The 72,089-nt window shown below is 41.0% G+C and overlaps 1 protein-coding gene across 3 annotated transcripts; it reads right to left on the bottom strand.

The window, feature by feature from the left end:
- Positions 1-25,749: 25,749 nt before the first annotated feature.
- Positions 25,750-70,638, bottom strand: BTC (betacellulin). Of its 3 annotated transcripts, XM_058722276.1 has the most exons (7): positions 70,156-70,547; positions 54,060-54,113; positions 44,894-44,992; positions 34,440-34,557; positions 29,606-29,752; positions 27,387-27,497; positions 25,750-25,983 (listed from the first exon to the last, which is right to left on the bottom strand). In XM_058722276.1, the coding sequence occupies exons 1-6, from the start codon at positions 70,217-70,219 to the stop codon at positions 27,389-27,391; spliced, it is 591 nt and encodes a 196-aa protein (XP_058578259.1). In that variant the 5' UTR covers positions 70,220-70,547; the 3' UTR covers positions 25,750-25,983; positions 27,387-27,388. The 3 variants fall into 3 exon arrangements, with proteins under 3 accessions (XP_058578259.1, XP_058578260.1, XP_058578261.1); XM_058722277.1 differs by lacking the exon at positions 54,060-54,113 and having other exon boundaries at positions 70,156-70,538; XM_058722278.1 differs by lacking the exons at positions 25,750-25,983; positions 27,387-27,497; positions 29,606-29,752 and adding an exon at positions 31,555-33,191 and having other exon boundaries at positions 70,156-70,638.
- Positions 70,639-72,089: the final 1,451 nt, after the last annotated feature.

Genomic DNA, 72,089 nt, shown 5'->3' with positions numbered 1-72,089 from the left:
GATACTGATTTTCCAATTATGTGATAGAGTTGCCTTTTAAAATAGGTATAAATTTAAAATGTAAGCATTAGGGGTGCCTGAGTGGCTCAGTTGGTTAAGCATCCAACTCTTGATTTCAGTTCAGGTCATAATCTCATGGTTTGTGGGTTCAAGCCCCACATTGGGCTCTGTGCTGACTGCAGAGCCTGCCTGGCATTCTCTGTTTCCCTCTCTCTCTGCCCTTCTCCTGCTTGCTCTCTCTCTCTCTCAAAATAAATTAATAAACATTTAAAAATAATAATAAAATGCAAGCATTAAAGGAATATTGAATAAATGATACTATTGGCAATATACTGATGGAAGGAGAATTACTGAGCAAAGCCCCGACCTCTGGGAAAGACTTCTATAAGGGACATGAGTTTCCCGGTTCTTCTGCTCTGGGCACAGTGCTTATAACTCTTAACATTAATTGAATACATCAAGCTTGGGTATTAACACTATCTGAGAATGGTTTGGGCTTTGTTATTGCTGTCATTTTAATTCGAGACATTTAATGACTAAAGACCACCAAAAAAGTTTAGTTGCAAAGACCAGAACCCATGCTATGGAATCAGTTAAACACGGTTTACCAAACGGCACATACACAGGCAAGCAGTGCCAGTAACAACGTCATTTCGTGTTTTCATCATCCCAGGATAGAAATGGAGACTACTTTGGAGCAACAGAGGTCGAGTCTGTCCTGGCTCTAGTCCTATTGTCCTTTAGGCTGCATTTCGTTTTGCTTCTTTGTTGGATGTCTTAGGTGCTCTGTTTCTTGTTTCAAAAACGCTGCAGCACAGTGCACCGATGGGAGGCGGAACTCTGGAGCTAGGCAGCCCTGGGTTCAAATCCTCACTCGGACACCTGCTTCCCTGGTAGCTTTGGGCAAATCACTTAACCTTTCTGCCCCTGATTTTCCTCTCCTATAAAATGAGGCCTCTACCTCATTGGAAGAGGTGCTGCAAATTCTAGAACTAATTCTAGAAAAAGGCCCACCAGGGTGCCCAGCAGCACCGGAAGCTCCTGAGAGCTAGCGAATGCAGCCAACTGTTCCAGGTTTGGGATTTAAAGTATAGTGCTTCTCTGCCTGGACTTGAGCTGACATCAGGTGCTTTACTTGCTGTATTTCTCTTATTTGCTGCCACAGGCACACAACACCCAAGGACCCTGTAGAATGGTGTCTCTTTCTTTGCCAATGCTTCCTAGCAAAATGCCTGTTTGAAAAATACCTGGTCTGGTTACAGTGGCAAAGAGAGGATTCCTATCAACCAGCTTGGCTGTAGACAGGGAGAAAGTCTCTCTCCTGGACTTTTATCCAGTATTCGCAAAGCTAGAAGCTTGTGGAGGGACCACAGAAAGGTTTGAGACTGGAAAAAATTTTCTTGGTGCCAACACACAAACATAAAAATCTTAAATCCAAACTGTTTAGCTGAAAAGCTACAAAATGCCCTATTTTGCTGTAGTGGGTTGAATGGCGGCCCCCAAGATATCAGAATCTCCAGAAGTCTATAAATGTGACCTTATCTAGAGAAAACGGTCTGTGCAGATGTGATTAACTCCAGGGTTCTGAGATAATCCTGAATTATCTGGGTGGGCCTTAAATGCCATCACTAGTGTCCTTATAAGAGAGATACAGAAGGAGATTATACACCCAGAGAAGAGAACTAAGTGAAACTGCAGGGGAAAGATTGGAGTGGTGTGGCCACAAGCCATGGAATGCTGGCCACCTACAGAAGCTGAAAGAGGCAAAGAATGGCTGCTTCTCTAAAGTCTCCAAAGGGAGCATGACCCTTGGCAGCATTCAACTTTATAAAAAAACCTTTCATGAATTTTATACCGAAAAGAATGTGTAATATGCAAAGTGGGTGCATTTTAATATATTGGATATGGTGAAGAATGAAGCCTTCGAAATAAAAGAACGTTCCCCGATTTGTGGGTCCCTGTTTCGTCAGAACTTCTCTTGCCACATCTCCCAGGATAAGTAATTAGGATTAAAGGCTATTTTATTACTGAACTACAGATCCATTGCCCTCCCTCTTGAATACCAAAATCAAGCACAAAGCTAGAGAAAAAATAAATGTGCTTTGTAGGTGGATAACTTTTTTTTGTCCAACTTTACCATTAATTGGCATTTTTTTAAGGACTCTGTCCTAACTGTAAAATGCATTTAGGTAATCCCAGTTGGAATAGCTCGGGCTTTGACTATAACTCAGAATAGGTGTTTGCTTTCTGCAAGCTGTTGTTCTCCGGGAAATCTTCCGGATTGGAAGGTTTAATGTTTTCCCTGAAATACTTAGGAGACAAAATAATTGAACATTGACAGGCATAGCGGTATTAGGCAGAACATTCTGGATGAGCAGTCTGTGAACTTGGGTGCGTTTGGCTGTGTGAGCTCAGCACCAGCTAACCCTCCTGAATATAGTCCTTATCTAGAAACCCGGGGGCTGGCAACCTGACCTTTAAAGATACCTTCTCTTTCTAAAAGTCTGCCTCTAGTGCATCAGAAAAATGTCAAAATCAGATTGACATCACCTCTGGCTGGTGATAATGGAGGATTTTTCTCTTGTACTTTTTTGTACAGCTTGAAACTTTCAACAGTATGCACTATTCCCCTTCAAACCCCGAAAACGATAACAGTAAAGGGGTGCCTTAAGTTGCATTCAATTTGTATCCATATTCTAAAATGAAAGCCTGGGCTCTGGTTTCTTTGCTTTGGTGCTTTTCTACCATCAAAGTCACCTCTTTTGCATCGAGTGAGTCCCAGACCTGGTTTAATAGTCACTTGAAGACGAGACTGGTTGCATAAAATGAGTTCTCCTCTTGACTCTACATTACTCCTCTCGAGAGTCACGGCGTCACCGGGGCTGCGGAGGGCACTTTACAATATGGCTTATTAAGGTCTCTTATCGTGATGAAATGGAGCGAGCCAGCACTGAAACACACTTTCTAGTAAAATCCGTCTTTCATACAGCAACGTCTTTTTAACTGAGATGAATTCTCAGTCTCCCTTTGACTGGTGAGCTGGTCCAAGGAAAATTGTTTTGACTCAAGATGCATTCTAAATAACTACAAATCTTTTTTATTCTTATCAAACCCTTGCACGCGGACTCCTATTCAGGTAGAGACTAATCCACAAGGTTTGGCAGCTTACCTTTGGAGAGGTAATTTACCTTTCTAAAGACTTCCAGTTTTATTATCACAGTTTCACCTCTGAGTATAAGGAAGGGAAGGCTCACCCAGCTGATAATTCAAACTCCACATATTCAGCTTTATGTCCTTCTATTCCTTCCCTCTCACTGAGGTAGTCTGGAAAAACAAACCCTCAAACATCTTCAAAAGCTGTCACAGGTCTTTGTTGTAGCATAAACTGCTCTTAAAAGTCCTGTTGCCATGGGGATAGATTCCTCTCATATCTTTCTTTTCAACTAAAGCCTGACTGGAATATTTTTAGCAGTAACAGTAAAGTCTGTTTATTAAAAGTTGCTATTAATTTGTGCAAACAAATTTCTGTGGGTTTAAAGCAACTGTGAATCACACATATCCATGTTGGCTAGATTTTTTTTTTTTTTAATCTGAGTTCTTAGATCATTTTCCTTATGTGAGTGATTTCCTTCCAAAACTAATTACTAAAGGAAGCAGGGCAAGGTGAGAAGAGAAGCAGCCAAGCAAAGTGAGAAAAAAAGAGGGGGAAAAAACCGTTAAGCATTTTTCTTGGGATCAGAGAAATCTCGGTCATGCAATGATGTTTGTGTTTTTTGTTTTGTTGTGTTTTCTGGGTATTTTTGCATTGTTCTGAGAGAAACCAATTCACTGACTTAAGAGACTTGCTTCAGGAGAGAACCAGGTTTCTTAATGAATCATGACTGACCCTGGCCTTGGACCAGCTCAGTGGTTTCCAGGCTGCACCTGGAGGAGTCTGGAGGGCTCCAAGCATGTGCCTTAGGGGAGGCCTGGGGTCCCCATTCTGCAGCTTTTATCTGTTAAGTATACCAACTCACCCAAATTTTGGCTAGAAAGAAGTAGGATTGGGGATGGGTATTGTTTAAGAATTGAAAAATGGGACTGGTTGATAGCAGCTATAATGGTAGCTATAGTAATAAAATGTGTTTTTACATTTTACGATGCCTGGACCCATCAATGCTTTACATCAACATCCATGGCTTCTAGGCCTCACAACCACGTTGAAGGGCACACTATTGTTTCCTGTTTACAGATGAAATCGGTGGCTTCACACACAGGAGTTTCCTTCTCTTTCTTATTTTCTACTCAGAATACGCAAGCTATGAATGAGTAAATTGCAAGAAATCCACTTCCATGACCGGCACCTCTATTTTCCCACCCAGGTAATTTTTTTCTCAACTCCAAACTCCTTATGTATCTTATTCTTTCTCCCTCTCATAGCTTAGAATATATAAAGACTTGTTCTGGACTTGTTCAGAGAGCCATTTCCTAGATTAATTCCCCTCACTAAGTATGAATCAGTGACCTCAAACAGACTGTCCTATTTATTCAACACTCATTCATTCCAAAAAGATGTCTACTGAGCCTTCTATATGGCAGACACAGAGACAAGCCTCATCCCCATGGGGTTTCTGATCTGGGCGCCTGGAGTACTACACACAGTCTTTTGAACATCATATGAAGAGCTTTAATATTGATTTACAAGAGCAAAATGATCAAGTCCAAAGTTCTTCATACTTCCCCAGCAGGCCCTCGGGTTCTCCGCACAGAGTTGAACAATTGGGACGCTTAATGAGCCATTGATCATGTAGGTCAGTCACCAAGCTGCATTGTGGTCCAAAACAGCCTCCAGAAGGAAAAAGAGTTTTGAAGTAATTGGATTTCTCAAACCATGGGAAGGAAATACTGAAACTGTGACAATGTTTCTCAGCACCCCTTGTCCTGGAGCCACATCTCTTCTGTTCGGTCTGCTGTACTTCTCTTACCCAAGATCCCTAGAAAATTCTTTCCTTGGCTCAGTCCCGTCTCACCCTCCTCTTGCCCTGTGTCCTCTGGATTCTTCACCAAGAAAGCCCGAATAACCAGCTTAACATGGTAGGAAACTCCCCTAAAAGCAGGAGATGCGGGGAAAAAGAGAAGACCCAGGTGATGAAGAGAACAAAGACAAAAGGACAAATACTTGAGACAGGCAGAGTTTGTTGTTATTCCTCAAAAACTCCCAACTGCCTTGGGGCACTGGCTGGTTCAGGCAGTTTAGCATCTGACCTTTGCTTTCAGCTCAGGTCATGATCTCACAGGTCCTTGAGATCCAGCCCCCAGTCGGGCTCTGCATGCTGAGCATGGAGTCTGCTTGGGATTCTCTCTCTCCCTCTCTCTCTGCCCTCCCTGCTAGCACTCTTTCAAAATGAATAAATAAACTAAAAAAAAAAAAAAAAAAAAGAGAGAAAAGAAAAAAGGAAAAAAAAAACTCCCAGTTATCTTCATGTTAATACTCTGCTAGTGGCAAAAAGCAACACTAGCTTGATAATAGCCAGACCTCTGGGATCCTGTAAGTCTTCTTTAACATATGAAAATTCTTTTTGGAACTTCCCTTATCTCTACTTCCCACCCCCAACTAAAAAGCATAAAATCAATCACCCCTCTCAGCCCCAGTGCATCGCTTTCGGTGCTTGGGTCCCATCCCCATGCTTTAATAAGAACACCTTTTTGCACTGATAACGGCTCAAGAGTTCTTTCTTAACTGTTCGCTTCCTTCCAGGCCCCCATCACATCACAGGTACATCTGTGAGTTAATTGTGCCACCACATCAGGGAAGTACAGAAGGTTTCTGCCTACCTACTTGTATGATACGTTCTGGAGATAGACATTCCCACCAGTCTGATCTCTATTTTTTTCTTCCTGGGAGAAGAGAGATAGATAGATAGATAGAAAGATAGATAGATGATGGAGGGATAGATAGATCTACAGAGAGATCAAGCCCAGGAGGAGAAATATATGTTTATATTTAATATATTTATTATTAAACATATTAATGATAATATAATAATTATTACCTGTAAGTATATATTTATATATAATATACAAAATAAATATTTCTATATCGAATCTCTATCTCTACATAGATCTTTCTATAGAGATACAGATATATATATAAATATATAGAATAGATAGAAACTGATATGGGTAGAAATAGAAAGAGAGAGAGAGAGAGAGAGAGAAATAAATGTAGACCTGTAGATAGAGACATAGAGATGATCTGCTTCCAAATTCTGCTCAACGACCTCTCTCTTAAACACACACAAACACAAGCAGCCCTCTGGTACATGGCCTTGATATGAAATAACATCTCTTGAGATGCCATCTCTTTTCCAGTTTAAAGGTGCCAGCCAGCTCTGCAGTCCTGAGCACTTCATTTATGAAATGATCTTCAGTATGATGAGGGAGCGTGGGGACGGCTGAGGACAAAGTACAAGCTAGAGCACTCCCCACCCCCCCCCACCTCCCACCAGGTGGGACGTGTGTGATATTCCTCAGGCACTGCTGGCTGCCCAAGGACAAAGGAAAGTAAAAAAAAAAAAAAAAAAACACACACACACACACAAGTGGCCAATTGCTAGAGACCACAATCATACAGGACGTGGGTCTTCATAAGTTTACAAGTATCACAAGAAAAAGGCAATCTTATCAATAGCCTAATCTCCAGAAGCCTGTAGTCTGTTTCCTGGAGCTCCTCCATAGTAATATGGGGAACAAAGACAAGAAAGAAATGGCAGGTAAAATTAAATTTCCTTATAACCTTGCAGCCCACTGACAAATACTTAAGGCAAATACAGAGTATAACATTTCTCCAGAAACCCCCTGCTGCCTTAATGTTCATGCCTTACTAGAGGAAAAACAACCTTAGCTTGACAATAGCAAGGCCTCAGGCATCTTAAGAGTCCTCTTTAACACATCAAAGTTTTGGAGCACCTGGATGGCTCAGTCAGTTAAGCGTCCCACTTGGGCTCAGGTCATGATCTAGTGGTTTCTAGGTTAGGGCTCTGTGCTGACCTCTCAGAGCCTGGAGCTTGCTTGGGATTCTGTGTCTCCTCTCTCTCTGCCCCTCCCCAGCTCATGATCTGTCTCTTACTGTCTTTCAAAAATAAATAAGTGTTAAAAAAATTTTTTTAACATATCAAAGTCCCTTTGGAGGCTTCCCTTTTGACTTTACCTCCCCAACTCCATAGTATAAAACCCGCTATTCTTCACAACCACAGTACAGCTCTTCCTGCCCATGGGTCCCGTCCCTTTTTGTGCCAAAATCACCTTTTTGCCCCAAAGCCATCTTCAAGAATTCTTTCTTCGTCATCGGCTCCAGACCCCCCACTACCACCCCAAAACCTCATCAAGTAGATCATAAAATAACAAAAATGTGAATGGAGAATGGCCTGAAACTCTTTCCCAGTTCTAGTAACTAAGTATTCAGAAAGGCAAATAAAGTTCCAGAATGGAAAAATACAATCAATCAATCAATAAGCCATGATTATTATTAGCAATGATCCAGAAATAACAAATCCATAATCTTGACACTTGTAAGTATGAAGTGTTAATTAACGGTATTGAAACCAATCCCTTCAACTTCTAGATAAGGAAATGGAGAAGACCAGAAAAGTAAAATGGCTTGCTCAAGGTTACACAGCTGGTAAGGGACAAAGCCAGGACTCAGTTATGGCCCAGAGTTCCACAAAAATGTTATCTCACAGCTCCAAGCTCATCTAGAATTAGTGTCACTTTGTCTCAGTGAAACATTCCACCAAGGGGGTCTTATTTCTGGCAGCTAGTTACATGTGATGAAGCATTCTAAAAGGGATATGAATTGTGTCTCATCATGTGATTAATTAATCCTGATTAATTAATTAAACAAGGGTTTTCTCCAGAAACACCTCTGCCATGAGACCTTTCCCAGCCCCCTTACCTTCCAAGTCCTAATCCCCGTTGCCTGTATCCTAGTAAAAGCCGACTTCATTCAGATTAAGTTCATCCAAGTCAAGAACTAAGTGCCAGTGTTAATATTTTCAAAACTCAGTTTGAAAACACTTAAACAGAGAACTTCAAATGGGAAAGACTGATATTTTACATTATTTACTTTTATAGCTAACAAAAACTATAATCCTGAAACCCAGATGCAATTGTACCTTGATGTAAAAATATAAAAACAGAAAGAGAAATACAAATGGTCTATTTTACAAAAAACTTAAACCGGTTATGTTGAATTGTGTCTGTCTTGATGAAACGATCTCTAGGAAGACTTTTTTCAGACCTAGCTCTGCCACCAGTAGGCATGCGAACTTGGACAATCCAATCCTCCAGGCCTCCCAGTTTCCTCTGTACGTTAAGAGAAGAGAGGCATAGGGCTGATGATGTCTCAGTTTCCTCCCAAACTTAAAATGCTGTCAGGGGGTCTAAGCACTCTATAATGAGCAGGGAAAAACTGGGACCTTATATGTACTCAAATGCTAACATGTAAAACCTAACAACATAAATCTTGAATATTTTAAGGTTCTTTACTCTGGTGGAAAAACTGGGACCTTATATGTACTCAAATGCTAAAATGTAAAACCTAACTGAACATAAATCTTGAATATTTTAAGGTTCTTTACTATGGCAAAGTAGTTTTTTGTGTTGGAAAATCCTCAAATCTATATCTCTTTTATCACAAACAGTGAGTATATATGTCCAAAAGTATAACAAACCACTAGAAAAAAAAATGTGTCTGTCAGAACAGTTATCTGGCCTCAGACTCACTGCTTTTCAAAGCAAAGCCCTCAGAGAACTCCATTAGTATTTCCTGGGGGTACCAGTTAACCTGCAGAATCCCAACCTGCCCCTTCCTTGACCTAAATAATCAAAATGTTGCCTGGCCATTTTAATAAGCTCTCCAGGTTATTCTTTTGCATACTAACATTTGAGAAACACTGGCCAGCCTCCAGGGAGAAATAATTTACCTGCAAACAGCAAAATTTGAGATCATATATCCTTTCCCATTTTCTGATCATAGTGAATAAAAGAATGAGAGAAAGGAAGGAAGGAATCTCCCATGTAGAAGAATTTCAAATAATTTGTGTTGATATTCCACTCTCAACTTGATGGAGCATAACTTCACACTCTTTATGGGTGAAACACACATAGTAATTTCCTCCTACAAAATACATTATGGAAAAGATGAAAAAGAAAGAGTCACTTTACCGTGGGAAAGCTGACAAACACGACCTCAGCCAGACGATCCAGGTCAACATCAAGATTGATAAACCATGTGGATAGTATGTATCCTTGACATGATGTAATAAAAATGGCACTTTACCTCTGTGGTTGTCCTCCTAATAACCCACGATCACAGTCTAATCACGAGAAAAACAACAGACATATCCCAGCTGAGGAACATTTTATAAAATATCTTACTCCCCCAAATGTTCCAGGTCATTAACAACATGGAAAGACTGAAAAACTGTCACAAGCAAGAGGAGCCTAAGAAAACGTGAGGACAAAATGTAATGTGATGCCCCAGATAGGAACTTGGCAAAAACTAAGGAATTCTGAATAAAGTATGGTTTTTGGTTAATAAGAACATTTTAATATTGGTTCATTAATTATAACAATCAAGTATAAAATGTTAGTAATAGGAGAAACTGAGTGTGAGTGCATGAGAATTCTCTGTGTCATCTTCACAATTTCCCTGTAAATTTCCTACAATTTCCCTATACATCTTTATTGTGTTCTAAAAAATAAAGTTTATTTTTAAAAGTGATTTAAATGAATCAGACTCTAAACGTGAAGGAATTTTAAGAATAGTTAATTAATTTTTGTGTGTTCTTAAAGAGCTCCTCCAGTGGGAACAGCCTAAGAATTTTATACCAGAAGGAAAGAAAAAAAGCTTATGAACAGCGATAATGCCTCCTCAACCTGAAAAGCAGGAAAGGATAATAAATTGCAAAAATCAGATAAAAGTATCTCCTTTATATTAGCCACCATATTGCAAGCGCGTTTAAAATCAGCAATGCATAACGTTCATTTCCTTGACATTTGTCTCCCAAAGAGTTGACAGTGTTTGAGTGTCAATTAAAAAATGATTCATGTGAAATTTTTATTAAACCAAATTTACTGTGAAATTACTGCCCAGATAATACTTTATTTCGATTTTATTGAGTTCCTTCGTAATCGCTGAGCCTTTTAGTTAGAGCTTTCAAGTATAGCAAATGCCTTAGAAAGCCAATTTTTAAGTTGCAATTACCATACCCTAATGGGATCACATAGCATTTTCCTTCGCTCGGATGTGGCACACAGTAGGCACCTGATAAGATAATGAATGAATAAAATTGCTTCTTATTGTTTCTTTCAGCAATTTCATTCTTCTTTTTGTCCATTTCAGGCTCTCATGTTTATCGACATCAACCTAAGAAGGTTAGGGATGCATTAATTTATTAAATATTTTGTGCATACCTACTGGGTGCAAAGTGCTAGAAATACCCTGCTAACCAGAAATACATGCATTCCTTGTCTCCATTTAAGTCTGGGCTGGTGGGAGAGACAGATACTAAGCAAATAGTGACATAAAGACAACTAAATAAGATTTTGGTGGCTACTACAAAGGTAAATATACAGCTTACTACAAATGCGTATGAAAGAAGGCCTAGCCTGGGTGGGGCCCTTAGGGAAGACCACCAGAAGAACATTTATATTTAGACTTAGAGAAAGGAGAGAGAGGGTAAGCGGTGGAAGGAGGATACTATGAGCAAAAGGAATACTTCTGCATGCAAATTATAGGTCTTTGGGCAATCCCTTGAACATATTTCTTTCTCTGCACAATTGGGACAGTAACAGTGCCTGTGCCATAGCATTCTAAGGAGGAATGAATTAGACATTATTTGCAAAGTGCTTAACACTGTACCTAGGACATTGGTGAGTACTTAATAAATATTTTCTGGTGGCCATAACAGTGTGGAGCCACATTTCCACATTTCCCTAGTTTGAATCCTGGGTGTGCCACTTAACTAGCTGTGTGACCTTGGACAAGACCGTGGTCCCCTGGTGTCCTGCAGCTCCCCTTCCAGGATGACAGTAGGTTCCTGCCCATTGGGTTGTTGGGAGGATCCCATGAGTTCTTACGTGAAGCATGACTCACTTCTTGGTACACAGTATGTGCTACAGGAATGTTAGCTTATATTACGAACAAAGAAACATCTCAACAGTCCAACCAAGCATTTAGAAATTATTCTATGGCTTTTAAGAAAATTGAGACTCAAAAAAGACAAGTGCCTGCCCATGTTTACCTAGCTAACCGCTTCCACGATCTGAAACTCGAACCCACAATTTCTGATTCTAACCTCACTCCACGAGGCCTCCTCAAGCTCCAGTAAAAGTTGCCTTCTTGGAATCTCAGGGAAAAACCCTTGATGTAATAATACAACCAGCGGTAAGTGTCCCTTGGTTCTTTCCAAATCCATAAAAAGGCATTTTCTGATGAGCGTCTGAGCTGCGAAGAAAGAGGTGGGGATTCTTGTCCCTCTGGATTACTTGTGTCAGGATATTTTACCTGGAGCGCAAAGGAAATTATCCTTATTAGCAGGAAGGAAGTCTGAGGTTTGAATCTGGGCAATAAGATGTGCGGAGAAAAAATGCTTTGAATCGCTCTTCATCTTTTAAGGACAAATGAGAGCTTTTCTGCTTACAAAATAAGTTGTCAAGATAGCCTTATGGAATGAACCTCTGGTGCCAAAATGCCGCTAGGAAAATAACCCTGCAGAGCTGGGATGCCTGCACTCCAGGTCTGTCTGATCCCAAATCCCTTGGCCTGTCCACCACACCACTCCCACCAACACCTGCTGCCCCAGAGGTCATTTGCAATTGCTCTTTTTCGAGCCCCCAAAAAAGGGACAAAGAACTATAGGAGCGGCTGGTCAGAGGCACCAAAATGCTCAGAACTTGGGGTTAAAGATGCCTTTAGGATTCATTTGGTGTATCTCTGAGAGGGAACCTTGTGGTTCACATTTTCACAGACTGAACAATTTCAGATCTGGGGGAAACAAGTCACTAAGGCCAAACAGATCCTTAATATTCAGCCTCATCTTTCTATTCTCTTTTGGTTTGGTTTCCACGGCAACTCATATTTATTGGGCAATTCGGTGTGTATTTGCTGAAGGCAGGTGATTGCTTTTGCTCAGCCCAGGGGGGGCGGGCGGTGGGGGAAAGGCAATCTGGAGAGAGGTCATTTAGAAGAAGGCATCTTGTTTTATTTGGGGGCAATTCTCAGGCTACATTCTTTAAAAATGACTAAATTCACTTCTTAAACTTTGTGGTAGGCATGATCTGAAAGATGAATTAAACCAAAATCAATTACAAGAAAAGAGGAGGAGGAGAGAGAAAAACAGGGAGAGAAGATGAGAGGGATGGGGGGAGGGAAGGAGGAAGGAATAAACACAAGTGAGGTGCGTGCATTTCCTCTGATGACACCAGCTAAATTCTAGCCATTTTGTCTACATGCACACTTCTCTCCTCTTTCTGCACTCTGATTTCTGCTCCTGTCACTGTAGCAAAGCAGAAAAGAGAGGCCAGATGACTTAACAGGGAAGCCATGTGCCACTGTCACCACAACACCTGGACGTCAGTTGCACAGAGTTAGAAAAGCCACCTTTCCCTGGGGCGCCTAAGTCGGTTAAGCGTCCAAGTCTTTATTTCAGCCCAGGTCATGATCTCCCAGTGAGTTCGAGCTCCACATTGGGCTCTGTGCTGACAGTGCAGAGTCTGCTTGGGATTCTCTCTCTCTCTCTCTCTCTCTCTCTCTCTCTCTCTCTCTCTCTCCTCCCTCTCTCTCTCTCCAAAATAGATAAATAAACATTAAAAAAAAAAAAAAAGCCGCCTTCCCACTTTAGGTGCATCCAGTTTTCTGCTTCTCTGCCTGAAGGGTTCCTCCATCCTAAGCGAGGATTTCTCTACCTGTGAGCAGGACAGCCCAAAAGGACAGAGGATTTCATGTCATTCCTGGAGGTAACCCTCTCTCAATGAAGGGTGGCTGTCTGTGGATAGAAACTCCATCTTGACACAAGCCTTGGTGGAATGCTTCTGAGGGGCATTGTACATCGTTCCTCAAATGGCCCCAAGTAGGATTAGGCAGGAGTTTCTCTTGCTTCCCTGCCTCATTTTCCCTTCTTCTTCACTTGTGTATCTTGGAGCTGGTTCCCAAATAAACAGTTTCTCCCAAGGCCTCGTGTCAAAGTCTGCTTTTAGGTGAGTTGGACCTAAAGTACTAGGGTATTCCCTTCCTGGCATTAAGGTACAGGGGAAATAATATTAATAATTAAATTAATATTAGTAATTATTAGTATTGATAATTAAAGCAAAAGGAAGTTGATATTTCTGAGGGTTGCTGCTGCCCCAATGACTCATTCTGGGTTCCAGCAGAGACATAGAACCTCCCTGGGTTTCCACGTAGAAGAGTGTTACTGCAGGGTATTGGAGGCCCATTGTACGACCCTTGGAGGAGCTGGAGAGTCAAACGTCAGGAAAGCTCCAGCCGGAAGCCTGTGATCCTCGGGCATGCACATGAAAAACACCACAAACTTTATGTCCATCATCTGGCCAGACATCGGCTTATCAGTGTCACTGGAGGAAAACAGCTTCTCTTTTCTTTCACCTTTCAAATTTTGTACGGGTTGGAAGATTCTCACCTGGAACCATAAGAGGAAAAGAATCCTAGAGGATTGGTGTCTCTGCCCTGCATTGCTGAGGGGAGTGTAGAAAAGGAGGTGGTCATGCTAAGATGATAGCAGATAATTCAGCACACACAGGTAGGATGCCCTGGTGAGGTCAGAAGCTTGACCTCGGGCAGTGCTGGATAAACCCAGATCCTTGCTACTCATTTTCTTCTTTTCTAGACTCCATGAGGACCACCACATATCATATCATTTTTTTAAAATGTTTATTTATTTATTTTGAGACAGAGATAGAGAGTGAGTAGGGAAGGGGCAGAGAGAGAGGGAGAGAGAGAATCCAAAGCAGGCTTTGCACTGGGGCTCGATCCCACCAACCGTGGGGCTCAATCCCGCCAACCGTGAGATCAGGACCTGAGCTGAAACCAAGAGTTGGACGCTTAATCAACTGAACCACCAGGTGCCCCAATGCAGAGAGGTTCGAGTTCAACCAGTTAAATCAGAGACTTCTAGAACAATAAGCCTGTACTAAACTTATATAACTAGTCACCCTGACTTGTCAGATGTCCCTAGCTAGGCTACAAAACATCTTAGCCTTTACAAAACCTCTTCCAAATATGCAGTCGTTTTCACCACTTTACCCCACTACAGCCCCCATGACCCCGAGTGCCTGAATCTTGCTCTTCCTCCTGGGTTCTCTATTTGAGTTAAATCACTGTGCTGAGACACTTGTGCATAGGCTTTCCGTCATCTACTAAGAGCTGACTCTGCAAGCTTTCCTCGGAATGGCCCCATCTGCAAGTGGGTTGAAAATGCAACTTTTGGTATCATGTAGAGAATAGATCATTGCCGTGACTGGTTGAAACCTGACTGTTTCTTAGTTTCATCCTTGTGACAGATCCCACGACAGGTCACCTGCTCCTGCATATTTCCTTCTTCTTTCCTTACAATACACTTTCTTTGTTCTTCCCCCATCTTGGTCACCTGTCTCAAGAGTCAGCCCTCGAGGCAGCAGAACACACAGCAGGGGGGCCAAGGAGGATGCCCCTGGACAACACTTGCCAGAACATTCCAAGGACCCACACGAGGCCAAAGTCCCCTTTCTCATCCCCTGTGTACCACCTTAGTGAGAGAGACAGGGGGAGATGGAGAATCTCTGAGAGCCTGAGCTTTGCATTCTGAGGGATCCAGGAAATTTCTGGATGGAGCGTTTTACATTACTCAGCTGGGCTCAACTTAAACCAGATTGGACATTTAATTAGTTTGTTTTCTCACTTCCTAGCATATAAGCATTCAGGAGAGAAAAACTAATTAGTAATGAACCAAATTAATTGACGGGATTTTTTCCTGCACAACCAATTTGGAGTGTGAGTTGCATTTTTTTTTTTCTAAAACGCTCAAAATTTGCATTTCTTTTCAAGGAGTCCACAGCACCTCTGAGAGCAAAGACTCCTACTCTATATTCATAGCTTCAGAAATACCAATCACTTCTGATTTTACATCTTGGCAAAATCTGTATTCTCAGTCCTTGTGTATAATTTATATACTGAAACTACCAGCAAGGCACCTTAGCGGAGATGGTCCGTAAGCAATCTCAATCTCAGTGAATGCCTGCTGGACCCTGTCCTGTCTTCTCTCCCTAACTGCCAGTTCCAGTTTTACCTTGCCCTTGCTCTCATGAACATGACATTTCTACATCCCAGTGTCCCGTGCTCACAGAATCAAAGGCACCTCTGTCTCCCCCCTTTCTCATTCGTCCCAAGCTGCATCCAGTGCCAGGTGGGTCTAGGTTTTACCCCTTACTTCTCCATTCCCATTTTTACATCACTACCACACATCAAGATAATGCCCACCAACGTACAAGTTTCTGCTCATGAGTTCAGCATCTATACTCTTCGGCCCCTCTCCAGCACTCTCGGGTCATGCTTCCTGAAGCTGTAATTTCATTATATCTTTTCTCTGCTCAAGGCTCCCCTTTTTCTTGACCTGGACATGCCAGGAACCCCAGGTCTTCATTTCAGTTGCTTGGTGCTCCTCTACAAAGATGTTCCTGGAGTCCTCAACCCATTTTTTTAAGCCCAAGGCATCCTCTCGACTCCCTCACCCAAGTTTCTCCCCTTGACTCCTCCTCCATCCATATCTCAACTAGTCACACCAAGAGCTTCCTGGTTGTCAATGTAGAGTTATCAGTCTTCTCTGCCTCTTCCTCCTCTCACATCCCCAAATGCAACAGATCACGAGATCATGGGGGATTCTCTTACCAAATGCCCTGAGGATATCACAGCATTTATACATATATCTTTCAATTCCAGCTCCTGTCACTGCTCCTGGCTCTCATCACCCAGCTTTCCAGTTTATCCTTCATGATGTCTAGAGACTCGTCTTCCTCAATGATATATCTTATCATGTCACTTTCTTGCCCAAAACATTTTGTCTTTCCCATCCAGTAAAGTCCAAGAATTCTTAGCACGACATGGCAGGTACAGTATTATCTTGCCCCGTCCCTACCCGACAGCCTCTTCTTCAACTGTGTTGCCCTCAACACCCCATGGTCCACTCTCCCACACTAGGGTTGTCAGACTTAGCAAAATAATAATAATAATAATAATAATAATAAATACAAATACAGAATGCCCACTTAGACAGCAACGCCTGAAAATATTTCTACAAAAAATTTGTTTATATGAAATTCAGATTTGACTGGGTGTCTTTCACTTACCTTGTGACACTGTCCCATACAGTCTTCTCCAAATATGCCCCACATTTACAAACCCATGCGATCTCATCTGTAATGGTGGTTCTTTTCAAGTGGAATTCTTTGCCCTTATCTCCTATCCATCCTATGGATCTCGTACCAATAGAAGAGATCCAGCTCCTCTCCCTCCTAGGGCATAGACCTCATCTAAAGCTCTGCAGTGGGGTAAACCTGAGAGTCCCTTCTCCTTTTTCTTAAGGTGCCCTTTATTAAAGAGAGAAAGTTTTGTGATGTAGCTCAAGGGGATATGAGTGGGAGGCAGAAATGCTTGTCTAGTATGATAATGCCAAGTTAACTCACTTTTCAAAAAAAAAAAAAAAGAGTAAAAATTTCATCATAAAAGGGACTCCGATTTCTTTGGGAGAGGCATGGCAGAGAATGAATTCTTCTAGTGCCAAGCTTTGTTTGTTTGGAAATAGGGAAATAGTGGAATCCCTGTCCACCTTGCCTGGGGTGGGGGTGGAAAAGAAGCCAGCAAACCTTGAGATGAAGCCCATCTTTTCTTGTGAAAAAACATGGGCATTCTATGGCTAAGGCTGCTAAATTTGTGAGACGCCAGAAGGACCTGAGGAGACTGAGATTTGATCAAGGAGGAATGGGATCAACAGATGGGGAAGGGAGAGTGGACCTGAGGGGAAGTGGAGGGGAAGACATTAGGCACTGGAAGACCCTCTGAAGTCCTGGGACAGCCCTGATTGAGGCCAGCTTCCTCCCCATCTGTTCTTAGCTTGAACAGTCTGAGGACAATTGCAGAAATCTCTTCAGGGACGGAATCCAGTACATGTTCACTTTCAGGCAAAGTTTATGAGTGCCCCCCCACCTTCCTGGTCACAGGCTGACAAGCCACCTGTTCAAGGTGGGCTACTGGGGTTACTCGGAGCATCTCCATACAGACAGTGACCCAGCAGGAAAAAGGGTTAGTTTGGTCTTAGCTTCAAATTGCCTCCAAGAATGTCTTCTTACCTAAACGTGCCTACTACATCCACTCATTCTTCCAGGACTAGATATATGTCACCTTTTCTGTGTCTTCCCTAACCACGACAATCCCTTGCACAAACTAGCAAGGCATTCTTCATAGATTTAAAACTCTCAACTTCTCAGGGTGCCTGAGTGGCTCAGTTGGTTAAGCAGCCGACTCTTGATTTCAGATCAGGTCATGATCTCATGGTTTGTGAGTTCAAGCCCCACATCGGGCTCCAAACTGACAGTGTAGAGGCTACTTGGGATTCTCTTTCTGTCCCTCCCTCCCTCCCTCTCTCTCTCTCAAAATAAATAAATGAACTAAACCCTCCCCCCCATAAAAAAAAAAAAAAAACCTCTCATCTTCTCTACTCTCTAGTATTGAAGGTAAATTCATATGGACCTGGATTAAGTCTAGTCCATTCATCCTTTTATCCTAAGCACTGGGTGCTATCTTATGCATAATAAATGTTGAATATTCATTGGATGAATGAGTGAATTTATTCTGATTTTTATTATAGCTATTTGTCTTTTCTCCTACTTGAAAAATATGCTGTCTCTTGTTCTCCTCCCCACCTTCCCTGCACTTAAGACACTTTGGTGTATGTGCCCATTGTCAGCTTTTGGTAGTATTTAATCAATTGAATTAGGATCTGAAGGTAGTTTATAAAAATGATTAGTTTGATTCTAAACATATAAGTGATGTCACATGAGGTGATGATATTACTGTGAAGACAATACAAGATGATGGGGCGCCTGGGTGGCTCAGTCAGTTAAGCGGCCGACTTCGGCTCAGGTCATGATCTCACGGTCATTGAGTTCAAGCCCCGCGTCAGGCTCTGTGCTGACAGCTCAGAGCCTGGAGCCTGTTTCAGATTCTGTGTCTCTCTCTCTCTGACCCTCCCCCGTTCATACTCTGTCTCTCTCTGTCTCAAAAATAAATAAACGTTAAAAAAAAATTTTTTTTTAAAAAAGACAATTACAAGACGCTGCTGTACAAGTGTAATGTTCAATGTACTGGAAAAGGTTGCAGCACTGATTTTTACAAAATACTATTTCTTAATTATCATGTAGGTAAACATCTGGCTCGTCCATGCCTGAATGGTTGAAAATTCTGGATTGGTGGGTTTACATTAATGAGGTTCCATTGAATTCAAGAGACTTGAGCAATGTGGAATTAATTGTAGCTGCCAAAAGATATTCTTAAAATTACATCGGTGTGTACAAAACTCTACTAATTATAAAAGCTTCAGGAACAGCCAAATATTCTCCAGGTCGTTTACCTCTTCATAGCCTTCCTGGTTTGAAAAATTATTTTGGCCCCACCAAATTAAATACTCTCCAGTAAGATCATGGTATACGTATGTTACATTAGTGTGCATGCTATATTGCTAAATCAATATGTGTTTTGCTCAAGGTCCTTTTCTCCTGTTTTCAGATATTTTAACTTAAGAAGAAATAGCCAAGCCTGGTAAACTTGCACAGAAGATTGAATTTTATTTATTTATTTATTTATTTATTTATTTATTTATTTATTTATTTCGAGAGAAAGAGCACAAGCAAGTGAGGGACAGAGACAGAGGGAGAGGGTGAGAGAGTGTGGAACCCCACAGGGGGCTCAAGCTCACCCAATGTGAGGCTTGAACCCATGAACTGTGGTGAGATCATGACCTGGGCCAAAGTCAAGAGGTGGATACTCAACCAGCTGAGCCACCCAGGCATCCCTAGCCCCAGCTATTTTTTCTTTTTTTTTTTTTTTAATTTTTTTTAACGTTTATTTATTTTTGAGACAGAGAGAGACACAGCATGAAGGGGGGAGGGGCAGAGAGAGAGGGAGACACAGAATCGGAAGCAGGCTCCAGGCTCTGAGCCATCAGCCCAGAGCCCGGCGCAGGGCTCGAACTCGCGAACTGCGAGATCGTGACCTGAGCTGAAGTCGGACGCTTAACCGACTGAGCCACCCAGGTGCCCCGCTATTTTTTCTAGTGATGTCGAGTGTGCAAGTAGTAAAGTCCATCTCCAAAAACAGCAAACTTATCTCTGCATCATTTAAAAATTATTAGGCTTTGAAGTGTCTTCAACAGCATTGTAATAATTCTTCTTTAATTTTTCGCATTGGGTACTTTCAAGGAGGGAGAGAAGAAGATAGGGAGAAAAAAGAGGCAACCTCAGAGTCAGTCACTGAGGTGGAAATCTTCACCTACCTATGGCTCATGGCTCATTCAGACAACAGTAGAAAGACATGCCTTTCCATAGGGCTCAGGAATCCTTAAAATACAGAAACCTTCACGGTATCAGTGCCATGACTTAACTTCCAAAAAGAATTTCTTGTTTTCCATAACAGTTATTCGAGAACATCATCATCATCACTATTATTATTGATCTTACTAATAATAACTAATATTAAGTGAACCCTTCCCCCAGAGAGTGTTTAAAATATTCCAGGTGCAGAGAACTAAGCATTTTGCTTGAGTTATCTCATCTAATCCTCTCAGCCCACCCGGTTTTATTGTTTGTTTGTTTGTTTTTTCCCACCTGTTGATGAGAACATTAGTAAGGTTAAGGAAACTGCCCAGGGCCCCACTGTAAGTGAGATACCTTGGAGTAAAGCCCAGGTCTGTCTGAACAAAGATTCTGTGCTCATAACCTTTACATTTTAAGAGCTCAGCAGCAAGTTACCCCATCTCTATGCCATTAAGGGAATGATGAGGGGCACTGGATTGGTTAAGAGTTCAGATACTCTGGGGGCGCCTGGGTTAAGAGTTCAGTTGGTTGAGCGTCTGACTTCTGCTCAGGTCATGATCTCACGGTTCATGGGTTTCAGCCCTGCGTCAGGCTCTGTGCTGACAGCTCAGAGCCTGGAGCCTGCTTCGGATTCTGTGTCTCCTTCTCTCTCTGTTCCTCCCCTGCTAATGCTCTGTCTCTTTCTCTCTCACAAATAAAGATTTAAAAAAAATTTTTTTAATTAAAAAAAAAAGACTTCAGATACTTTGACATGCAGTCAGAGTTAGGAGGCAGAGGGGTGGAGGTCCAGTACCCAAGACTAGATTATCTTTAAGAGTAAAACAAACACGGGCACCTGGGTGGCTCAGATGGTTGAGTGTCTGACCTCAGCTAAGATCATGATCTCACAGTTCATGGGTTTGAGCCCCACATCAGGCTCTGTGCTGACAGCTCAGAGGCTGGAGCCTACTTCACATTCTGTGTCTCTCTCTCTGCCCCTCCCCTCTTGTGCCCTCTCTCTCTCAAAACTAAATAAATAAACATCAATAAAATAAAATAAAACAAAAACCAACCAACGAACAAAAAAACACTGTGTAAATGATTTTTCTTTTCTTTTCTTTTCTTTTCTTTTTTTTTTTAGAATTGTTAGTTCTAGTTCATTGAGTAAACAAAGGTTTTTAGGTGTTAAAAAAGAATATGCCAGAAACAGGCTTACTAAAATTAGTTTATACACTGCAGTATTTCAAAATTCATTTTACAGAGCAAGTCAGAAAAAGGTGCCCTCTCACTTTTTACTAAAACCCAGTATATGAAAATTCTTCATCTAGCTTGGATCACAGAGTTTTGCAATATTTCATTATTCTGCACACGTCCTACAAAAATAATTATACTTGCCACAACAAGCAATATTAAGGAGCTCTGTGTTTGTGAAGAATCCTGTTTGACTTCTTTTAAATAAACCAAAGAAGAAAAAAGAAAACCACTCTCGAAGTACCTCTGTTGCACATTTACTTTTTTGTGACTTAAACTTGAGTAAACAAAATAAAACATGGAGGGGAAAAAAAACCTCACAAACATGTTTGGTTACCATTGTTTTTATAATACAAGTACTGACTGGAATTGTTAGCTAAACATACCTACAGATCCACATTTTGATATTTCCAGTAGCAGAAAGTTTCCTTATAACTTATCACCTGAAATGAATTGCTGATAGAGTTTTTCGAAGTTATACAATTTATTTAGTTTCCTAATACAGAATTTCAGATGGCTTCAAACACCAATAGCTCAAAGGTTCTGGGGAAGAATCAGTTTACAGAAGTGCCACCTAGATATTATTGTTAAGATACGCATTCTCAGGATCCAGTAACATTAACAAACAGGCAAGAATAAACTATTTGCACATTATGTTCTGGTATTAACGCTTAGCTGCCAAAGATGATCACATGGGAACAGGGTCCTTTTTTGAAAAATTCTTTGACGCATAGAGGATTCTTTGAAAAAGAACAGATGCGCAAATGTGACACCTTATTCATTAATCATGGCAAAAAAATAAAACAAAATAAAGCATAAACAAAGATTTTTACACCAAAGACATATGGCTATACTTTTTTTTGCTCTTGAAAGTCACTATCAAAACAGGTAAATCATTTGGAGATCAAGGGGAATCTGCTAGTCCTTCCATATGACGAGTTTTTTGCTGTGAATGCTCATCTGGAGTTTCACGCTCCGAGACCATGGCATAGGTTAAAAGTCTAACGACAATGTGCTCTGGGTAACGTAACTTCTTGGATAAGCCTAGTTTTAAATTCCATGCTATGAAAGATTATATCCACTGGGATATAAGCTCCATGAGGTCACAGATTTTTTTTTTTTTTTAACCGTTTCTTCACTGATGTAGCCCCGACATCTAAGATACTTGGCCCTTTTGGTACTTACTAAATATTCTGGGAATGATAGCAATGCCCCAATATATTTAGGCTCTCATAACAGAATCTATGCGGAACATACTAAAATCAAGGTCTCATTGAGGCATCAGCTTGGTCTTAAAGCCATGGGCACTGAAAGGCCACAAAATTTTGCATAAACCAGAGCTTTGTCCAAATAGCAAGTTATGTGTCCCAGAGCATTTACTCCATTTTCTGTGTAACTTGCCTACTCCATGGGCAACGATAGGAAGTGGGAAATGTGAAAGGCCCACATAATCCACTTCAGGAAGGACATCAAAATTTCTTCCCCATCTCAGCCCATCACTTAATAATATAACATCACTGGAACCAGGAACATCTCACCTCTCAGCTCACAAGTCCGTATACCCTAGCCTGTCATGCCCAGGGCATTTTGGAAAAAGGTATAGAGGCTCAATTTGTTCTTTTCTTTCATTCCCTGTTCCTCCACTGCTAGAACTTTCTAAGAAATTCTATAGAATTTGACAAGGATCCAAGAAATATTTGGCCTGGCCCAGAATTTGGGGCAGAAACCTTTATTTCTCAGAGACATCAGTTCAGATGTAATATCTTTCAGAAGCCTACCCCAATTCTTTGTAAGCTAGTTTAGTCCGCGAATCTCATTTGACATCGAACCTGTCCCAGAGCACCAAATTATATTGAAATCATCAGTGCATTGCTGCTTCTCCCACTAAACTGTAAGCTTCCTCAGAGGCCATGTCTTATTGAGCCCTCGCATTTGTCATGGTGGTACAGCGCCTAAAAACAGTAGGTGCCCAGTCAGTGCTTCCTGAATTCCATACCTGTCGCAACTATCATCTTGAAAGACTGTATGATGAAGATGGAATATTGTTGCTGGAAACGTTCCTCTCCTACAATCGAAGGCACTCTTTGGAAAACATAGCTCGATATTCTGTTTCAGAGAGGATGCCATTTCCGTTTTAAGAAACTTGTCCACAATCTCATGATGCACCAGAGTTGGTCAGGACCTTGGTTCCAGGTTCCAGAAATCCAAATAGAGTACTTATTATAATGATAATATGTCTCATAGAGCCCCCAGATAGGAGCAGAATGAGGCTAAACTTTGAGAATACACATAATGGGGACTCAGACCATCAGGAAACTCGAGTCTGGTCTCTGTTCTTCTCTGACCAGCATTTTTTGCTTTTCTGGACCACATGGAGCAAAACATGACTGCAATATCTTCAAAATGTACATTTTTTATGCGCCAAGAACCCCAAAAGATTAACTTCTGTTCTGGTTCCTGGTCCTACCGGGAATGACTCCAAATTGCTCACCTTCGTGAAGCGCTCACCTTAAACCAACCAAGTGCAGCTGCTGGTGGGGTTCAAAAATATGGCCAGGCTGTTGGGCAGACAATCTCATAGGCGTCCACCACACTTTCAAATTCATTAGTTTCTAAGAAAAACATATAATCAAAATGGACTATTTCAAATGTATCAATGGTCATCTCTATAAAATATAAAGTCTTCAAAGCAATAATCTGCAAACTTATTTTTCGTAATTCATGGTACCACCAAAAAATTTCCAAAGAAATAAGATTGCTTTGTTTTAAAAATAAACTTATTTTATTATGTGATAATGTTGACAGTTTACATAAACAACACCATTTAGAACATGCAAAACAATTATAAAATTACATTTTAAAAAGATACGAAAACCTTTGAAGTTCTTTCTTGATATGGGACCTACTAAATTTCAAGAGACACCATTTACATTTTAGAATCAAAACAAAATTCCTAAGCCTGGGTTGGCTTAAGAGAGTCCATTGGTCAACCAACAACAATTCAGGGTAGGAACCTTTATAGCACTGTGTTTTTGTTTTTAAATACTATTAACAAGCATTTGTTTCAAGCACTTTGGCATCAAAGAACACTGAGAAAAAGCAAGGGCATAAATGAGCCCAAAAGACTTTTGAGAATAAAGCATATGCAACATGAATCAGTTGGATATAATCCTGTTTCAAGGATGGCTATTAAGTCGGAAGAAAAATTGACTTAGAAGATGATTAGTTGTTTGGCTTAGTTCTTAATACATTTGAGCTATTTCTGTGAAGGCAGCCTCATTCTCAAAACACAATGTGTGATAGAAGGTGATACACAACTTCACCTTTTGTCTGAATTCTCCACTTCACTTTGTGTATGAAGTCTACACTACAAAGAAAAATTTGAAAAGATTCTGGAAAAAAAGAAGCTGCTTGGCTAACATCACAACAGCCAAAGTACAGCAATTTGGGGACATCTTCTATTGGTTTTCGTAAATTACCCACCCGATCAATGTAGAAAGTTTCAGTTTCTATGGAATATTGGCTAAATGGAGATTTAGCTTTTTCAGTGTTTTTTTTTCTTTTTAATTGCTTTTATATATATAGAAAGAGAGAGAAAGAGTGCAAGCTGGGGAGAAGGGCTGAGGGAGAGAGAGAGAGAGAGAGAGAGAGAGAGAGAGAGAATCTCAAGCAGGCTCCAGGCTCAGTGTGGAGCCTGACATGGGGCTTGATCCCACAACCTTGGGATCATGACCTGAGCTGAAATCAAGACTCAAAAGCTCATTGTCTGAGCCACTTAGGTGCCCCTAGCTTTTTCAATTTTAAAAGAGTCTTTATTAAATATGCTATGGAGTTGAAGGAACATCTGGCAAGATGGTCCCAAGTAGTAGATTCTTATGGTCGTGATTTCATTGCAACAACACCCACCTGAGAGCCATCAGGAAGAAGAAAAATGAGGATATGGTCACGAGCCGTGTCTGCTGGGCTCTGCTGTGCTATCACTGACCACTGCTCTGGAATAAACAACCTCTCCCAGTGCTATCATTTGTCCCTTAGTGAGTGCAAACACTTACCTGTTTATTTTTTATTTTCCATCGCTATCCATTACCCTAGCTATGGGGAAAACCTGTTTGCTTTACTAATGTAGGAATTTATTCATGTCAATGAGAATTTACAAAAGAGCAAAGAAACATAATAGAGGTCAATGCTATAGAAAACACGATGGTAACAGTAATATAAATCCAGGACTCTGCCTTCTGAGTGTCTGCAGAAAAATAGCCCCGGCATCTCAGAGTCTTGGCGAAACACAGTTTAGTATAAGGTCCTGAGCTATATTAGTGAGTTAAGCTGCACCCACTCAGATCAACAAAAATCACAGTTAAGAACACAAACTGAGGGGCGCCTGGGTGGCGCAGTCGGTTAAGCGTCCGACTTCAGCCAGGTCACGATCTCGCGGTCCGTGAGTTCGAGCCCCGCGTCGGGCTCTGGGCTGACGGCTCGGAGCCTGGAGCCTGTTTCCGATTCTGTGTCTCCCTCTCTCTCTGCCCCTCCCCCGTTCATGCTCTGTCTCTCTCTGTCCCAAAAATAAATAAAAAAAAAAAAACGTTGGAAAAAAAAAAAAATTAAAAAAAAAAAAAAGAACACAAACTGAAATTGGGTAAATCTCGGCTCCAATTCTAGCTCCACCAATTCCGAACTGTATAAATCAGGGTTATATTATTTAACTTTTTTGTGTCTGTTTCCACATGTGGGAAATGAGGATCATGATAGATGCCTCATAGGTTCTTGAAAGGCTTAGAAGAAATGATGTACTTGAAACTCTTGGCCCATGGTAAGTGCTGGATAAATGGCAGCTTTATGATTAATCCAATTCCTAAAATCTAAACTCCTTTTCACTTCTATTTTTTATTCGACTAGTAATCCTGGTAACAAAACTTGAAGTGGAAGTTTATTAAAATGTCTTAAGTGAGCGCTTTTTCCCAATTCCGAAACAATACTGAAATTACCTATTATTACAAAAATAGTAAAAAACACAGACTAACATTACAAACAAAAAGTAAATACATTATTTAAAATTCATTTCTCCTGACTGTTTTCCTGAGACACATTCTGTCCATTTTCGAATGAGCAAGGCATTTTGCAGCTTGCACCAGCCTGGAGTGAACCTCATGGCCTGGAGAAATAAGGGAAAAGAGAGCACGCTAGTTAAAAGAAAAAAAAAAATCTAGAGCCAATAGTTTTGTTTTCCATTCATTAATGATTAGCGTCATCCTGTAATAAGTAAGGGAACATACGATTTCTTGATAAGCATTTACTATACCCCACACACCCACTGGGTGTTTGGTGGGGGGGGGGGGTGAGGAGATGCTTTACACTGCTGGCAGAGCTAGGGAAAGTCACTGCTCTCTCTTGCTGGCTATGAACAAGAAAGCATGTGGCTCCCATTGCTACTGCCATGACTTAAGGGGAACCGGCCAAGGATGAAGCCAACTCTTCGGTGAGCGAGCAGAAAAACAGAAATAACGTTTCCCCGTGTGGGAGCCTCTCGTTCACCGAAGTGTGCAGAGTACCGTTCCTCCGGACTGCCAGTTCACATGAGCCAACACATTTCCTTCATTTGAAATCCTTTCGATTGGGTTTGACGCTATCACAGCCAAACTACCCTAGCCGATTGTACAAGCCCTGATCCATTTGCCCCCTTGGAGCCATTCTTTGTCCTGCTCTGAGCTCTGAGCTGACACATCACAAGGGCCCCCTTGTCCCCTGGATCCTCATTGGGTTTGGCTAATGGGAGGCTCCTGCTGAAGATCTGAAGCAGGTGGTGAGACAATTTGGGAAGTTTTCTTCTTCATTTGCTCCTCTTCCTTGTTGAGGTTCCGGCAGTGACTACTTCTAACCGCAGGTACAGCTCCTACAGAGTATAGGCCCTCTGGTGGCCAGCCTCTCAGTGCCAAGGTAACCTTCCCGGGCCCTTCCAGGCAGGGGAGGGGAGCAGCCTCCTGCCAATGTTAGGCTCCAGGAGCCTTGAAGTTCCTGTGGGTCCCTCAACCCTGCCCTCCCAGTCCCTCAATAAATCTTGCTGTTCGATCCTGCTGGGATCCTAACTGATGTAATGCTGAAAGGGCTTAGAACAGCGTTTGGCATATGGTAAATGCTATGTAAATGTGGTTATGATTAAAAGGTAGCTATTATTTTTTTTCTTCAGTGTGAGATATTTAAGCTACAATACCTCTTCCTTGTGCCCAAAAGCAAGGAAGAAAAAAATATAAAGTCACCACCACAACCATGTACAATTAGAAAGCAGGTTGATTTCAGTAAACTAGAAGAAGTGTATAAAAGTCCTCTTTCTGCATGCCTGTCAATGTGGTAACATGCAAAAGAAAGATATGAGAGCCTTTCATTTGTCTTCAGATTCTATGAAAAAAATCAATTTACTTTCAGATGTTTCTAAGCATAATTAAATTCGAATCATTGATTTACTACATAAAGTTAAGCCCAATCTCACCAGGTAACTGTCACTTGAATAGTTTCTCGCCTACCAAATTTTTTATACTTACCATTAAGCAATACTAGTTTCTTGAATATCTTCATTTATTGGAGTTATATCTTTACCAAGAGTTTCCATTTCTTCTTCCTTCTTTCTTCTTTTGCGACGCCTCCGAAGAGGGCTTGGAAGATAAGGTGTTAGAAGTTAGTATGGACCTGTTAATTCATGGGAACACAAAATTAACCATCAAGAGGGCCTCTGATCTTATTTCTAGATGGTTAAAAATTTGTAGGTTCATTTTTTTCTTAACTATTTTAAGTTCTCTTTTAACCTGACTCTTTTTCTAGGCTCCCATGATAGCCACAGTAGGCAAAAGTGTGAATAGAGTTACCAAAATAGAAAGAATAGGGTACCTGGCTGTTGATGGAGCTTGGTTAGCACAAGAAAAATGTTCAGGACACGTCATTTTACAAAACAGACTAATAAGCATTGTGTAGTATGTGAATAAGGAATAACACAAATTGGAAACAGATATAAGAAAACCAAGAGGGTGAAGATAGCCTCAGGATTTGTTAATTAAGCTTATAGATACATTAAAAAATGTGTTAGATCCTCTGGGTTATAGTCCAGTTTCTTAAAGTATAATGCAAAATTGATGTCATAATTAATTTTCTCAGATCTGTCCAAATCTGCTGTTATAAAAGCTCTTTTTTTTTTTTGCCATTTGGAAGGTAAAAAAAAATTTTAAATACCCTGCAATTTTATAGCTACAAGGAATCTTACAGATTACCTGGTTTAATCTTTCTGTTTTACAAAAAAAATAAAATTCAAGTTTAAAGATGTTAGGAAATTTGTCCAGGGTCCCAAAGATATTGAATAGCAGAGTTGGGATAAAAATCCAAGACTCTAGAGTCCTAGTAGCTACGCTGAAGTTTTTCTGTGAAGAAAGGAGTCACAGGACACCCTCTTTGGTGTGCCCAGTAGCCCAAAGGTAAAGGGAGAAGTTCAGGAGGCTCAACTAGCTTCGCAAGACAAGAACACAGCACGTTAAAAAAAGTCTTTTTAGCATACTGTGTCGGAGTCCCCGACTGATACAAATTTTGATAGCTTCACGAAAGAAACTAACTTAAGTGTATCAAAACACTGTCTCAGAGAAAAAAATCAAGGTGTTTCTTGATTTCCAAAGTTGTGGTACATCATGAAAAGTAAAAACAAGAAAACCAGTGCAATCATCTTTTGTAAATAAAATCCATTATTTTACGGTGGCCAAGGGGGGGAAAAATGTTTTTGTGTGTTTATCTCTACCTTCCTAAGTTACTGGGTCATGATACAATGTAAGGTAATAAAAGTCTTAGTTTGCCTGCTAACAAACCCACATAAAACATGATTGACTTTAAGACTACATAGCTGGCTTTTTTTATTAAGATGTAGTTGAAACATAACATTGGATTAATTTCAGGTGTACAATGATTACATATATATATATATATACACACACACACACATATATATACACAAATACATATTACATATATTGCAAAATGATCAACACAGTAAGCTTAGTTAACATCTGTCAGCACACACAGCTACAAAATTTTTCTTCTTGTGATGAGAACTTTTAAGATCTACTCTCTTAGCAACTTTCAAATATACAATACAGTGTTGTTAGCTACAGTCACCATGCGGCACATGACATCCCTAGGACCTATTTATCTTATCCTCCAGCTGGAAGTTTGTACCTTTGATCACCTTCATACTTTTTGCCCTTCTTCTTCTTCTTCTTCTTCTTCTTCTTCTTCTTCTTCTTTTTTTATGAAGAGTTTTATACATATTTTATTTTTTAAAAATGTTTTTAATGTTTGTTTATTTTTGAGACGGAGAGAGACAGACCATGAACAGGGGAAGGTCAGAGAGAGAGAGACACACACACACACAGAATCTGAAGCAGGTTCCAGGCTCTGAGCTGTCAGCACAGAGCCTGACACAGGGCTCGAACCCACAAACTGCGAGATCACGACCTGAGCCGAAGTCGGATGCTTAACCGACTGAGCCACCCAGGCGCCCCCACATTTTATTTTCAATGATAATAATTATGCTCAGTAAAATGACAAACACCGTATATCATGTGTTTCATTGTAAGTAGACACTTCGCTGTAAGTGATTTATTTCAATCATAACAAAAAGGAAAGAAGAAAGATTGGAAGGAGGGAAAGAAGGCAAGAAGAAAAGAAATCGCAAAATAAAAATTTCTCAGATTTCCTTAAAATGATACTAAAAAAAAATACTTACTGACAGCATGTGCAGACACCGACCACCAAGATGATAAAAATCACCATAACTACTATCAGACAAATCACCAAAATCTGCCCTCTATCTCCTCTGAGGTAAAACAAGTCAACTCGCTCACATCTTGCCCCAGTGTAGCCTTCATCACAGCTGTGAAAATAAAACAACAAGGGAAACCGTGCAAGACTTTTAAGAACCTCTACTATTTCTTTTTTTGAAGGAACTAACACTGTTGTCATTTACTGGAATTAATAAAGGGCTCAGTTCCTTTAAAAAAAAATTTTTTTTTTTCAAATAAAGCTGGATACCGCTGTGTTCACAAGTAATTTCACTTTCTTTGCTTCGCTGAAAGCCTGTCATCACTTGAACATTCGCAACATGGCTAATTTAAACAAACAGAGGCAATCACAATTTACTAAAACTTACTTTAAAATTTTAGATTCTGAGCTGGAAAGAGAGGAGATGGCAAAAATCCCTCCGTGGTGCCCCCCAGGCGCTTAAATACCGCCATGACAAGGAACTCAAAATCCCCACGACCGCCCATGTCATTGGAGGGCAGTCAATGTGCCCAAGTCCTCCTGCTCCAAACTGTTAGAAATTATACTGTTTCATGTGATCACACGCGGTAACGTGTGTGAAAGTTCATAGACCGATAGCCTATGAACTACATAGAAAGCTCCGTAAATGTTCTTCCACAGGATTCCTTTCTCTCTCTTAACTGCCACCCACCAGTTCTGATTCTTCTGCTCACAGTGGCCACAGATTACGTGATGCTCTTCACCCCTCCAACTAAAACCCCCCCAAAACACAATAGGTCTTGTCCTCTCCAGCCCCTTTATTTGATGCTCAGAGGCCCATTTTCAGACGTGCATACCGTTCCCTCCACTGTCCTGTAAATGGCCCCTTTCTCTGCGGCCCTCATAAAGCGCAGTGGCCACAAGTCAAGGAATCTCCAAGAGTGACTTTCACTCTCCTCCATCTCTCAACGTTTTATCGATACAGCCTTAGGATTTACCCCAACCCGGCAGATTCCCTTTGTCCAAGCCAAGGCTTGTCTGAGCAACACTCAGCTAAAGGCTCAGTGATTTGGGGACTATCCACAGTATTCTCTGAATCCCATTAGACGCTTAAAAGGTACGTAAGAAGTTTGAGGACGCTGCAAAACTGAAATCGTATGTTGTAACATCAGTGCCTTTGCATTAACAAATATCTTCCCTTTTTTCTCCTCAGACTCATTCAAAACAAAAGAGATAGTGGTCATATACATAATTGCTTAAATCCCCAAAAGATGAAATCCTGCTTCTTAAAAAGATTTCTGTGTTATCTCGGTTGTTTATTTATTTAGTTATTGTTTTATTTCGTTCTCTTTTTTTTGTTTTTGCAAGAAAGGATCTACTGCCAGATCATTTTCTGGTTCGTGTTTGACAAGAGCAGTGCAGTTAATTCCCACAAAGCCTATCCTGCACAAGGAAGGAGATCCCATAATGCCAACATTATCGCTGATATAATGCTTGAGACAACAGCACGAAGAAACATCTGGCTTGGTCACATCCATACAGAAAGGTGACGATCAGTGCAAGCTGTAGAGAAACGATACCTGATGGCGTCTATTGCAAGAAAACCCCCGCATACGTGAGGAAAATTCCTTCCTGGCAAGGTCAAAATAACAGGAAGAGAGCTTAGAAAGATCTTGAAACATCAAAAATCTCTTGCACATAGAACTGGAACTGGTGGGGAGAATCACTTTTTATTGCGTGTGTGGGAGGGAGATTTTTTTTTTTTTAAGAGTTTTTTTTGTTTTTTTTTTTAAGGTCATAATGAAAATCTTACCAATATATAGTCTCTTCCAATTAGCTTAAGGGCTTCTCTAACACATTTACTAAATCTGGCATTTTTAAACAATAAATTTGCCCATAAAATACACAGAAATTACTTGCTGCTCTTTTAGAATGTTTTTTGTCTTTTTTTTTTTTAATTATTATTATGGCTCTGGGTTCAGTGGTGTAGCCGTGCTTTAATTGAATTTCTCAGTAAGCAGGATTTCCTGCAAAAGCTATAACCCAATGAGGCCAGGCCAGAAGGCCAACCTTTGCACAGGCAGTTACCATGGCTCTCATGTTATTTCACTTCTCATCAAACCAATAACATGTCAGCTAATGGTCATTTCAATGGGAAAAGAAGAGGCAAAGACTCCAAGATCCTAGCAGATGTTTATGAAATGCTGTGTAGCTGAATACATCAGTTTTTATTTAGTGAACATCTTATAGCATTTAAAATCACTTTTAAAGACACCCATGACCCTTCAGGATTCTGAAAAATCAGAGTTAGGATCACTGTCCTGAAATAATCACCAGACACGGTTGTAAGGGATTTGTAACTATTAAGTCAATTGATCCTTATAACAACCTCTGAGGTAGGTGTCGTTATTAACCCATTTGGAAGGTGGAGAAACTGAGAGTATAGAGAAATTCAGATTCAAACTGTTTGACTCAAGTTGATGCCCCAAGCACATGAAATACTGCTTAAATGAACCGTACCACATAGATACATGAAGATATGTATCTGGAAAGAAATCATTCCCATTCCAAGAAAATACTAAGAAGACTAAGAGGATTTGAGTTATTTGAGATGCACACTTTTTTTTTTTTTTTTAATGTAAAAGCAGGAGTCCACAAACTCCTGTAATTCCAAGCAAAAGGAGATACTTGTGCTTTTCCAAGCTAGCAGAGTCACCAATGGCAACACAGCTTTGCCCGAATCTGTGCTATGACCAGTCACCTAAAAGGTCAGGCCCAGGTCACATACACCCTGCTCCTCAGCAGTACAATTTATGGAACACCTACTCTGTGCTGGGTACGACAGAAAGTATTTTTGCTTAATGAATTCTCCTGCTTTATTTTCAACACTTAAGAAGGAGATATTATTACCCCCTTTTACAGATGATAAAACTGAGGCTCGGGAAGGGTAACTGACCTGTTGTTAGCAGTTCTTCTGGTACAAACAAAACCTTAACTTGGGTCTACCTGACTTCAAAACCTGTGTGCTGGCTTCTCTGCTCTTCTCCTTGCTATTGATTCTGCACCATTTAACCACGAAGAAGCTGTTCCTGGCTCAGAGTAAGGCCTTGGTGTTGTCAGCGTAGCATTCGATGCGCCATGCTAGAGGGACTTCTTCATTTATTCACCACTCATTTCCTGAGCGCCTATTAAAATTCTGACACTGCTCTTGGCACTGGGACACAAAAACGAATACGCCCCGAGACCCGCCTCTGGGTGCTCGCAGACACGGAAGGGACACTCACAGGGACCAACAGCTATGCTCCAGAGGAAAAGAGCTTTCATGGAAGGGAGACTAGATCTCAGAGACAGGACGTCTAACACACCTGAGTGTGTGTCCGAAAAGAGGGAAGTCAGTGCAGGGATCCAGGAGGAGCTGAGGTCTGAGCTGCATCCAAAACATCAGTGCGAATAAGCTTTCCAGACTAGCAGAACTTGTGTGATAAACCGTGGAAAGGAATGTGGGATTTCAGAGGAACAGCTGGGAATATGGTGAGAGATGTGGCTAGAAAGGTAAGCCGGAATCAGAGGAGCTGTGGAGACCATGGAAATGAGTTTTAACCTCACACTGAAGGGGACAAGCTGTGTATCGATCTTAGGCAGGGAGATTACATACTGCGGTTTTCATTTTAGAAGGCAGCAGGATTAAAGGACAATAAATCTGCAGACGTAGGGACAAGTTAGATAAATGTACTGGGTTAAAGGGCATTAATATTTTCAAAACGCAATATATTCTTCTAAGCCAGTGAGCAATTAGAGGAAATTTAAAAAAAAAACAAACTATTCTTTCCCAACACACAGCATACACACACACGTTTCCCTTATTTCCTTACATTAGCAATTCTTATCCCTTCAAAGTATTATCCAGTATATTTATTTTTAAATTAAATTTAATTATAATTAAATTTTTATGAAGTCCATGACCCTTAAATGTTCCACTAAATTAGGGTTCCGAATCACTGTTTTGAGACACTTAGGAAAACAAATGTATACCGAGGGAACGACACATAAAAACATAAACATTCTACAAACTTTAAGTCAAAATTATAAACAATCACCCTGCTCATCTTTCAGAAAAGATCTCAGAGAACACCTAGATATCTCTTCAGATATCCTAGAAGGATATCTCTTTAGAAGAAAATAGAGGATATCCTCTCTAGATATCCTAGAAGGATATATCTTTATAAGAAAATAAATATTTTGTAAGTGCAAAAAAGTTGTTTGTGCCTGAATAAAAACTAAACTTGGAATCAGTCTACTAACAGGCAGAAAGAGCACTTTTCTTCCAATTCCCTTCTGTAATAAATAGGCTTTGCAAATAAATCTCTGCTTATAAGCAGGACTAATTTCCTTGTACTTAATGGACACCTGCAAAAGTAACTTTTAATTTGGCAGAAAATCCTTCATATTTACATTAACTGCAAACCACCTAACAGATTCCAGAAGAATTTGCTTCCATTCAAACCACCTGGGAGATGAATGGAGCTGAAAAGCATCCTTAACACTGGACAGAAAGTTCTGCTTGCTTGCGTAAGGCAGCAAAGGACACAGCCTGGGAGCTGATCTGGGTTCTCGCAGGCTCCTATTTCAGAAGGAAAGTGTGTGTCAGTTTCTCCATAAGTGGCTGCAGAAAGGGTCCCTAAACAAATGGCCGAGGGCAGGACCAGGGGAGCTGTGTCCTGACACAGAGGACTCGGTTAGCTCAGACTTCCCGGCGCTGTCAAGTCCACGGCCAGCACTACTCTGCAGCCCTCTGCCTGCTGGCTCAGGGGTCCACTTACACGCAGGAGGGCGTCTGCTCGGCCACCACGAAGCGACATCTCCCTTTGATGCAGTAGTGCTTGTATTGCTTGGGGCACCGAGAGAAGTGGCCTTTCCGCTTCGATTGCATGGTGGTAGCTGACAAATGAGAAAAAGCCCAATAAATCAACTCACTTTAGATACACATTTATTTCTACGTGGAATCATATTCCCCTCTTTGCTGCAGGTTTTTCAATAGGAGATACTCCTATAGAGTATCCCTTTCTTTCAACACTGGGATAAAAGCCAGACTTTTGTGGTCCCCAAATAGCTCTATCAATAGGGTGATGGGGATCTTGGTGGGAATGTTTCATATTTAATTTTTTTTAATGTTTATTTATTATTGAGAGACAGAGAGAGACAGAGCATGAGCATGGGAGGGGCACAGAGAGAGGGAGACACAGAATCCGAAGCAGGCTCCAGGCTCTGAGCTGTCAGCACAGAGCCTGACACGGGGCTCGAACCCACCAACTGTGAGATCATGAGATGAGCCGAAGTCGGATGCTTAACCAACTGAGCCACCTTGATGCCCTGGGAATGTTTCATATTTTAACAAAGATTGGTGCCCAACATACCTCTTAGAAACCTTGGTGTTGTTTAAAGGGGGAAACATAGTTTTTGTGAGAGAAGGCTATTCTTTCTGTGAAGGTTATCGGAGCCATGGGGCACATGGCATTAAAAAAAAGAAAAGGCCTTTTTCCCCCTTCCCTTCCTTTCCCTTCCCTTCCCTTCCCTTCCCTTCCCTTCCCTTCCCTTAAACATGCATGTAGCAGTAACCAAGTGCTAGATACTGGTCATCTTCTCTCTCTCTCTCTCTCTATATATATATATATATATGTACACACACACACATATATATGTAACTATCATAACTATAACTATATATATCGTATATAGTACTTATATATATATATCTACTATATATAGTACTACTATATATAGTTATAATAGTTATATACATAATAGTTAATATATAGTAACTTATTTAATGCTCGTAACAGCCTTGTGAGGTAAGCATCATTCTTATCTGCTATTTATGGATGAACAAAGCACAACACATGGAGGCTAAGTCATCTTCCAAGATCACACAGCTAGGAAGTGTCGAACTGAGACTCAGACCCAACAGGTCTTGCCCCGGAGTCCATGCTCTTGAGCTCTCCACTCTGGTACTCTGCCAAGTCAGCCGTTCAGCAGGTAGCTGTCATCTGCTCTCAGCCTGATGCATCCAGAAGTCACGCTTGCCTAATGGGAGATTCTCCCTCTCATTTAACCCCTCAATGGTTTCTCTTGCTCTAAAGAAAGAGGAAGATACTGGAAGCCTCATATCCCGGATTTTGATCCTGCTCTGACTTCCTTGTCTTACCGTTTAGAGTTTTCATTGCCTAATTTTTCTTTTTTTTTTTTTCTTTTTTTTTTTTTTAATTTTTTTTTCAACGTTTTTTATTTATTTTTGGGACAGAGAGAGACAGAGCATGAACGGGGGAGGGGCAGAGAGAGAGGGAGACACAGAATCGGAAACAGGCTCCAGGCTCCGAGCCATCAGCCCAGAGCCTGACGCGGGGCTCGAACTCACGGACCGCGAGATCGTGACCTGGCTGAAGTCGGACGCTTAACCGACTGCGCCACCCAGGCGCCCCGATTGCCTAATTTTTCAACTAGGGACGGTGATATGTAAGTTTCTCCCATCCGTGCATGTAGAAGGTTTTAATAAGTAAGGGTTGACAAGAGTAACGGTACAGAAATACTGACTTGCTGTTTCCTGTGCTGATTCACACCGGACATGTGCCCACACCCAGAACCAACAGCTAACTAGCCAGCTCCAGCCCAGGGTTGGACTTTTTCACATTCATGCTATGACCAACAGCTTACAGACTCAGCCACCTGTGAAGTCAGAAGGACCGTGATGTTCACTTCAGAAGGGCATTTCACACTCACCTGGCATCTGAGTGATATTAATAGTAATGACTGCTAAACTTCTTAATTAGTATTATAAAATGAGCACAAAAAATCCCCAGGGCAACCAGAGGGAGGAATTGCCAAGAACTTCAGATGATCTATACACAGCAAATTCCCGCAATGCCAGGTCACAAAGTTTCAATTCCCACAATGCCAGGTCACAAAGCTTCAGGGGGTGGCAGGATGTTGCTGAGGAACTGGCTGACCTGGTTTTGGATGGTGACTTGATTACCAGCTAGGCTGACAGCTTCTACACGCCAGACATTTGCTCCCACGCATACCGGTCAATGGGACTCTTACCGAAATTTCTTCCGGAAATAACTCCAAAGTGTCTCAAAAACAAAGATCTGTAGGTTTTGGCAAATAAATGTATTGGCCAACTTTCATGCCTACTTTCTATTTCCAGAGCCCTGTAGTGAGCACTGGAAAACATCAAAAGAATGAAGCATATCTTGTCTATCTAAATTAGAACAATAGAACAACAACAACAACAAAAGGCAACAAAATAAGCAACCAACCCGTAAAAACAACCATAGTAACCGCAAAGATAGTTGTGGCACACTGGAAACAGGGGAAGGAAAGAACATCAGATGAGGAAGGAAAAATCGTGTCTTATTTTCAGCTCTGCCTCTCCTTCGCTGGATGGGTCCGGGCAAGCTTATGAAGCTGTCTGAGCCTCAGTTTCCTCACCTGTACCCGGAAGATGATAGCATCTACCTCAAAGGGCTGTTGAGGAACTCAAATAAAGAGTGCATGCACAAGTTCCTAGCAGAGTACCCTGCACAATAAAGTCCTCAGTAAATGAGTTGATTCTAGAATCTTCAAGATCTTAGCAATTCCAAGAGAAATGTTGTATCATTACAAAGAGCACTTATCTAATTAAAGAAAAAGTTCTGGGAAATGGTTTTTGTTTTTTTGTTTTTTTTGCTTGTTTGTTTTAGGAGGAGGCAAGCAATCTATTCAGCTATGGAGAATGCTAGGAGCAAAAACTCAAGGTCAGGAACATGCAAGCCTCATCATGTGGGGAGTGGGAGGCAGATTTAATGGAAATGGAGGGGAACAGCCAAGGGGGTCTGTGAATGGAAGTTAGAGTCATCAAATGGCAGTAGGCTGAAGTGTTTACATTTGAACTACAAGGCAAAGGAGAGCTGAAGACGGTTCTCGTGAATTAAATTAAACGGTATATGTAAAAACTACATTTTTCAGTGTATTAGGTAGGAATCTGCAGGCTGAGTTAGAGTAGGAAGATGCCAAGAGCAAGGAGAAAACCAAGGCATGCCTGAGCCATGCAAATATATGTGATGTGGGCCTGTGGGAGGGGAACCGAGGTCAAGGAGACGAATTTAAGAAGCAGTAAGACTTAGTCACGGATCTGCTGTGATCCAGGAAGGTCCTTCCTACTTTGCAAAGCATACCTGACTTTAAATATAAGCCATATGGCTCCGTATCCTGAGCTTTACTAATTTCTCTAGTGGTTACGTCCCTTTAAATGTAGCTGCCCTTTTAATAAACATCATACAGAGCATGATCCCAAAAAGTGCCTTAACCGGCAGCTGCTGGGTGCAGGGATTTGACCAGCCTCAGCCCATCCAAGCAGCACAGATCCATGCCAGGGAAATGGTTGCCAGGCGCTGTACGGATCATTCCCAGAGCTCTCTCCTTTGCCAAATAAACATGATCTTAAATATTCCCAGCATTATTTGGATTTGAAAACCCTTCCATGCCACCACGCAGAAAATGTCCAGTGATTTCTCTATGGAACTTTAAAACGTGGAAAAAAAATAGCACATCACACATACTGCCCCCTCCCCAAAACAGATGGGATCATCTCAGTTCTCTGATGGAAATGAGAAGGCTTATCAGCATACCCCCTTTCAAAATGCACCTAAAATTCCAGTTGCTTTCGTCTAATATTCATCAAGGTCACATTATCTGAAAATTGAACAACTGTGAAATCTAACATTTTCTGCCTATCACGAGACCCGATGACATAGGGCCGAGGATGGCAAAATCTGTCCTTCCATTCCAGAGATGCTTATCAAGAAGGAAAAGTTAATCCTATGACAAAAGAGTGATTAGTCCCATGTATTGTGTTTCTCTGTTGAGAAGTGAATCGCCTGGTCCGGAAAATGCGACATGAAAATTCCCCTGATAATGGGGGTGCTGGAACTTAGTTGTTCTTTCCCACCCCCACCCCCCCGCCACCCTTACTCTTTTCTAACCCCTGTTTCCAAAACCAAAGCATTCTCTGGGATTGAGTCTTTCCCACAGAATCGCACTGGAAAACTACACCCACTAGCAGGCCAGGTTGCAACACGATCTCCTAAGTGAATGGGCCCCACATTACTTGTGGGGTAATGTATCTCAATCTCTTCTTGAGATGCCATATTCCAAAGATGCTAAAGCCAGTTAAATAAGGAAATACTAGGGTTACTGCAGATAGGTGTATGTCAAAACCTAATTCTAAGCGAGAACGTCTTTCTTCCATCATATGGGCAGACAGACAAGAAGTGGTCATCTTTCTTGAATCCTATGAATAGTTCGATGAGACGTGAGATTCTCTTGGGCCAAACTAAATTGGAGGAATATAGCACACACTCAAATGACTTGGTTTAAATGTGGAATTTTCCACAGATGGATGAATGGTTTGATTAAACAGTATGGCTCTCTAGTCTTTCTTGTACATAACTCTTATTCTCAAACCAAAACAGGCCTTGTGATGCTTTTCTGCTTAAAACCCTTCAGAATTGGGGCACCTGTGTGGCTCTGTCCATTAAATGCCCAACTCTGGATTTTGGCTCAGGTCACGATCTCACAGTTTGTGAATTTGAGCCTTGCATCTAGCTCTGTGCTGACGGCACGGAGCCTTCTTGGGATTTTCTCTTTACCCCTCCCCTGCTCGTGCTGGCTCTCTCTCTCTCATTCAAAATAAATAAATAAACTAAAAAAAAAAAAAAAAAAACTCCTCAGAATTGACACATTAGGTTTATTTTTCATAAAACGTTCACTTACTTACTCTAGTTGTGCTTGTTACAAATCCATTTAATGATTTTATAAATATTAATATCAGCAGCTCTTCTAAAATCAACTCTAAGGGTAATATACAATTATTATAAAATTACAATATACAATTATTTTATGTAATTCTCATTACAATGTGGATAACCTCATAGTATCTCTAACCCCCTAGTTAAATACATAGTTAAATCTCTGTGTGAGAGATTAAAAGGAGGTGCTAAATTTTGAGATAAAAGTCCCATAAGTGTTAACAAAGACAGAGAGGAAGTGAAACAAATACCTATAAATTTATCTTCCCACATAGCTATCTGACCTTAAAAAGGGAACAGGTAGGGGTGCCGGGGTGGCTCAGTCAGTTGAGCATCTGACTTTGGCTCAGGTCAGGATCTCACAGCTCATGAGTTCGAGCCCCACGTTGGGCTCAGTGCTGATAGCTCAGAGCCTGGAACCTGCTTCGGATTCTGTATCCTCCTTTCTCTCTGCCCCTCCCCCTGCTCATGCTCTGTCTCTCTGTCTCTCAAAAATGAATAAACATTTTTTTAAAAAGGGAACAGCTAATGCACAGAAGAGTTTAAGTAGTCACAGAAAAATTTGAAGAAAAATTTCTTCCTACTCTATGAAGTAGAACCTAAGCCTTTCATCTAGTCCTTGGCTTCCTGGCAACTTCTCAATATGAGTTTCCTCACTTTACAACCGTGTTAAGCCAGGAGGTGAGGAAGAAATTTTTTATTTTCTAAGTTAATTTTCCGTCGTATCTTGCCCACTCTCTCCCTGAGACAGGGGAAGGTAAATTCACAATGCCCTTGAAGAAGTGCAAAATTTGAAAATTTCTCTTATTTGAGGATTACCATTTGGTTTCATATCCAATGCCATTCCCTACAGAAACGTAAAAGAGTTCGTTACTCCAGGAAAAGAAAAATAGATCTCACAGATGTCCTTGCTAACCCTCCAGTGTTACTAGAATATGTTCATATAGGGGGCTAATCAGAATAGGTCAGCATGTGTTTTAAGCAGGAGGATTAGGCCAATGATTTCCCAGCTTACAGGAGTGGGCCCTCACTTAGAGCTGTCCTTTTTCAATGCTGATTCGAAGGGGTACATGCACCCTAATGTTTATAGCAGCACTATCAGCAATAGCCAAAGTATGGAAAGAGCCCAAATGTCCATCGACTGACGAATGGACAAAGATGTGGTGTGTGTATACAATGGAATATTACTCAGCAATCAAAAAGAATGAAATCTTGCCATTTGCAACAACGTGGTTGGAACTAGAGGGTATTATGCTAAGTAAAGTAAGTCAGAGAAAGATAAATATCATATAATTTCACTCATGTAGAATTTTAAGAAACAAAATATATGAACATAAGGGAAGGGAAGGAAAAATAAGATAAGAGAGGCAAACTATAAGAGACTCCTAAATACAGGGAACAAACTGAGTGCTGCTGGAGGGGTGTTGGGGGGGATGGGCTAAATGGGTGATGGGCATTAAGGAGGGCACTTGTTGGGATGGGCACTGGGTGTTATATGTAAGTGATGAATCACTAAATTCTTACACTACATCTTAAGTAACTTGGATTTAAATAAAATTTAAAAATCAAAAAATAATAATAATAAAACAAAACAAAACAAAAAAGAGCTGCCCTTTTTCATCCCATCCCTCTAAAGGAAGAAAAAAGAGTTTAGTGTAGATGTGTGTGTATATTTGCATGTTTAAAATTATTCATAGCTGAGGGGCAAACAAAGAACAATGAACAGGAAGAAAACTTGTGTTTCTTTTGTTTTTCACGAGTGCATGTTTTGGAACTCTTATGTATATAATGCCCCCTTTGCTCAGTCTCCTTTTCTGGTTCTTCCCTATATCCCCCAACCTCTAAATTTTGCAATGCATTGGGACTCAGTGCTTTTACATTCCTTTCTGGGCATTTCCTGGTTTTAAACACCGTTATGGTAACAATTCCCAAATTTATGTTTCCATCCCCGATCTCTTCCTTCAGTGTCCAACTGTCCAACCAACACTTGGTTGCCTAACTGGCATTTCAAATGAACACTTCCAAAGGGAACACCTGATTTTCTCCCTCAAGTCTGGTCTTTCTCCATCTCAGTAAATGATACTTTCTTTGTTATTCAGGCCAAATATCTTAGAGCCTGTTTGACTTCCTTCTCTTCTATTATGCATCCAATTCATCAGAAAACTCTATTGGCTGTATTTAAAATGTATGCAGAATCGTCCCTCTATTTCTACTAGCTTGGTCTAAACCTGACATCATCTCTAGGCTGAAAGTAGTCTCCATGGCAACAACATCTAACTAGTCTCCCTGCTTCTATCCTGTCCACTCTTAACTGTCTAGTCTGCACACAGACACCAGAGTGATGCTATTAAAACTCAAACCTGAAGGCCTTATAATCCCTGGCAAGGCTCTGCATGACATTACTCATTACCTCTCTTTCTGCATTACCTCTCTGACCTCATCTTTGACTATGTTGTTCATTGTTTCATCCTTGGTACCTGGGACAGAGCCTGCTGCAAAAGTATTGGTAGGAATGAATAAATTCCTTACTCAAGACAGAAAAGGACAAACTAAAAGTGAAATGCTTAGAGATTGGGGCTATTTGAACATAAAAGAATAAAATCATTTAGAAATAAGAATAACTCCTGTGGGGCCAGGATAGCTCAGGTTGACTGCCTGATGCTTGATTTCAGCTCAGGTCATGATCCCAGGGGTGTGGGATTGAGCCCTGTGTTAGGGTATATACTGGGTGTGGAGCCTGCTTAAGATTCTCTCTCTCTCTCTCTCTCTCTCTCTCTGCCCCTCCTCTGCTTGCATGCCTGCATGCTCTCTCTCTAAAAAAATTAAAAGATAAAAAATGAAAAAATTGAAAGAAAAAAAGAAAAAAAAAGACCAACTCCTAAAGATGATCTGAACTATTCCTTCATTTTATAGATTACAAATTGATGTCTGAAAGCTTAAGTGACTCACCCACGGTCATACAGTCAATAAGGATAATCTTCTCCTACTCCATATTAATTCCTCTTTAAGAATGTTTTGCCCTTGGGGCACCTGAGTGGCTCAGTCGGTTAAGCGTCCGACTTCGGCTCAGCTCATGATCTCACAGTTCATGAGTTCGAGCCCCACGTCGGGCTCTGGGCTGACACCTCAGAGCCTGGAGCCCGCTTCAGATTCTGTGTCTCCCTCTGTCTGCCTCTCTGCTGCTTGCACTCTGTCTTTTGCATTGTCTCAAAAATAAGTAAACACTTAAAATATTAAAAAAAAAAAAAACATTTTGCGTTATTTGGGCTTCACTTTCAAGGACTATTTTTCAGAATTTCCTTCACATATTCAGCATTCTGACCTCCCCCCATGATCCTAGCAGTTTAGCATTGTGATTAACAATACACATTCTGGAGTCAGTCTCTCCAAATTCATGTCAGGCTACTCTGCTTACTGTGTGACCTTAAACGAGCTAAAATTCTTCTGCACAGGATAGAAACAATAGACTGACAAGGCAACCTATAACTGCTATGGGAAATAGTACGGAGTTTTTTAAAAAAATTAAAAACAGAACTACCATACGATTGAGCAATCCTACCTCTGGGTATTTATCCAAAAGAACAGAAATCAGAATCTCGAAGAAACACACATACTCCTATGTTTATTGCAGTACTATTCAATCCACAATAGCCAAGATGTGGAAACAACTTAAATATCCATCAACACATGAATGGATAAATAGAATGTGGTTTACGTAAGCCACGGAATACTATTCAGTCTTAAAAAAGAAGGAAATCTTGCCATTTGCAACAACATGATTGGACCTTGAAAGAATTATGCAAAGTGAAATAAGTCAGTTATAGAAGGACAAATACTACATGATTCCACTTATTAAAGAAAAAAAAAATCCAAACAGCTGAATCCACAGAAGCTGAGAGTAGAATGGTGGTTGCCAGGGGCCAGGAAGGAGCAGGGGTGGGAATGAGGAGTCATTATTCACTGGGTATAAAGTCTGGGTCATGCAAGATGAATAATTTCTAGAGAGGTGCTGTACAGCATCTTGCCCATAGTTAACGATCTTGGGTTGTACACTTAAAATTTTGTTAAAAGAGTAGATCTCATGTTAAATAGCCTCACTAAAATAAAAAAAAAATAGGAAACACATTTGGGATAATGAAGAGGCAAGTTTTTTAGAACTGTCAGTCACTGGATCATGCAATAACCCCCAAGGGAAATGTGAAAATGCCATCATTGGAGATATTTAAAACCCAACTGAAGAAAAGCACACAAACACATAACATTGGCCTTGTTCTTTTCTCTACGCGAGTGAAAAGACCCACACAAGCATGATCTAAGACACCAACAGATTCCACAGCCTGGAGGCACTTTCCAGACCACCCATTAGCGTGAGGGAAGAAAGCAGAAGACTGGGCTGGAACTGATGGCTCACGTCACGGTGACTTGCTCAGCGTGTTCCCAGCTCAGTTATGACTTCTCCAGGGTGCTAGGACAGGAGCACTTACACCAGGTCACTACCCTCCGAGCTCCAAAACGTTTCCAGGGAATACAGGAATCTCTCTCCCACCTACTTTTAGAATTGGCCTGTGTTGCGTTGTGTTGTGTTGTGTTTTGATTTGATTTGTTTTGTTTTGACTCAGAAACAACCCTGGAGAAGAACAGACCATTGCATCTATAAAGGACAGACAGAACCTTAAAGTAGGAGTCAGCAAACTATGGCGCAAGGGCCAAATCTGGCTCATAGCCTGTTTCTCTAAATAAAGTTTTATTGAAACATATCCAACGCCACTCATTTGCAAAGTGTCAATGGCTGCTTTCACAGTGCAGTGGCCAATTTTGAGTAGCTGCAAAAAAACGCTGCATGGTCCACAAAACCTAAAATACTTATTACCTGACCCTTTACTAAGGCTCACCTTTGCTTTAGACTAACAACTTTGAGAATACTGATTGAAGCATCTCTAGGGCAAAAATATGCAAAAGTCATTCTTCCCTTCTTTTAAGTTATGGAATAGAAAGAAGTTAATTTGAATAGAATATGCCAACTCTGTATGCATCCAGTCCAAAATATCCCATGCCAGAGTCTGGAGCATACACCTGCAATACCTAAAATAATGTAATGATTAAAAATGGAAGCACTAGAATCAGAAAGACCTGTATGAATCCCAGATTTGCAATTTACCTGCTGGGTAGCCTTTGGCAAGTTACTTAATCTTTCTGGACTTCACCTTGAAATAAAGTCAAAAATATGATCCAGCTCAGAGGGCTCTCGCGAGGAGTGAACGCATTACTGTATATAAAGCACTTGGCAGAGAGCCTGGTCCATTATATATGCTCACAAAACTAACCAGTCTTATGATTAGTGTAGTATTAAAAATTAAAACTTAGGGAAATCAACGTTCCAAGACTGAACATGAGGCTGGTAAAACACAAATGCACTGTGTGTTAAGCCTTACCTGCGCAGTTTTCCCCAGGATCTCCACAGAGAAGGCCATCCCTTTCAGGACTTCTGGTTGCATTCCCATCTGCCACAACACAGTGGAGGATCACTAGACCTTCAAGTTCAAAACAGAACCAAACAAGCATGAAAACTTGAAAATTTCCTCAATGCAAAATACTCTATCGAAGCCATGACCCATTTATGAAAATAACAAGCCTGTGCCTTCCATTCCCAAGGCATTCTCCCACAGGAAGGGGGGTGGTACACAGGCCAGCATGTCTCGTTTTTTAAGCTCAATGCCAAAGACAGAATTTAAAAGCCAGCAACACTTGCAACTAAGTATGCATCTTAAGTGAAGAGATTTGGCCATAGCTTGTCAGGGAGACATCACAGAGGCAGAGAAATAAGACTTCTCAGCTGCTGCACAAATACACTGATGAATTTCCAGGGAGGATGAATGACAAACCCATGTGGCAACGTACTTTCTCCATTCCAAACAGACTCAGTGTTTCTCTGGTATTAATTAGTGTTTGTACTTCCTTCTTGGGATATGTGAACTAGATATTCAATTTGTGGGAATTATTTGAAAGTTTGAGTTTCCCTCAGCTAAGTATCTCTGTTGTTGAGAAGGACAGGTCTCATGAAAAAATATGGGGGAGAGAGGAATACTGTGTTGTGGTTAGCACAGTTTAGGATACAGTGTGCAGTCCTTGGGTGGACCAGATTTAAGCAAGTCAAATGTAAAAAGTCACTTATGAGATAATCTGGGAAATCAGACCCTGACTACACATTCGATAATATTAAGGAATTGTTCTAGAGAACTTAAAGTGTGCTAATAATATTGTGGTTTAGGTCAAAGAACAGAGTCCATATCTCTTAAAGATATACATTTAAAAACTTATAAATGAAATCAATGTATCCAACATTTATTTTAAAATAATCCAACAAGAGAAGATGGGTGCAAGGGGGGGAGAGAAATTTACGGATTAAACAAGATTGGCCACATATTGATAATTATGAAAGCTGGGTGTTGGCTAAACCAAGGTTTATTATGCTCTTCTATCTACTTTTGTATAAATATATTTAAATATCTATAATAAGTTGGAGAGGGGAGGAGAAGGCAAGGGAGGGCAGATGGGAAAAGATAAGAGGGCTTGGGAGTTAGCTAGTCTTGAGTTCGTGACCTTTTTTGCCACTTTACAGCCATGTACCTTGGGCAAATTTCATAATCTCTCAATTTCCTCATTGCCAAAGTGGAGACAATTATTATCTCTTCTCCAGAGCATTCCTGTGAGGATTCAATCAGGTAAGTATGCAAAGCACTTAACACAGTGCTGGCATGTGACCAATGATCACTTAAATTACTCATTATCATGTAACTGGCAGGAATCAAATAACTTGCCCACTGGGTGTATTGACATTTATCCATCTAGCCAATGGTTTCTAAGCTATGCATCTTCTTTAATTCAACTCAATTCAATAGACATCCATGAGCATCCAGAAACACCCAGGCAGATAGGACATGCTCTACCTTCAAAGTGTTCCAAAGCTAGTAAGGCAAGTAATCAGCCAACCAATTAACCATAATAAGAAGTGAGAGTATTATACCAGAGGACAATAGTATCTGGCAAGTTCAAAGGCCAAAAGAGTTTTCAAAAAGAATCAATATAGAGACTTTTTTCTAATTATCTAATTAGAAAAGTTTTTAAAAAAAGGTTGTAACTAGCATTTGAAATAGTGAATAAAAATAAAAATCAAATCCACTGGTGATGGATACATTGGTACTACTACTTTTCTGGAGGACAATTTAGTGCTATACGTTCTAAAAGCAAAAAACTGAAAAAATATACAAATGCTTAAATCCAGTCATTTCATTTCTAGTAATCTTTCCTAAGGAAATAATTGAAGGTACATAAAAAGATTTAGCTGTAAAAATTCTCTATGACATAGATTATAAAAAATTGGAAATTCCCTAAATATCTAACAAGATAGAGTTGATTAAATACACAGAACTGTTTTCATGCAATAAAATACTATTCAGGCATAATTCAAATAGGAATAGAACATTTTGATATATTCCTAAATAAGAGAAATAGGCTATAGAATAAAAATGCAGTGTGATCTGTGTGTTTCTCTGCATCTGTGTGTGATAAATGTAAAAAATGTTCATATTGATAGATAATCAAAAGGTAGGTAATTAAGTACATAGAGTTGCTCACACTGGTTAGGAGACTTTTGCCTTAATTTTCCTTATTTTCATTTTTCAATTTCCTACTAGCATATTTTATCTGTGACAACAACAAAAAAAGGAGTATCTCCCAAATTAAAAAAAAAAAAGAAAACAAACAATTTGGCCACCAAATTTCTAGAGTTTTCATATCTTTTATCACAACACCTGCCACCCTCCTTTCACACTTACAACAAACCAGAAACATACAATCATTTAGCACTTTCCAAGCACAGGGATTGTATATTAACGCATCTTTGTAACCCTGGTAACTAACACAGAACACAATAGATACTCCACAAATGTTGAAAGAATGAATAATCCATCTGTAAATGAAGAAAACAACTTTCAGATTCAAAGATCCCAGGATCCATTTCTAGTAGAAAATTTCAATCCATGTCTTTATTATTATAAAATAGGTTTAATTCATTTTTAAAATCCCATACATGGGCTTTCTGTATGGGCAGAATCAGGAAGCCTTAATTCTGGTGTTAATCTATTTTAATGGTGGGAATTTTACTAAAAACCTCTAAATCTTATACAGATTCAACCTCTGCAAACTGGAGATGACACCATCTCCTCGAGGCTATTGTAAAAATTAAATTAAGTAACATAACGGGAATCTGGGTGGCTCAGTTGGTTAAGTGTCCAACTTCCACTCAGGTCATGATCTCGCGGTTTGTGGGTTCGAGCCCTGCGTTGGGCTCTGGGCTAACAGCTCAGAGCCTGGAGCCTGCTGCGGATTCTGTGTCTGCTTCTCCTCCTGCCCCTCCCCAACTCATGTTCTATATCTCTTTCTTTCTCTCTCTCTCTCTCTCTCAAAAATAAATAAAAATTTTAAAAAATTGAATAACATATGAGAAGGCACAGGGCTTGGCACCTAGTATACAGTTTTTAGTCTACCTGCGCTTTCTTCTACCACGTATTATTTAACCCATCATTCTCCACTTCCACCTAACAGTCGAAGCCCTGATTCCACTGAAACGCTGCCCAGAGCCTTCAAACATTCTGGCAGGCTGGGGCCTGTGCCCAGACTCTCTTCTGTTCCGACTCACTCCACACGCTGGCGTCAGTGGTGAAGGGATGCCACCACTGGGGACAGCCCTGGAGAGGACCCCCCAGGGAGGATCCATGCTCAGGCAAACCAAACACCAAGCACAAGGCACTGGAGTCGCATGTGCTATGCTACTGCTCACCCACAATCTTCAGGCCACCGTCACAAGCTGGTGGCCACGAACCAAATCCACTCCCAGGAATCATGTTCTCAGTCTGCATAGTCTTAAAAAATTGAATCACGGCAGTTCGTAGCAAACCTGGATTTTTCTACTTCCGCTGAAAAAGCAGAAGGGCTGGCAACACTGGTCTGAAACACCTTCCGGGCATCAACTAGCCGGAGTCAAGCAGCAGGTGACCCATTTAATGCCACGGACCCCATCAGACGTGGCCGCACTCATTTATTTTAACTGCCTACATCTTGACAGGCATTTCAGTTTGTGATCTATACGAAGTGACTCAGAAATCAGAGAAATGTGCACAAAACCATTTTGCTCAATACTGGAGGCAGCTTCAAAGAGAAAAGACACTCTTGTTCCATCCCTAATGCAACAAATATTTACTAAGTACTCTGTGTTTTGCACTGCCACAAGACACTGAGGGTTCAAAGATAACAGATGCTGTCATTAACCTGAAGGAGCTCTCATTCTGATAAGGAAGAGAGACACAGAAATCTTTAAGGGTCGTGCATGTAGCAAGGACAACAACAGAGGTAACGCAGGATGGAGAATCGGCTCTACCTAGCTGCAAAGACTTGATAGAACAGGTGAGGCTTGTGGTGAGTTTTAAGAAGGAAGAAATGATTGTTGTAAACATCAACCAGTAACTTCTAGAAAGAAAAAAATTGTGTAAGCAAGATGACATAATCGTTGATGTTATTTGTTTCTGCAGGAGACAGTACTTACATGGTAATAGTGATGTAAACACTGATTATTTAAATTCATTTCATCAAAAACTGTCATAAAATCAAGGCCAGTAATTAGCCCACCTACACCATGTGGGGAGACTGTTGCGATGAATCAGTATCTTTGCTGTGCTGGTTTTTCAATGTTCTCAGCGGCATCCCTAATGGTAACCCCACTGAAATTATGGGAGAGGAGAAATTCAGTAGGGAAAGTTTAAGTTGACAAGCCAAGAAATAGCATTACAAGCAAGTTATTTAGCATGAGGGAGGTAAATGCAGAAGAGACACTTAAAATAGACAAAAGTGATTGCTTCCAGGAGGCAGAGAGGCAGGAAGCTTTGGTGCAAAGATCTGCTGTTTGTTTTTGCTTTGTTTTGTTTTGTGTGTTTTGTTTTTGTTTTTTAAGTTTTTATGCTATTTTTGGTTATAAATCTTTTAGTACTCTTGGACTTTTAAAAACCTATGTATATTTATTATACATAACTTAATTAAAATATTTATTATACATATTATGATGATTTATTATACATACTAATTAAAATAAAATTCATTTTTAAGTAGGCTTCATGGCCAGTGTGCAGCCCAATGAGGGGCCACCCAGGAGCCCTAAACTAAAATTAATTTTAAAGAAAAGGACACATAAAGTTGTAATTGACCAAGGCATTCTAAACAAAAGGGACAACTTGTAAGAAGACACAATATGCATAACACAACTTATTCTGGTTTGTCTGGTGGGGATTGTGATTGGAGAGAAGGCTGGGGGGCGGGTAGGTAACAACAAATGACCATATTAATTACTTTGGATTCTTAGGCACCTAAGTTGGGGTCATTGAAAACCTTTAAGTGAGACACAACGGAATTCTTTTTTTGGTTTGGAAAGATTACTTTAACACCAGTACTTTAACACAAAGGTGGCAGCAGTGGGTATGGAGAAGAAGAAATGAATCTGCGAGACTCAGTCACAAAGTAAAATAGAAAAGACTCGGTGACTGGTGGGATAAGGTAGGCAGTGAGAAAAAAAGAAGTCTAGAGTGACTGGAGTTTGTGGCTTGAGTGATTCGCTGGATTGCTGTACCAAGCACAGGTATAAGGGATGCCAAAAAACAAACATTAGGAAGAAACATTAATGCCTAGAAAGTATGCAAATAATTGCAGATGACTCTTCAAAGACGTCAAACTGAGAAAGAGAGGGAAAAGATCAGTCAATATATAAAGAAAAAAAAAGGGTTGTTTTTGGTTTAAGTTGTTTTTTTTTTTTTTTTTACATTTTACTTATTTTTGAGAGAGAGACAGAGCACAAGTGGGGGAGAGGTGGAGAGAGACACAGAATCCGAAGCAGGCTCCAGCCTCTGAGCTGTCAGCACAGAGCCCGACACAGGGCTCGAACCCACAAACCGTGAGACCATGACCTGAGCCGAAGTCGGATGGTCAACGACTAAGCCACCTAGGGGCCCCGGTTGTTTTTGGTTTTATTGTGAGAGAAAATTGATAGAAAGATGCCAAAGGTATAGGAAAGAGGGAAAGAAAGGACTATTAGTAGAGGCAGAAAAGATTTACAATGCTTAGCCTGAAAGGCAGGGCTTCTTCCGCAACGTATAATCCTTGGCAGTCAAAGGTAGCAATTTGGCAAATATAACTTTATTCTGAGTAAATGAAAAGTCTTTAGAAAATAAGAGCTTAAAGGTATTTTACATGCTATACATCTCACCTCACTGTTCAAAGGAATCCAAGTTCTGGTTTAAATGGATGCAAAACATCCAAAGGTTTCTCAACTTTCACACTGGATAATTCTGTGTTATGGGAGGCTGTGCATTCTAGGATGATTAGTCCTGCCTTTTATCTCCTAAATTCCCGTAGCATCCCACCCCTTCCCCGCCCCCTACTTCTGAGTTGTCACAATCAAAAAATTTCCAGACATTGCCTAATGTTCCTGGGAGGAAAATTGACCTGGTTGAGAACCATTGCAATCTCTCCAACCTGTTTTAATATTTTTTCTCTAAAATACAGCTTTCATTTTGGATGTGTTGTTTTAATATAAATCAGTCACACAACCTTGAAGGCTCGAATTTTGGCTTCTTAAAAATTTTCTTAAGGAGAGTTCCATTATCTTACGGAAAGATCATTGAACTCAGTCATTAATTCACTATGTGATCTTGAGCTAATTAGCAACCTCTCCTGACCTTTTCCCTCAAGAAAAATTAGAATCATAGGTTCTCTGCCCATCCAATAATCTAGTTCATTAAAATTAAATGAAATAATAGAGTAAAAGAATTTGTTTAAAACAACATGTTATTAAAATAATCCTTATTTGCATCAGAGAAAGTATGGATTCTACTTTAGAGAAAATGAAAGAAAATATCGTACTCAGATGTGGAAAACATAACAAGATTTTCATTCAGAAGAGTCACAAATTTTGTTAAATTTCAGTTCCAGAATTAGTAAGAATTTTACACATATTAAAATATCCTACCAACCAACTAAAATCATCCTCTGGGAGAGTTCATCAAGTTGGCCTTTAAAATTCAGTAGAGAGGGGCGCCTGGGTGGCTCAGTCGGTTAAGCGTCCGACTTCAGCTCAGGTCACGAACTCACGGTCCGTGAGTTCAAGCCCCGCGTCGGGCCCTGGGCTGATGGCTCAGAGCCTGGAGCCTACTTCCAATTCTGTGTCTCCCTCTCTCTCTGCCCCTCCCCCGTTCATGCTCTGTCTCTCTCTGTCTCAAAAATAAATAAACGTTAAAAAAAAAAATTAAAAAAAAATTTCAGTAGAGAGAGTATTCACTCTCTTCTAAGGCAGTCCACTTCAATGAGACCATCCATCCATTCTTTCAACTGCAGTCCTTCCTTCATTCAGAAAGATTATTGAGTGCCTTGGTGGTTCAGTTGGTTAAGTATCCGACTTTGGCTCAGGTCATGATCTCCTGGTTGGTGGGTACGAGCCCTGCTTCCAGCTCTGTGCTAACAGCTCAGAGCCTGGAGCCTGCTTCTGATTCTGTGTCTTCCTCTCTTTCTGCCTCTCCCCTGTGCACTCCCTCTGTCTCTTTCTCTCTCTCTCTCTCTCTCTTTTTCTCAAAAATAAACATAAAAAAAACTTTTTTAAAACATTTATTAAGCACCTATGTCTTAAGCTCTATAAATGCTTCTTTATGTGAAGCTGGGTTTTGCCTTCCTGTAATTTTACTCTGCTCATTAGAATCACCTAGAATAAATCTACTCTTTCCCATGACAGATTCTCATCTATCTGAAACCAGCTATCAAGTCTCCCTGAAAGAATTTCTCTTCAGGCGAAACATCCTGGATCCTTCAAGTACATTTTCCCTGTCATCATCAAGACCCTTATAAGCCTTGCCACGGTCCTCTATATGTAAGGTCAAACCAAAGTGCCATTTCACATGGTCTGGCAAAGACAGAGTAGAATGGGGCTCTCAACTCCCAAATTGAGGGCACCTTATTTCTGGTAATGCAGCCCCATAGCACGTTGGCCATTTTTGGCTGTCTGATTAAACACAGGGGTTTTAGTCTCCATACAATTAAAGGAAACTGCTAAATCTCTTGTACTACTGGGAAGTGGTATATTGATGGTCTATTTGTTCTTTTTTGTCATTGTTCTGTTTTGTTTCATATTTTACTTTTTACCTAAAAAATAGTTCTAAACTTTTTAGATGTCCCTTTTAAAACTGTATTAGATGTCACCTATCATTCATATATTTCACAGTCTTTTTCCTTTTTTATTCTTTCATCCAACCTACTTCATGTGGCTGGCAGAATTTCTGAAAGATGCATTAACGCGATAAAGACAAAACAAAACAAAATAACGTTAAATCGGTTGTTTGCAAAGTGACTGGAAATTGAGTATTTCTGGTGCTAGCTTTTAAATATCCACCGTACTCATAATATTAAAGATAAAAAAGAAAAGCAACCCAATTCTACTTTCGTGCGTCAAAGTTCCATTTACAAGATGCTCAAATTAAAAATGACTGAATTTACTAAAAGTATTATCCCTGTCAGCCAGCACGGAGAATGAAGTCATTGGGAACAATATAAGCATTGAAAGAGACACAGCTTGACAAGGAGCATGACCCACTGTCTCATAGCTAACTGCTAAATGCTGAGGTAAGTTATACGCCAGCTGGGTCAACTATTTCAAAAAATCAAATGTGACCAACCTAAACAGTCATGTGCGTTGTATTTGCCTCATCTCTGAGCTGAATTTTCCATTTTTAGAGCCAAGTGCATTTTATATTTTAAAAATAAAAAATATAACATTATCACAAAATGGCCATTCATCTGTATTCTGATGATGTAGGACAACTTCAAATCCAATGATTTCTTACGACATCATATGTATCTGATTTTAGGATTTGAACCACACTCCATGCCCCACTAGAAAGTCCAACTGTAGGGGTGCCTGGATGACTCAGTCAGTTTAAGTGTCTGACTTCAGCTCAGGTCATGATCTCACAGTTGGGGAGCTCAAGTCCTGCTTCTGGAGAGCTCGTGCCCCGCTTTGGGTGAGCCCTGCTTTAGGTAAGCCCCACTTCTCTCTCTCTTTCTGCCCCTCATGGAATTCGCCCTCTCTCTCTCTCTTTCTCTCTCTCTCTCTCTCTGCCCCTCACTCACTTGCACCCTCTTTTCCTCTCGAAAGAAAGAGAGAGAGAGAAAGAAAGAAAGAGAGAGAATCCAACTGTAAGTCAGAGGAGAATTTATCAATCTACGAATATAAGCAGAAACTGGAAGAATATTTCATAGTCAAATCCCTAAAATTCTATTTATATTAGAAAGGAGCAGTACAGATTAATGGGGAAAGAGTAAGTTTGGAGTCAAATGGCACTGCATTTGAATCCTGGATACACCTTCTCATCACTAGCTTTGTGATTATGATTAAGACACTGAACATTGAACTTCAGGGTCTCCATCTGTAATCTGAGGCCCATAATAAGTAATTTACATTGTAGAGATAGAGCTATGTGCTTAAAGAAAAATAAATTATGAATTATTAACCTTGGTAACGCCTGGCACAGGGTAGGTACTCCACACAGTGGCAGCTATAAAGACCTGAAGTAAAAAAGAGAATTCTAATTACTCTGGTAAAACAGTAAATTATCATTCTCATAAGTGGATGTTGACATTTTTCTACATCTATGCTGTGATTTGATCCGTGTATAAAACATGGTTATGAAATAAAGTACAAAAGATACATACACATATATGTATGCATACCACATACCTCATTCCTACAGTGTAATTTTATGTATGTACTTAGCGAGGCAAAACTGTATGTTGGCCTTCCCCCCGCACTGTTCCTTTCCAGAATTTTTAATTGATGAATAGAAATATGGCATCTTCTACTTGTATGCTTCTTTGTATTCTCAGGACACTTCTGCTCCTGACTTAGCACACTGTGTATGTCTGATGGGATTACTGATTCAGTTGGTTGGCTAAGTGAATCAGTGATACAAAAACAATAGATAAAGGCAGATCCTTGGGGTGGTACTGTCTAACAACCAAGTGGATTATAAATCATATCTCTAGTTAAAAAAAATAAAGTTCATACAGTCTTCGAAGTTTTAATCAACATTCAGAGTAAAAGCTATCAGGATCTGGGGGATTTTCTCATTGTATCTTCATTGTCAAGAAGAAAAACAGAATCCTGAGTATGCGTACTATACAGAGAGAATTTTCTAAGGTGAAAAAAAGAAATAATGTTTAACATGCAGTCGAAAAAACTATTAGGGAATGGAATGATGTTTATCACCGTGCGCTTGTGGTTGGCTGAGACAAAAGCTGAAATAGGTGAAGTTTGACATTGGTGTTCTCTTCCAGCATTTTTTGTTAACTACCTCTTTTTCCATTGTTGTTTTGCCCTCCTATAAACCAGAATCTCTGTCCTGGCCTGAAATTCCTCCAAATAGAGGATAGCTTTTAAATATAATTTCCTTTCCAAATGTATTTGCTTTCAGTGCAGATATACAAGGAGAGAAATGGCTTAACTCAAATACTCTAAAATCAAGTGCTTCAACCTGAGTCTTCTAGAAAGCAAAGTCTGAGATACAAATGAAGGGATTATGACTTTATTTGGGAGGTACATGCTCTGGGGTCATGACAAAAAAAAAAAAAAAGGAAATGAAGCAAAGAAGAAGGCAAAGCAATGAATGCAATGTGTGTACTCATCACACTGATGCAGCTCCAAGTTGCACCACAAAAAGACACTGAAATTTGTTCAGACAACACGTTCACTCATACATAAGCTATACAAAGCATTTTTAAAGAATGCATCTTGAAGTAGACCATGGAACAAAGAATGAAGGAAAAATTTATCTGCCTCAATCACGTTCATCACCCATTTCCTGGACAAAATTCCCTATGAGTGCTAACTCCTTCCATCTCTGGCCCTTGCTGAATGAGAGGCCAGAACTGATGTCCTGGGACATGGTGTTATCCAAGTCCAAAAACAGGGCAACCTAGGTGTGCCTGGGTGGCTCAGATAGGTAAGCATCTGACTTTTGTTTTCAGCTCAAGTCACGATCTCATGGTTCATGAGTTTGAGTCCCTCATCATGTTCTACACTGACAATGTGGACCCTGCTTGGGGTTCTCTATTTCCCTCTCTCTCTGCCTGTCTCTCTCTCCTTCTCAAAAATAAATAAATAAACATTAAAAAACCACAAATGCTTACTTTAAAAGAAAAAAGAACGGCAGTCTGCTATGGGTAGGGAGTTGAGCATATATAAGGGAAATAGTCGAAGACTCTTAAGAGGGGTGTAATATTTGCGTCCCAGGACAGTGAGGATTTGGGGCATCAGGACATCTCACGGAAAGACATGTTCTAAGATAAGGATGTATTTTTCCAAGATCTCTCAAATCACCTGGAAAACTGCATATGCTATAAAACTCAAGGACAGGCTTCTGGATTTTCAGAGCTAGGAAGAGAAGCAGTGATAGGACAGAAAAAAATAAGGGGGTCCTCACAAATACTTTATGTTCATTCAAAATTAAGAAATTAAAATATAAACTCTTTCCTTCTCCAATGTAAAATTTTACCCCAAATGGCAGAAACAGTATCTTGTTGTTTAAGAAAGGCTAAGGAATGATGGATAACACTTTTTTGATAAGAGTACTCCACAATCTCATATTTTAAAGCCCAGAGAGGGAAATAATTTAACAACCTGTCACACATAAACTAACTAATATATCTGAAAACTGTCAACACTACAATAATGCCTTTGCCAGTAAATCAACCTCTTTTTTTCTCACCATGACCATTATTAAATCTGTGACAATGACTAAATTGAATGGGAGCCCCATAATAACCTAGAGCTAGTTTCTTAGAAATCATCAGTTGTCAAAACTTGACTTTTTGATTCCCATTCCTTTATGATAAGACCATTCCAGACAGTCAGACATTATAATACTTTAAATGAAAAGCTCTTGGCTCACTGAATTTCCATAGTAGTCCATAGAGAGGAGGCGAAAGGAACCAACCAAAAGAACAATTTGTTATCAGGGAGGATAATCCGATTGCAAAATGAGGAGAAAATGTGGAGTTGGCCTCTGGATTTAGTGATAACACAGTCTCTGACCCATGGCGAAACAGTCATCAAACTTTAATAATGGTAAGGAAAAGAACATAGAATTTTAGAGTGGATGCTTACCCAACCTGAAAAAGCCCCAGAATTTAGGGTCTTAAAAATGCGTTAGGGAAAGCCAATCCAACTTAACATTAATAAATTATTTTCTTTACCAATAAAACTATTTGCAGAGACCAAAAGTATAAAGAAAGAAAGAAATATTAGGCCATATAGTTTAAGTGTCAGGCATATAGAAAACAGATTCTATTGGAATCCCAAAAAGAGGCAATGTGTTAAGCTGGAGAAATCATAGGGAAAAGTTTCAGAGATTGGGAACTAAACTGAATCAAAGGCAATGACATAGAAACGAGTGTAGTGTGTTTGGGAGATAATGAGTAAAGCTGTCCAGCTGGAGGGAAGAATTCCACCAAGAGTATTAAGAACAAGGGCCTTCTTGATGTGCATGGTGTGACTGTGCAATAATTCAATTGATTTCCTTGTGTGACCTAGGAAAATAAGATGCATTAAGACATGGTCACACCACATATTTCCAGACAAAGCTTTGTAGTGTCTGTTCACCACATCCTGAAAGACAGATTCCCAACAGAAGGATCTGACCAGTCTAGAAAACCACTTAAGAAGTATTTAATAGTGGTGAATGCTGATGGATAGACACCAGTAAGAAAAAGGGAAGGGTTTCCTTTGTTGGGCTTCTACAAAGGCAAATGGGAAGCATAGCTTATTCTTGGGTGTAGTTTCTTCTTGCATCTAAATCACACATTCAGCCACTGTTTGTACCCTCCATTACAATTGTCAGGTATCTAAATGTGATTATAGGATTTCCACATAGATGTTTCCTATCAAAGGATGGCAATGTTAGACATGTGTCTCCTGAAAGAATCACATTTGAAACTTTTGTCAATATAATTTATCAGTTAAAGTTATGCCAGAGGTTTTGGGTTTTCTTTCTTTTCTTTCTTTTCTTTTTTTTGTATCCATAATCAGATCCCCACTGATAAATCATTGTCCTAATAAATGGTAAAATAGAAGGTCAAAATAGCCTGGGCATGGTATTGGTTCTAAATCCCAAAATATCCTCTTATTACATCATGTGACAAGTGCATGATACCCACATGACATCACTGATGATGTTAACCTTGATATCTCCATTCATGAGAAGATAGGTCGCTGAATACAGTTTAGGAAGGAAAAACTCAAGCTACTTTTCAAAATTCAACACCATTGGCTCACAAGGCTCCAAGTGTCCCGCCTCTTCTCTTCCCAGAGAGGTCCTCTGACAGTGTCTTGATTTAAAACCCTATCTTCCAAACTCCAAAGCTTTCCCAAAGTGCAGTAACATGATGTATGTTCACAGAGACACAGGAACCCTTGCTGGTCATTTGACACACTTCCTACCTAACTTGGGAATCATTTTTCACAACTTCCATAAGTGTAAGCAGACCATAAACATGTCCAGGCATGGGAAGCCACCACATCCCAAGCAGCTGATTCCACTTTTTTCAAAGCTCCACACGGGAGAAAATTAAGGTGAGAGACGTCTTCCTGGAATTTTAGTTCATTAATCCAAGTTGTGCCCTCTGAACTGCACAGAGGAAACCTTTGTTGAGACAACTTTTCAGTGGGGTGAAATCGACTCTCATAAGCCAAACTTTTCTCTTTTCTACCCACCGTTTCAACTTCTATCCTCTCACTCATGTGTGTGTGTGGGGGGCGGGGGGGGGTGTCTTCAGTTACCACCAGTGTCTTGTCTCGGACTTTTTAAGAGCACCAGTGATTTCCTCATAGCTCACCCACCGGTGGCATCTTCTTGATCCTCAGCCTCCTCCACCTCCACAGTATTTGATATGGTTGACCTTCCCAAATCTTCCATCTAAAATCCACCCCCATTCTTGGCTTCCTGACTTGTCCTTCCTTTTTCACTCAGCTCTGCCAACCCTTTTCCTGTCTCCCACACCACAAAAATTGGTGCCACCAGCACTCTACTCTCAGTCTTTTTTTTCCCAAATGTTTTTATTGTGGTAAAACACACATAACATAAAATTCTTTACCTTAGCCATCTTTAAGTGTTCAGCCCAGTGCTACTACACATATTCATACCATTGTACAACCATAAGCACCATCCCTCTCTAGAACTTTTTTCATCTTGCAAAACTGAAATGCTTTACCTAGTAAATAATGACTCCCCCTTCTCGCCTCTTCCAGCCCCTGGCAACCACCATTCTACTTTCTATCGCTATGATCTTGCCTTGGTATTCTTTTTCACAATGCCAGACAATATCACAAAATACCCATGGACTCAGTATTTAAATAAATATTGGCTGAGAATTTATCATGTGCTAGGCACTGTGGTAGATCCTGAAATTATAATCAGCTAAATAATTACTTTATGCTTTTAGCCGTATTTTCTGACCAGGTGACTGTCCAAACTAGGTAGCCATTAGAATTTCCTATAAAGCCTCTTTTTTTTTTGTACTAAACTTTTTATTTCATAATAATTTTGGGTTTATAGACTAGTTGCAAATACAGAGCATTCCTGTACCCCTGTACTCCCCTCACCTACTTTTCTTTCTTCTAATGTCATCATTCGAGGTAGCATATTTATCAAAATGAAGAACCAACATTGGTATATTACTGTTAACTGAAGACTTCGTTCTAATGCCACCAATTTTCCATTAGCGTGCTTTCTCTCTGTCAAGCTTCCTAGTCTCCTGTGGTCTGTGACCGGTTCTCATTCTTTCTGTGCTTTGTTTTGCTAGTTTTATGATTTCATTGACAAAGTTGATGTGTACTGGTCAGGTATTTTGTAGAATTCCCTTCAATGTTGGGTTTGACTGGTATTTTTGTAATGATTGGACTGGGATTATGGATTTTAGGAACAACACTAAAGAGAAGTGTTCCCTCATCACATTATATGAAAGATACATGATATTTATATGACATCATTAACCCTGTTATGTTAATCCTGGCCACTTAGTTAAAGTAGCATTTGCCAGATTTTTACACTGTAAAGATACCATTTTCTTTCTCCTGTTCATACTCTATTCTTTGGGAATAAGTCACTAAAACTAGCCTACACTCAAACGGAGCAAGGAATTAATTTCTACTCCCTACTTGGGGGAGAATCTACACACATTATTTGCAATTATTCCATAAGAAATACTTGGGTTTTTTTTTCTCCTGGAAAGTCTTTAAAAATTTAGTTTCATAGGAACATCTCTACCAGACTTTAGCAGGTCTAGGAAGAGGACTGATAATTTGTACCTTTTACATTTCTTGGGAGAACAATCAGATTTGGGACCCACTGCTCTAACTTGAAGTCAATTTCCACATTTCCAAATGCTCATAAGTAAGACATTTGAATATCTCAAAAGCATTTCACATCCCCACCAAAAAAACAAAAAACAAACAAACAAACCCCCAAATATAAAAAAGCAGCTTTATTTCACAAATGGCACCATAAATTCTTTTTTTCTCTCAGGTTAGCAGTCTTGGAGACAACTTTAATTCATTCCTCTTTCCCCTTTCTTACCTACACATGACTTGTCATTATGTCTCATAAATTCTTACTTAAAAGTATTTATTGAATTTATTCTTTTCTCTCCGATGCCTGGTCCAGACTTTCTAGGCTACTTCCTAGCCTAGAACAGTAGCTTCTGCTTTATTTGCCTCTTATTAACCTCTCCTCATCTGATCCATTCTGCAAATGAAAAGCAATCTTAAAACCACTGCATTCCCTGTATTAATCCCCTATTGAAAATACTACAATAGCTACCCAGTATCCATTATTATTACACTCCCAAGAAGGAGGCCTTCTGACATGAGTTAGGCACTAAATGACATCTTTAATGTTACAGAATGAAGCTGTCATAGAAAACGGGGGTGGGGGAGCCAGTGAGAAGAATAAATAAACTCAAGACTTGTTCTAGCTCCACCAATTTTCCATTAATGTGCTTTCTCTCTGTCAAGAGCTAGGCACATGAAGCTCATTCACTTCTGTTTTTCTCTAAATGTTCTATGGTCAGGAGTTAACGCTCTTGAATCGGTCCTCTTGGATTAGCCTCTTTCACCAAATGCATTCGCTACTCTAAGATGGGCCTGGGGCTACCTCATGATTATAAGCCACCCTCAGCCATGGAAAGCCTAGCAGTACATGGTTAGGAATGAGAAACAAACCACTCAGGTCAGCCTCTAATCTGGACTTAAACAGGGACGAGGTCAGCTCTTCACCAAGCTACAGGGCATGCAGTAAAATGGAATCTGGATGTTTCCATAGTATTCAAACAAGTTCCCCAGGCAGGAGACCATGTAACATTTTAAAGTTAAAGTCTTAACATATAACTAAATGCATGTATTTATCTAAATTACAAAATCTTCTGGCTCTAATTCTTAGAAAATCCTGCAAAAATGGCACTGCATCAAGAATTCAGGATTCTAACTAATATTCTCATCCTGGAAACCAGGTCCTTATCCAGTCAACATTTCCCTCAATACCAAACAAAATTACCTCTTTGTTCTAGACATTTGGGTCTGCTCACTCTCTGCTGCACCCACAAAGAAAAGGTAATTATTAATTTGTCCACTTTCTAATTTTTCTCCCATTGTTTCCTCCACCATCATCATGGAAAAACTAACGCAGGTCCCTATTTCCTTCATGATTTTTTTTTCCCCAATCCCTCCAGCCCATAACAGATTCTCCTTCTCTGAGGTCATATTTAGGTTTTACTATGTAATTTGAACATTATTAGGTATTCATTTCTGATGAACATTTTTCCCATTATAATGCAAACTCTTTGTGGAAAGACAATGACATACTTAGACCATTCTCCTTAATGCTAAGCACAGTATTAGACACATTTTATAATGCTATTAGACACACGTTAGCAAAAAATTTTAGATTATGTCTTCTTTATTATTACATGGTTTAGAAATAAAGAGTACTTTCCAACAGCCCCTCCCCCCAACACTATGCCATGGGCAAGAGACCCTTGCTTTTGGATAAGTTCATGTTTTGCTGGTGGTGACAGTCAATACTAAAACTTCATGAGCAAATCTCATTCTATCAGGTCAGCTTACTCAGTAAAACCAGGCAGAGCTTCCATGCAAGTGAAGAATTACCTAAAATAAGTCATTGTTCTCAAATTCAGAGACAGCGAAGATGAAATATAAACAGTTATTGGAAGACATAAAGGGTTCTTTGTTTTTGAATATAGAAGCTAGTGTGTGTGTGTGTGTGTGTGTGTGTGTGGTGTGTATACACAAAGTTTACATCACGATCTTTGTGATTCACTATGAGAAGCTACTGGTCTAGGAGGACTCCTTGAGGGGCACTCAGATTCATTTACTGAACAAATGTTTATTGAGCACTTACTATGTACAGGCACTGTTCTAGGCTCTGGGAATACAGATGTGAACAAATCACACAAAAATCTCTGCCATGATGGAACTTACATTCCAATGGAACTGTTTAAAGCACTATTGAAAGCATGGTTATGATGGAGCAGATTCCTGTTTTTTTCCCCTTTGCTTCCAGTGGTGAATATTACAGCAATTTCCTCTGATCAAAGCACAAACACTAATACTTCAATTGGCTTAAAAAACACAATGATTCCATTTCTCCTCTTCAGTCAATACCTATGAAATAACTTATCTACATAAATACTTATCTACATGGGAGAATATTAGTAACATACTGAACATTTAGTAGCCAATTGTTCTGCTAAAATCTTTTCTTGAATTATCTCATTTTATCCTCAAAACAATCCTGTATCCCTAGATGACAGACATCATTATCACTATCATTCTATAGATGAGATGATGCAGCACAAGGAGATTAAATAACTTCCTCAATGTTACAAGGCAATATTGTAGAACTACAATATTTATGCATAGCTGTTTACACTTTATAACCTGAAAAAATTATTTTGTCACGAGAGCACTCCCTAAAATAATTTCTAGTTATTTTTCCATTTTTCTGATTTTTTAGAAACAAATTTTGACACTGTGCTATCATCCATTCTGCCAAGATGAGTTTTGTTTCTTTTTAATTAAGGCAATTAGTTGTATAATTCAAATAAGTGGCATAACCCCATTTTGATGAGAGTACCTAAAATATTAAAAAGATCTCCTAAATATTTCATGTTTCTTTGCTGGTGCAGGATGCCTTTTGGGTCTAGCTCAACCTTAAGATGTTGGGATTCAGTGTCAATGCCAGGCGAGCGCTGTGAAGCTTTTCATGGCATAAAACTAGGATCGAATTTGGCAGATGAAGAAGAATCTATAGAGACATTTTTAGAATGCAGACATGCATTTTGCTTTTGCAGGATTATTTTTTTACATTTGTTCCTTTCTAACAAAGCAGTCAAATAGAACTCTTGAGAATTTTTGTCTAGTGTCTATTTCATAACTAGTGGGAGAAGGAATTTTCTCAGTAAAGATAAGAGACAGTTACCCTATCAACTGGTTGACCTGGATTACATGAAAGAAGTACCCCAAATCAAAATACCCACAATTTTAAAAATACACAGATTATAATTAATCATTTCTTCTGTAATCTCCTATTATCTATTATAATAGCCCTTGTTCATCCAGAATTTACTATGTTCTGGGCACATTTTAAGTGCTTTATGCACTAGCTAATTGAACCATACAATAGCCTTGGTTCTATCACGATTGGCCTTTATTGATGAAGAAACTGAGGCCCGGGGGTTTAAAAGGTTTTCCCAAGGTTAAGGAATTGGTAAGTCACCGCACCAGGGGGTCATGTCCAGACATCACCCGTCCCAGAGTCTACACTCTTGACCACAACACCATACTGCCTCAGGATATGTTCTTTTTAGCCATTCTTAGCTATAGGCCTGCGATTCAATTAGGAACATTTTTCCCACCAACTCTTCACCATCAGCTAGGATGGCCTGGGCCTAAAATATAAGCAGGCAGGCTTCCTGGCTGGGATAAAGAGCCAGGAATCCACGAAGCTGAGGTGTATCCAGAGCTGGGAATACCACAAATACATGGGCAGGTGGCAAGGGAAAGCAAAGATGGTAGAAAACGGCTAGGATGAAGTTCAATGCTTCCTCTGCAATGCAATGACATATCATTGTCCCATCTCCCCTCTGTTTACCTCCTTCAGCAACAAGTATTTACCGACTACGATCCAGGCACCATTACTTGATCTTCCATAGGTCACGCTCATTGAGCCAGAATCTTAGACCAGTTACTTAATGCCTTTGTGCTTCATATCCTCCTGTATAAATGGGAACGGGAACGATGTGTAGCTTGTGTGTTAGATGGATAGCGTCATACGGATACAACGGGTCATTAGGTTCTAGACTAGTGCCTGGCGTGCATACCACATAACTGCCCTCTGGTTGTTTTTGGTGTAAAGATCAAATGAGACGAGGACACGAAAATGCTTCTTCAACTGTAAATGTCCCCAAAATGTAAAGGGTTACGTGGAGATTCCATCGCCAAAGGTCAAGCAGGTATCTGCTTGTGTCATCAGCAACGTCTTGGGTCGGGCACTCTAGGAGACGGGACCAGTCAAGTGTCAGAAACACAGAATGGCATTTCAGTGGGAAGGTGGTCCTGAAAAAGTCAAAGGTGAATCCTCCTAAAGGGGCCTCATTCAGCTCTGATGACAATTCTTGGCCTTCCCACTAGGCTTCCAGGAGTAGGAGGCAGAGGCAGGCTGTCCTCTCCTGCTCTGGAAAGGCCTGGACTATGTGACTCACCTCAAGACAGGGGAACGTGGGCCTGTCATTCCCGACAAATGATGGCTGTGAGATATTTACAGACAATGTTAGATCACGTAAGGATTCCTCCACACTAACAACTCAGACTGCAGTCGGCCTGCACAGCAAATCTATCTCAACTTCCATAGGCTCCACCAAACGTTTTTATTCCATTTGATACCAAGCAGAAGCCATGAATATAGCAACTTGGTTACGCCCAGTCGATGCAACGTATGTGTGTTAGGAAAAGTCATCATCAGACAAGAGAGCAAATTACCTCACACCTCACAGAATTCAAAGGGCATTTTTAAGTGACCCATTGGACAACACCCTAAATCCAATGGCCTTCCTGCTTCCCCCTTTAAATGCTTTATCTATCTATCTATCTATCTATCTATTTGAGAGCAAGAGAGAGAGGGGGATAGCAACAAAGGCAGAAAGAGGGAGAGAATCTTAAGCAACCTCCATGCTCAGCACGGAGCCGGACACAGAGCTCAGTCCCGCAACCCTAGGGTCATGACTCGAGCAGAAATAGTCTGATGCTTAACCAACTGAGCCCCCGAGGCACCCCTAAACATTATTTTAATGTTTTTTTTTTAATTTTTTTAACATTTATTTATTTTTGAGAGACACAGAGAGACAGAGCAGGAGCAGGAGAAGGACAGAGAAAGAGAGAGAGGGAGACACAGAATCTGAAGCGGGTTCCAGGCTCTGAGCCATCAGCACAGAGCCCAATGTGGGGTTTGAACTCACAAACCATGAGATCATGACCTGAGCCGAAGTCGGACGCTTAACCAACGGAGCCACCCATACTCCCCTAATGTTCATTTATTTTTGAGACAGAGAGAGAGAGGCAGACAGAGGAGCCGAAGCAGGCTCCGTGCAGGCTCCATACTGTCAGCACAGAGCCTGGCATGGGGCTCGAACTCACAAACCATGAGATCATGACCTGAGCCAAAGTCAGACTATCGAGCTACTGAGCCCCCCCAGGTGCCCCTAAACACTTGTTTTAAAAACTCCTATTTTGACTGATGAGATCTGCCCTCGAAGCAAACATGTGAGAGACCTATAGCATTTCTGAGCCGCCCGTACAGCACGTAAGAAACAGAAGTAAACTTCCTACTGGCAGAACACAAGTCCTTTCGTGAAAGCATGTCTAGCGCTGCTGGAAGCAAGTCCCAAGTAAAAAGAGATGAAGAGACAAGTCTTTCTGCATCTCTGGATTGTGCACGTGTTTTGCCAACAAGAAATGGAACAGCTTTCTTTACCGAATCTGCCGTTTTTTCAGTGACTGGGCATTGTCACCAACAGACACTTGCATTCACCCACTCAAGTAACTAATATGTTTTGAGTTCCTACTATGTGCCGGGTGCTCTTTATGCACCCTCCCCCCCAAAGTAAATAAGGCTACATGAATGAATACATCCATGACTTTGGAAAGGGGGAAATGTTGTATTAATAACTCATCCTGTTATACTACCAACTCAGGCACATTTCAATAAAAAGCCTGAACACAAACATTTGTTATACTTTTCATCACCATTTTGGACTCAGTGCCTCTACTCTACAGGTCAGCCAAATAACATGCTACACATTCTCAAAAAAATGTAAAGAATGAGCAAAAGTACCTCGTGGCTATTTGAGTGGACTTTGCTGATAATCAAAGTAGGTTATTGCCTAACTGATCTGAATTAAGAGGAAATCCCCCCTCTCTCTCCAACCATCTAAAAAACCCTCTGACTGCTTCAAATTTTAGCAATTAGAGAGTCATTTGAGCTACCGAGATTCCTTCTTCAAGATACTAATATGCCTGGGAAAGCTAGCTGTTAGTGGCATTACAAAGCATACCCATTTTATTTTTTTTTTTTAATTTTTTTTTTTCAACGTTTTTTATTTATTTTTGGGACAGAGAGAGACAGAGCATGAACGGGGAAGGGGCAGAGAGAGAGGGAGACACACAGAATTGGAAACAGGCTCCAGGCTCCGAGCCATCAGCCCAGAGCCTGACGCGGGGCTCGAACTCACGGACCGCGAGATCGTGACCTGGCTGAAGTCGGACGCTTAACCGACTGCGCCACCCAGGCGCCCCAAGCATACCCATTTTAATAAGATTGCTTTCCTCTTACATATTACTTCAGAGCCCTCCTGACCCTGATACACTGGTCTATGGATACTTTGCGGATCCAGGAGTCTGTCATAACAATTTTGGAAGCGTATCAGGACCATGGCTTAGACCCAACTGCATGCAGCCTAGATTCTGGCTTGTCTGGACCCTCCTGGGAAGACACTAAGTCCTAATGGAGACGTTTACAAGCCAAGCTGGTGGTGCCGAGAGCTGATTCAAGGTACAAGCTTGGTGCCCGTGCCTCTGACTATCCGCCTGACTGTCCTCTTCGTGACACTCATGCCTATGTCTTGGCATGAGCGGACTACAGTAAAAGAGCGAGAAAAAACAAGATGAGGTTCTCATGCTGCGTTCTCTGAGGACTTGTGGAACACGGGGGTGCTGGGACGAGTGGTGTCAGCAGAGACTCTGGGACAGACGTAAGTACTCTCTGTCCTCATGGCCTTTGACTTCAGCACAGACACTGGCAGCCCAAAGCAGCAGCAGGGGCACCTCCTGTGGGCATGACAAAGCAGGCCTGCCGTGGTGGGATCTTCCAGAATTATTTGGGAATTTCCACACAACAACTGAGAATGGGGCAATAGCAAAAATCAATTAGCAACAGCTGCTTATGTGCAAAACCTGGGATTCTGAAGAGGAAAAAAAAAAAACAAAACACTCCTCCCGTTCTTCTAAACCAGAAGTACGACTTAAGAGGAAAAGCCCAAAATCTTACAGCACTCGGGGCTTCAGTTACTGCATCTGTTTAATGGGAATTTTGCTTCCTGTCACCTACCTGCTCTATAACTTGGAAGGTAGGTAAATGGCATGAATGCCCGTATTCTCAAGCAGAACTGAAACCAACTTACAAACACTAATGTGTTTGATTCTAATGAGGAGGGGAACATATTTTTAATTTTAAAACTCACTCAATTTTTAAAAGGTAACATTTTTTTTTACCTTTTTCACTAGTTATGATTTCAGTTTTTTGTTATTTTTTTAAGTTTGTTTATTTATTTATTTATTTATTTATTTAGAGGGGAGGGGATGAGAGAGAGAGGGGTAGGGAGAGTCCCAAGCAGGCTCCATGCTGAGAGTGAGGAGCCAGAGCCACACTCGGGGCTCGATCCCACAGAACCAGGAGATCATGACCTGAGCCGAAATCAAGAGTGGGACTGATTAACCAACTAAGTCACCCAGGCGCCCCTCAGTTTTAGTTTTACACGGAAATTGGATGAGAGGAAGGAATTCAAAAACAGAATTTAAAAAGGAATAGTTTGATTGCTTTGAGGTAAAAAAAAAAAAAAGAATACTTTAAGCACAGTTGTTGCCTCTTTCCCAAAGAAATTTCTTTCTCAAAGAAATATGCATCCATGATTCTCTCTGTTATTACAAAGTTTGCATGAAACAAAGATCCCTTTACAAAGTGACTGGAAGCTAAATAGTGTTGTACAAAGAATTCTCTTAAACTTCCCAGTGGAAATGTTAGTTAAAGATGAGTACAATGTCATGTTGCTAAGGACTGTAGGCTCATCTAAAGCAACCCCTTCATTTTACAAATGAAAAAAACAATGTCCAGAAAGCTGTCATTTATAGACATCTCAGAGTCACAGGATGGCCCAGCTGGAACCAGATCTCATGTCTGCTCCAGGCCAGTTCTCAAGGCACTTTCCACGGTCACACACACACACACACACACACGTTAGTGCATCACACAGTGCATTGCTCACATTTTGTTCAAAAAGTAAATAACATGAACATGTGATTTAAATTAGGGACGAGACTGAAAAGTTAAGCTAAGCGTGTGCGAGAGAACTAGAATCACTTTACGGGAACGCTGACGCCAACCACTTATATCCTTCGGAATTTTGCAAGCAGTGGAGCTTAGGGGATCTGGAGCCTAGATTCAGTTCCCTAAGCCGAACATTCAACAGGGCAGATGTACAACCAGGTTATCCTGAGACACAACAGCACCGGAGTAGAGTTTTGTTGTTGTTGTTGTTTCCATTTCTGCCTTGCGACACGTTTTGAGGAAAAAATAAAGCACAATGTGATAGTACAAGGGGAAGAATGTCTATCAACCCCTCCTACCATAACCTTTCTGCTGGCACAGTGCGCTCACCCAGGCCTTACTTCGCTCACCCCTGGATTTTACCTGTCAGACAATCAGGTCCTCCGGCCCACAGCTCCCCCATCTCGACCCACACTGCACCTTCTATCATTGGCCTCTCTTCCCTATTTTCAAATGTTACCCAAGCATCGAAGCACCCACTCACGTCCTTTACCACAGCTTTTTCCCCTACTCCGTCCGTCACTGGTGAGCCAGCCCTTCCTTGGTTTTATGAATTTTTCTCTTACTGTTTCCTACCGGTGGGTCTGGCATTCCCAAATTCAGCATAACATCTTGAAGGCAAGACTCATGTCTTAGGAATCTCTTGAGCCCTCTTCCCACCCCTACCTCCATATACTCTAACATCTGGCTGATGGTAACAGATTCTCAGTCAATACTCTGTTGGACAGTCCAGACAAGGTGGAGGAAGAAAACACCTGCTTCATCTGAGTGATGCCGTCCAAAGCATCAGCACCGTTTTCTGAGCCTAACTCTCTACCCCCATTGCTCTTCTTCAGACTCCACATGATGCCCCGATCACATGGTTACCGACTTCTTCCTCTGCTGGGTTTCTTAAATCAGTCAGTCCCTTCTCTCTAATCACAGCCTTAAGTCAGATGCACTTCCAACCAAGGTCGTGACACCTAGCCACCTCTCTTACTCCAAGGACTACAGCCAAATCAAAGTGTCCATATAGATTCCACCTCTTTCCCCTCCACGTGAGAAATGGACGCCTCCAGTCCTTCCCAGGCTTGAAGGCAGGAGTGATAATCATGTAGACACTTCAGTTATAGAGACGTCCCCCATCCCCACCACCCTTCCTCACCAGCAAAGCAGCCAGTGCTCCTGAACCTAACAGCCCAAGTGTAATTTTTCTCAACGAAGAAAAGTTTTCCCTCCCCACTTTCTTCTGAAAATAGGAAATAATATATTCCAAGCAAAACACCTCTGCCTTTCTTAGATAGTGTCCTGGGCAGAATATGCCATTTCCCTATCAGCAGCAGGAGACTGAGGTCTCAGAAGTGTCTCCTTTTCTCCTCCAGCCCCTCCCAACTGCCCTGACAAGATCTGGGTGTCAGAATCTATGCCCGGCTACCCAGGAGCCATCCCCCTAAGTCTCTAACTCTCGCACACACCCAGGGCGAGCACACACCTGCCAAACTGCTCACCACCTTGCTCGGTCCTCTGCTTCCCTCCAAAGGTCCTTCTCCGGCCGGTCTTTCCTGCTCCTTCTTTGCTGGACTGGCCTCCCACGCGCCTCACTCGAGGGAGGTCAAGGCGCCCCCACTGCCCCGACGGCACTTGAGCTCACGTCTGCAGCCCCAGCAGCCGGGCCCACAGGATCCTCCACCCTCCGGAAACCCCGACAGGTGCAGCCTTAGGTGCCAAGTGCCCAAGCCTTAACCCAGCGCTAGCCGGATGGTCACGGTGCTCCGACAGGCCCCTGAGCTGCAGCGCCCAGTGCGCCCTGGGGTCCAGATGCCCGCGCGGATCAGGGTTCGCCTTCCCGGCCACTCCACCCCAGACTTTCCTCCTGGGGCTCCAGTGCCCGGCGCTCCACTTACCCAGGGCGAGGGCCAGGAGCAGTGGCAGGGAGCTGGCGCCGCCGGCCGGGGCGGCCCGGTCCATCAACCCCACGCTGCGGGGCCGGGCAGCCCCTGGCCGAGTCCCCCGCCTCCTCCTGCGCCCCTTCCCGGGCCGCGGGCGCCCGAGGGCGGGCCTGCAAACTACTCTCGGGCCAGCAGGAAACGAAACTACTCCCCAGGCTGGCACCCCGGCCACAGGGCGGGCAAACACCCGGGGCGGGCGGCCGGCCGGCTCCGGGAGTGGGGCTGGGAGGAGGGAGCCTCCTATTTATCCTCTTTCTTTCTGCACACACCCCGCCAGCGAGGCGCGGGACTCGGTCGCTGTAGCCTCCACTTTGTTCCCACCCAAATTACCCCACACCCACGCTCGAGGACACATGCGGGCTGCCCTGGGGCCAGCTCACCCACTCCCCCTGCTGGGTCGCACCTGGCTCTCGGTTTCCCTCCCCCCTGGGGCGTAAGCCAGGTAGGTGGGGAGCAGAGAAGAATGCTCCCGGAGGGGTGGCCCACTTGCTGGGCCGGCAGGCAGCACTGAGGGACGCGGGCTCTAGACTTCTGGAACGCCCTGGAGCCCCACGCGCGCCCTGAATGCTAGCCTCCCTTATTTCAACCAATTGCTGGGGTCTCCGGAGGGACCAGAGCCAACATTCGCTGTGGTTAACCGCAGGCCTTTGACAATCTACAAGCCTTTCTCTCACATGGGTCGTGTGTTGCGTGTCTGGAAGTTTGGCTCACCGAGAGCTACTCTGGAAATTTCGTTCAGTTTTCTTCTGTGCCCAGTGACTCCTTTATTCATTGTATTCATTGTATTCATTGTCATTGTATTCATTCATTGTATTCATTTTCATTCACTGTATTGGATCTATTTAAAAAACGCTTTTTGCCTGGGCTCCTCCCGCACTCGCTTCCTCATCACACCCTCTCTTTATGGAGACGTGGAATCCGATGGTTCCGCACCAATCATTTTCTGGAACAGAAAGGCATCCTTACCGCCACATCCAGTGTTACCTTATGTGATTAAGTATATTTGCCTGCAAAACAACTAAAGGGCACAGCTGTTTTCATGCTGATCTGTATTCGTCTTGCAAGATCTCTATGTAATCACGCCCCCTCAGTACAGAAGTCCTAGTTCTATAGTATCCAAAGTCCAATAAACATTCATTAGCCTATGAAATGCAGTTCCGATGGCCGTCCCCCCGCACTGTTTAAATTAAACAAATTATAATGCACGTGTCTTCCACAAGTGACATTTCATTTCAAAACCAATTCCCATGATTTCAGTGCTCCAGGCAACTGATATATCCAGAGGAATGAAAATCAGCTGTTCATTTTCAGAATCCCATTCTAGCCCCCACATGACAGCTCATAAAGCATTGATAGGACAGGCATGGGGGTTAAAGAAATCCAAGGTTGTGAGAAAGAAAGTTACCCCATCTCGAATAAAAAGGGTAGGTGCACAGGAGGCTAGAGATTTGGCCTCATCTCCCTCCCTCTCTTTTCTTTTCTGATTGTCTCTCCTTCCTCCAGGGCCCTATGTTGAAGCATCTTTCACTATTGAGGAGCTGTCCTGCTATCTCCAACAGAACATAACTATTTTATTTTCCTTTTCCATAGATACTAATAAAAAATAAAGCACACCAAAACAATAAAAAAGGCTAAATGTCTGTCGAGTATTGTAAAGTGCCTGGCCTTGGTGTAAGTATTCATCATTCGTACCATTCAAATGGTAAATTAACTTTTTCAGGCCTCTAGAGTATGAAAGAGTGTAATTTAATACACAGATCAATTAATAGCCTTCCCTAAGGGTTTTATGTAATGCTGGAAATAAAATAAGTACTCTGGAGAATGTGCCTTCCAAATTTCCTGGCACTGGAGGTCCAATCTCTTCAAGGTCAACCCACTTTCCTTTTCCT

This window comes from Neofelis nebulosa, chromosome 3, assembly GCF_028018385.1.
Source record: "Neofelis nebulosa isolate mNeoNeb1 chromosome 3, mNeoNeb1.pri, whole genome shotgun sequence".
In the NCBI taxonomy this organism is placed as follows: Eukaryota; Metazoa; Chordata; class Mammalia; order Carnivora; family Felidae; genus Neofelis; species Neofelis nebulosa.
Note: the sequence above shows the minus strand (reverse complement) of the source record. Positions and strands in the feature narration are given on the sequence as shown.

Coding starts and splice junctions, on each gene's coding strand:
- BTC (XM_058722276.1), bottom strand. CDS start 70,219: ATGGACCGGGCCGCCCCGGCCGGCGGCGCCAGCTCCCTGCCACTGCTC. Junction 44,993..54,059: donor CTGTGCCAGGCGTTACCAAG/GTTAATAATTCA, acceptor TTGAACTTGAAG/GTCTAGTGATCCTCCACTGT. Junction 34,558..44,893: donor TCCTGGGGAAAACTGCGCAG/GTAAGGCTTAAC, acceptor CTCATTTGTCAG/CTACCACCATGCAATCGAAG.